This window comes from Triticum urartu, chromosome 7, assembly GCF_003073215.2.
Source record: "Triticum urartu cultivar G1812 chromosome 7, Tu2.1, whole genome shotgun sequence".
Taxonomy (NCBI): Eukaryota; Viridiplantae; Streptophyta; class Magnoliopsida; order Poales; family Poaceae; genus Triticum; species Triticum urartu.
Genome location: NC_053028.1, coordinates 68,375,086 through 68,447,174, shown reverse-complemented (window position 1 = coordinate 68,447,174; position 72,089 = coordinate 68,375,086). Strand labels below are relative to the sequence as shown.

At 44.5% G+C, this 72,089-nt stretch overlaps 3 protein-coding genes across 4 annotated transcripts; all 3 read right to left on the bottom strand.

Moving 5' to 3' along the window:
- Positions 1 to 29,059: 29,059 nt before the first annotated feature.
- LOC125518378 (transcription elongation factor 1 homolog) lies at positions 29,060 to 29,377 on the bottom strand. The gene has a single exon (XM_048683244.1). The coding sequence runs from the start codon at positions 29,375 to 29,377 to the stop codon at positions 29,060 to 29,062; it is 318 nt and encodes a 105-aa protein (XP_048539201.1).
- Positions 29,378 to 31,671: 2,294 nt separating this feature from the next.
- On the bottom strand, positions 31,672 to 35,157 carry LOC125525681. The gene is made up of 3 exons (XM_048690682.1): positions 34,601 to 35,157; positions 32,627 to 34,111; positions 31,672 to 32,138 (listed from the first exon to the last, which is right to left on the bottom strand). Exons 1-2 carry the CDS (start codon positions 34,920 to 34,922, stop codon positions 34,032 to 34,034), a joined length of 402 nt encoding a protein of 133 aa, XP_048546639.1. The 5' UTR covers positions 34,923 to 35,157; the 3' UTR covers positions 31,672 to 32,138; positions 32,627 to 34,031.
- Positions 35,158 to 40,496: 5,339 nt separating this feature from the next.
- LOC125525000 (GDSL esterase/lipase At5g45910-like) lies at positions 40,497 to 43,062 on the bottom strand. 2 transcript variants are annotated; one of them, XM_048690027.1, is made up of 5 exons: positions 42,721 to 43,062; positions 41,675 to 41,890; positions 41,400 to 41,551; positions 41,032 to 41,311; positions 40,497 to 40,941 (listed from the first exon to the last, which is right to left on the bottom strand). In XM_048690027.1, the coding sequence occupies exons 1-5, from the start codon at positions 43,025 to 43,027 to the stop codon at positions 40,724 to 40,726; spliced, it is 1,173 nt and encodes a 390-aa protein (XP_048545984.1). In that variant the 5' UTR covers positions 43,028 to 43,062; the 3' UTR covers positions 40,497 to 40,723. The 2 variants fall into 2 exon arrangements, with proteins under 2 accessions (XP_048545984.1, XP_048545983.1); XM_048690026.1 differs by having other exon boundaries at positions 41,037 to 41,311.
- Between the last annotated feature and the right edge of the window lie 29,027 nt (positions 43,063 to 72,089).

Here is a 72,089-nt window from a genome sequence, read left to right as displayed (position 1 = left end):
CTTTTGCTAGCCTTCACCTGTACTAAGCGGGAATACTGCTTGTGCATCCAAACTCCTTAAACCCCAAAGTTATTCCATATGAGTCCACTATACCTACCTATATACGGTATCTACCTGCCGTTCCAAGTAAATTTGTATGTGCCAAACTCTAAACCTTCAAATAAATATCCTGTTTTGTATGCTCGAATAACTCATGTATGCTACATCTTGAGCTTGCGTTGGTTTTCCCCGAAGAGGAAGGGATGATGCAGCAGAGTAGCGTAAGTATTTCCCTCAGTTTTTGAGAACCAAGGTATCAATCCAGTAGGAGGCCACGCTCAAGTCCCTCGTACCTGCACAAAACGATAGCTACTCGCAACCAACGCGATTAGGGGTTGTCAATCCCTTCACGGTCACTTACGAGAGTGAGATTTGATAGATATAATATTTTTGGTATTTTTGGTATAAAGATGCAAAGTAAAAAGTAAAAGCAAAGTAAAAAAGCAAAGCAAGATTAAAGTAATGGAGATTGATATGATGAGAATAGACCCGGGGGCCATAGGTTTCACTAGTGGCTTCTCTCAAGAGCATAAGTATTCTACGGTGAGTGAACAAATTACTGTTGAGCAATTGACAGAATTGAGCATAGTTATGAGAATATCTAGGTATGATCATGTATATAGGCATCACGTCCGTGACAAGTAACCGAAATGATTCTGCATCTACTACTATTACTCCACTCATCGACCGCTATCGAGCATGCATCTAGAGTATTAAGTTAAAAACAGAGTAACGCCTTAAGTAAGATGACATGATGTAGAGGGATAGATTCATGCAATATGATGTAAACCCCATCTTGTTATCCTCGATGGCAACGATGCAATATGTGCCTTGCTGCCCCTTCTATCACTGGGAAAGGACACCGCAAGATTGAACCCAAAGCTAAGCACTTCTCCCATTGCAAGAAAGATCAATCTACTAGGCCAAACCAAATGGATAATTCAAAGAGACTTGCAAAGATAACCAATCATACATAAAAGAATTCAGAGAAGATTCAAATATTATTCATAGATAGACTTGATCATAAACCCACAATTCATCGGTCTCAACAAACACACCGCAAAAAGAAGATTACATTGAATAGATCTCCACAAGAGAGGGGGAGAACTTTGTATTGAGATTCAAAGAGAGAGAAGAAGCCATCTAGCTACTAACTATGGACCCAAAGGTCTGAGGTAAACTACTCACACTTCATCGGAGGGGCTAGGATGATGTAGAAGCCCTCCGTGATGACGGCCCTCTTCCTGCGGAGCTCCGGAACAGGCCCCAAGATGGGATCTCGTGGATACAAAAAGTTGCGGCGGTGGAATTAGGTTTTTGGGTCCAGTTCTGATCATTTGGGTGTATGTGTGTATATATAGGAGGAAGAAGTACGCCGGAGGAGCACCGAGGGGCCCACGAGGCAGGCAGGGCGCGCCCTAGGGGGGTGCGCCCCCCACCCTCATGACCGCCTCTTTTGTTCCTTGGAGCAGGGTCCAAGTCTCCTGGATCACGTTCGGTGAGAAAATCACGTTCCCGAAGATTTTATTCCGTTTGGACTCCATTTGATATTCCGTTTCTTCGAAACACTGAAATAGGCAAAAACGGCAATTCTGGGTTGGGCCTCCGGTTAATAGGTTAGTCCCAAAAATAATATAAAAGTGGAAAATAAAGCCCAATATAGTCCAAAACAGTAGATAATATAGCATGGAGTAATCAAAAATTATAGATACGTTGGAGACGTATCAATGTATCAACTAGGGATGTCTGTATCTTCCATGTTAGGTGGGTTATTCTCAAGAGGAGTGGACTCCGCTCCTCACTCACGAGATAAATGGTTGGTCACCAGGATGCCCAGTCCCATGCTTTATGCAAACTAAATCAAAATAATTGCAAACAACACTCCCCCTGGGACTCTTGTTAGTTCGAGGCACTCGTTGTTTCGAGCAAGCCATGGATTGATGCTTGTGGTGGAAGGGGGAGTATAAACTTTACCATTCTGTTTGGGAACCGCCTATAATGTGTGTAGCATGGAAGATATCGCCATCTCTTGGTTCTTATGTTGGCAATAAAAGTATACCGCTCAAAATATTATTCACCTCTGTTTCAAAACCGAGCTCTGGCACCTCTACAAATCCCTGCTTCCCTCTGCGAAGGGCCTATCTATTTACTTTTAGGCTGAGTCATCATCCTCTTATTAAAAAGCACCAGTTGGAGAGCACCGCTCTCATTTGCATTCATTACTGTTAGTTTACATTGAGTGTGACTTGACTGGATCTCTTTTACCATGAATTAAAATGTCTAGTTAGTCCTTGGTCTTTAAAGGTGCTCTGCATTTATGTTTTGCGGTCTCAGAAAGGGCTGGCGAGATACCATCCTGTTATATCATATTATGACTGTTTTGAGAAAGTGTTGTCATCCGAGTTTTATTATTATGGCTCGCTAGTTGATTATGCTATTGATATGAGTAAACTTGAGACCTATGTGTTATTGTGAATGTGGTTAGTTATAATCTTTGCTGAAAACTTGAATGTTGGCTTTACATATTTACAACAACAAGAGCAAACAGAGTTTGTAAAAGTTTTTCTTTATCACTTTCAGTTTGTCAACTGAATTGCTTGAGGACAAGCAAAGGTTTAAGCTTGGGGGAGTTTATATGTCTCCAACGTATCTACTTTTCCAAACACTTTTGCCCTTGTTTTGGACTCTAACTTGCATGATTTGAATGGAACTAACCCGGACTAATGTTGTTTTCAGCAGAATTACCATGGTGTTATTTATGTGGGAGCAAATGTTCTCGGAATGACCTGAAACTTCACGGAGACACTTTTTAGAAAATAAGAAAAATACCTGTCAAAGATGAAGGCCAGGGGGCCCACCGTCTTGCCATGAGGGTGGGGGGCACGCCAGCCCCCCTAGGGTGTGCCCCCCTACCTCGTGGGCCCCCTATTGCGTCTCTGACTCCAACTCCACCTCCATATATTGAGTTTCGATGAGAAAAAAATCAGAGAGAAGAAATCATCGCGTTTTACGATACGGAGCCGCCGCCAAGCCCTAAAACCTCTCAGGAGGGCTGATCTGGAGTCCGTTCGGGGCTTCGCAGAGGGGAATCCGTCGCCATCGTCATCATCAACCATCCTCCATCACCAATTTCATGATGCTCACTGCCGTGCGTGAGTAATAACATCGTAGGCTTGCTGGACGGTGATGGGTTGGATGGGATCTGTCAGTGTCAAAACCAGCGGATCTCAGGTAGGGGGTCCCGAACTATGTGTCTAGGCCGGATGGTAACAGGAGACGAGGGACACAATGTTTTACCCAGGTTCGGGCCCTCTTGATGGAGGTAAAACCCTACGTCCTGCTTGATTAATATTGATGATATGGGTAGTACAAGAGTAGATCTACCACGAGATCAAGGAGGCTAAACCCTAAAAGCTAGCCTAAGGTATGATTGTTGTATGATGAAGTTGTCCTACGGACTAAAACCCTCCGGTTTATATAGACACCGGAGAGGGTTAGGGTTACACAAAGTCGGTTACAATGGTAGGAAATCTTGAATATCCGCATCGCCAAGCTTGCCTTTCAAGCCAAGGAAAGTCCCATCCGGACACGGGACGGAGTCTTCAATCTTGTATCTTCATAGTCCTGGAGTCCGGCTGAAGGTATAGTCTGTCTACCCGAACACCCCCTAATCCAGGACTCCCTCAGTAGCCCCTGAACTAGGCTTCAATGACGACGAGTCCGGCGCGCAGATTGTCTTCGGCATTGCAAGGCGGGTTCCTCCTCCAAATTCTTCATAAAATTTTGTAAACACCAAGAGTAGTGTCCGGCTCTGCAAAATAAGCTTCCACGTATTGCCATAGAGAGAATAATATTAACACAAATCTAATCTGCTGACGTATTCCGCAGCGTGACATCACACTACGACCAAGCCTTTATTCGAATCGTTTTCACTTCTCCACCTCAGCGTGTTTTGCGAGGCGGTTTCCTTGGCACGTCTTGTCAAAGCAGAGATCGTGTCCCCTTTGTTTACGGGATTCTTGTTAATACGGACATGGGTAACCCAACCGCGCCACTTATCACAGCGCTTGGGAGGCAAGCGAGTTTTACTAGGCTGGTGGGGACGCATAGTCGCATCCGCCCATATAAGGGGATAAGGATCCACCTTTTTACCTACACCTTCTTCCTCCTTTGCCTACCCATCTTCTGCGCACCCGAGCTCCAGCGCCCAAGCCCGCACTTTCTACCTCCACCCCCTCCAACAATGTCCGGAGTGGGAGGCAAGTGGACAGTCTCCTCCGTCACGGAGGGCCATGTCAAAAGGTTAAGGAAGGCCGGATACTTGTCCAAATACATCGCGCACCGGCTTCCTGAGGAGGGGCAGCTTCTCCCCACCCCAAGGCCCCATGAGAGGGTAGTATTTCTTCCCCACTTCCTCCGCGGACTGGGTTTTCCTCTCCACCCATTTGTCCGCGGGCTCATGTTCTACTATGGCCTAGATTTCCACGATCTGGCCCCGAACTTCATCCTCAATATCTCGGCGTTTATCATCGTGTGCGAGGCTTTCCTCTGCATTCGCCCCCATTTCAGTCTCTGGCTCAAGACCTTCAACGTCAAGCCAAAGGTGGTGCGCAGCAACCAGGCAGAGTGCGGAGGTGCCATGGCGGGCAAAATTGCCAACGTCCTATGGCTCGAGGGCTCCTTTGTGGAGACCTTGAAGGGGTGGCAGTCAGGGTGGTTTCACATCACCGAGCCACGCAATCCGAAGTGGATCGCAGCCCCTGAATTCCGATCCGGACCCTACGCGGCTCACGTCCTGGAAGGAGACGAGCTTGTCGTGGCGCGACGAAGAAGAGTTGACCGGACTGCAAAAATGCATCCAGTCCCTGGTGAACAAGCAGCTCAAGCTTGTCAATGTAATCCAGGTCATGCTCGTCCGCCGGATCCTTCCGTGTCAAGAACGGGACTTCAATTTGTGGGAGTTCAACCCGGCGCAGCACCGCACTCTGAGCAGGCTCTTCGACACGACGTACGAAGATGTTTGGAGGGGGGCTAACCAAAGGCGCCGAGGCTCCCACATCCGCCTCCGAAGACCGCGGATTCAGCTCGCAGCGTCCTGCTGGCGAGGTAGGATATTTCCATCCTTTACAGGATGTTAAGTTTTTTCATAGTTTGACTCTATGCGGGATCTAAACTCCCTCACCTTTGACAGGATTGGCGGGAGAAGTCCAGACAGATTAACTGTCCGGCTCCCTTGCCCGAAGACCCAGCCCCTGCTCTCCTAGAGAAGCTGCTGGTTCAGGCACCTTATATGGTGCCGGAGAAGAAGGCCAAGAAGAAGAAGGCCACGGGGACTCGAAAGAGTTCCCGGCATATGGTGGTGTCGGACTCGTCGTCCGACGAGTCCGAGACGCACTCCTCCCGTGAAAACGGGGAGGAGGAAGAAGAAACCTCACCCCCTCCAGTGGGGGGAGGAGAGAAGAGGAAGGCTGCCCCGGTAGGGGAAGCCGAGGGGTCCAAGAAGAGGAAAACCCCTCCGCCGGACTACGTCCCCGACGCCGACGAGGACGAAGAGGAGTGGCCGGACAGGGCCAAGCGTCCGGCGAGATCGTAAGTGTTCGGATACCAGAGTAACTCGTGATATTCCTTTTGTTGCACAGCTTTCCCTAACGTCGGATATAATCATGCAGTCCGCCCAAGGACGGGCTCGACGAGTCGTCGAGCGGCTCCCTGGATTCATCGGACGTGAATTCAGTTCCGCCCGCTGCTTCCCCCTGTGCTGCGGATGACGCCGAAGTGGCGTCGCGACAAGCTCCGGGGCGAGAGGAGGTGGTCCAGGAGGAGCCGCGAGGCGACCTCCCGGACTCCAGGAGTGAAGGGGACAAGACCCCCCTGGGCTCCAAGTCCGGCTTTAAGCCGGACACTGCGCCGGAATCATCAACGGTTCCAGACCGCGGTAGGCGAACTCCTACCAAGAGGAGCAAGCCTACTGAGCCGGCGTCCTCCGTCCAACCGGAAGCGCCGGACAATCTGCTGGAGGAGCTTAAGGGCGCCTCCATCGACGAGGAGCACCGTGCCATCATGAGTACGGTGGTCCAGAAGGTTTGGTCCGCCAAAAGCGGACTGAATGAAGCTTGTGCTAGCCTTCTAACAGGCTTCGAGGTAAGTAAAAATATGTAAAACTATTACCGTATAGACAGTAGCCCCTGATGCTCTATTTGGCGTTCGGAAAGAAAAGCCGAATAGAGGATCTATTAAATATCGCAGGAGTCTAACTAAAAAGGAGTCAATATACGTATGCAGGCTTCGCTGCTGGCCACCGTCGCACTGACTGCGGAGGTGGGTGCCCTGAAGCAGGGCCTCGAGCGGACCGAGCAAGAGCTCGGCCTTGCCAAACGGCAGCTCGAGGAGAAAGAAGGTAAGAGATACCTTATAGAAAAAATGCCTATAGGAAGGCGCAATTGCAAAAAATGACAGGAGTATACTGCTTATTGTAGGGGCCACAACTGAGGTGGCGACCCTCAAGCAGGCGCTGTCCGAGGCCGAGAAGAAAGTGGCCACGGAGCACGCCGAGCGGGAGAAATTTGAGGTGCAGGTCGGCGAGGTGCGGCAAGAGCTTCAGGTTCTCATGCAAAAACATGAGAGTTTGGAGCTCGACTCGAAGACGCGAGCGTCCGAGCTTGCTGCGGCCCTTAAAACTGCCAAATCTGCCAAGGCCGAAGCCCAGAAGGCCCTCCAGGAATTGGATGCGGTGAAAAAGATAGCGGCGGGTAAGGCATTCTATATGCAAAGCAGACATATAAAAGTAAACTACTTGTTACTTACCCGAATCCGGAGCTCTCCAGGGGCATTCGCAGATCTTCCCCGCAGCGTATCCGATGCCGCCGCATTCTACCGAGCCGAGGAAGGCAGCTCGACGGAGAAGGTGTTCTGGTCTCAGTACGCTGAGGCCGGACACCCTGTGCCCTTGAGCGACCAGCTGAAGCAGCTGGTCGAGCTCCACAAGGCGGCCGAACAGGCCCTGAAGGGCTTCATAGTTTGGCTGTGGCCTGGAGAGGCCCTGCCTGGGAGCTACTTCGGACTGGTGCGGCGGCTGGTGGAGGCTTGTCCAAGGCTCAAGGTCATCAAGCGCTCCGTCTGCATCGAAGGTGCCCGTAGGGCCCTTGCCCGTGCAAAGGTGCACTCGGGTAAGCTGGACGGTGAGAAGCTTGTGAAGGACGGGCCGCCGCCGGGGAAGGAGCATCGCAAGCCCGAGAACTATTACAAGGATGTTCTTGCTGGTGCCCGCCTTGTGGCGGATGAATGTACCAAGGATGTAATTTTTGAATGAACTCGCTCGTGTTATCCTGTGCGCTGAAAACTTGTTCATATGCGCTAAGCAATGCTTGAATTTAAAATATTACTTTCTGTGCGGCCATTTATCAAAAAATTGAGAGATGGCCAGTCGTCGGCTTCTGCCCCCATGCCACTAGTGCTGGGGTGTTCGGGATAAACCTGAGCGCTCTTTTTCCCATGATTGGGTCCGTCGAGGGAGGCGGTCAGCACAACGAACAAGGCAATCGGACTATAATGCTTGAACACTCTCACTTAGCCATAGAACTCTATAATTTTAAATTTCGGCGAAGCCCCTAGTATTCTGAAGACCGAGTTCGGGGCGCTATCCACGCCTTGGCCGGACAAAGCTGGTTCCTCGCTCGAAGCGGCATAAGCCTTTAAGGACTCGAAAAACCTCTCGAACAGCGACCGGTCTCTCGCCTCATCATGACAGTCAGTTTTAGCTTTCTCCACTGAGGTGCTCGGCCCAGCTCAACTGGGGCACAATCGCAGTGGTTTTCCTAGTGCTACCTTAGCCGATATAGCAGAATGTAAGGCACCAAAACATAGGAGCCGGGCAAACCCAACTACTGACCCAAATCATGATTCGGAGCCGATGCATATAGTGCTATAAGTTCGGGGTGCCGCACTTGTGAAAGTGGACGGACTTCTCATGCCATATTGATGGGTACTGAAGCCCCTGGCGTATTTTGCCGTACCACAGTGTACGGATGCAGCATGTTATTAATAAACATATATATAAAAAGAGGGTAATGCAAAAAATAGACAAAAAGCTATGCATTGTTTATAGAAAGGCTGCTATGAAAGCGGAACGATACAAATAGTGCGGTAAGCAAAATAAATTGGACTATTTAACATGTCCTGGCCAGGGGCAGGCCGCGGAATTGTATTAAAAAATAGGTATACTGCTCGCAATAGAGACCACCTGGGAGTTCCATGATGCGGCGTGGCTTGTCTGCTTCCCTGGATCTTGCATCGTTTGTGCGGCAGTTGAATTGCCGAACGGGTCATCCGAAGTATGGAGTCCTGAGAGTAAGAGAGAAAAAGAAGGAATCCGGCAGCCCCTGGTGCGGTTTAAGCCGTATTTCGGGCATGCCGTGATAGTGCCCCTTCCCCTGTGCCCATGGTATTTCAACAGTGTAGTTATGTACGCGAAGCGCTGGTTTCGCTATATCGCGAGGGCTAGGGTTGGGGCCGCATTGCTATGCTAGCTCGGAACGTGCCAGGCGGTCTTGTTGTAGGGTACTCCGGGCGCGCTTGACAGTGTCCGGCTTTTTGAAGGCCGAACTGGAGAACTGCCTAGAGAGGCTGCTTTGTACTTCTGCCGCGAGCGCTGCCGTGTGCTCCTCCGTTTGGAGGGAGCGTTCAGTGTTCCCATTGACCGTGATTACTCCTCTAGGGCCTGGCATCTTGAGCTTGAGGTATGCATAGTGCGGTACCGCGTTGAATTTTGCAAATGCGGTTCGCCCGAGCAGTGCGTGATAGCCACTACGGAACGGGACTATGTCGAAGATTAACTCCTCGCTTCGGAAGTTATCCGGAGATCCGAAGACCACTTCCAGTGTAACTGAGCCTGTACAGTTGGCTTCTACACCTGGTGTGATGCCTTTAAAGGTCGTTTTGGTGGGCTTGATCCTCGAGGGATCTATGCCCATCTTTCGCATTGTATCCTGGTAAAGCAGGTTCGGGCTGCTGCCGCCGTCCATGAGGACTCTTGTGAGATGAAATCCGTCAATTATTGGGTCTAGAACCAATGCGGCGAAGCCGCCGTGATGGATTCTAGTGGGGTGGTCCCTTCGATCAAAGGTGATCGGGCAGGAGGACCATGGGTTAAACTTTGGGGCGACCGGCTCCATCGCATATACGTCCCGTAACGCACGCTTCCGCTCCCTCTTGGGGATGTGGGTTGCATATATCATGTTCACCGTCCGCACTTGCGGGGGAAATCCCTTCTGTCCACTGTTGTTCGGCGGCCTGGGCTCCTCCTCGTCGTCGCTATGCAGCCCCTTGTCTTTGTTTTCGGCTCTTAACTTGCCTGCCTGCTTGAACACCCAACAATCCCTGTTGGTGTGTTTAGCTGGCTTTTCGGGGGTGCCATGTATCTAGCACAAGCGGTCGAGTATTCGGTCCAAACTGGACGGGCCCTGAGTTTTTCTTTTGAATGGTTGTTTCCGTTGACCGGATTTGTAGCCTCGGAATCCGGCATTAACTGCCGTATCCTCGTTGCTATCACTGTTAACGCGGCGCTTTTGTTTGTTCCGACGCGACCTGTCACTTTTGTCCTTGGTATTCGAATTACCAGTGTTCTTGGTTAAGTTGTTACTGCGAGCTAGCCAGCTGTCTTCTCCCACGCAAAAGCGGGTCATGAGTGTCGTGAGGGCTGCCATAGATTTCGGCTTTTCCTGTCCCAGGTGCCGGGCCAGCTACTCGTCACGGATATTATGCTTGAAGGCCGCTAAGGCCTCTGCGTCCGAACAGTCGACTATCTGGTTTTTCTTTGTTAGGAACCGTGTCCAAAATTGCCTGGCCGATTCTTCTGGCTGCTGAATTATGTGGCTTAGGTCATCGGCGTCCGGTGGTCGCACATAAGTGTCCTGGAAGTTGTCAAGGAATGCGGCTTCCAGGTCCTCCCAAGAACTGATTGAGTTTTCTGGCAAGCTGTTAAGCCAATGTCGGGCCGGTCCCTTAAGTTTGAGTGGGAGGTATTTGATGGCGTGTAGATCATCGCCGCGGGCCATGTGGATATGAAGGAGATAATCCTCGATCCATACCGCAGGATCTGTTGTGCCATCGTACGATTCGATGTTTACGGATTTGAAGCCCTCAGGGATTTTATGATCCATTACTTCATCTGTGAAGCATAGTGGGTTTGCGGCGCCTCTGTATTGGGCTATATCACGACGTGGCTCGAAGGAGCTTTGTCTGTTGAGTTCGGCCCAGCCGGATTCATTGCGTCCGGAGTGACGATCACCGTCACGTGCCGTGGGGCGCCTGCGTGATCCGTAGATCGATCTTGTTTGCCTTGCCTTGTCCTCCAGGATGTCGTGCAGGTCGGGCGCATTTTCCCGTGCCTTAGTATGCTTGACGCGGTGCCGGGGCATGGCTTGAGTGGAGGGCCAAGAGGCCTCTCTATCGCGGCCACAAGGTGGCCGGTCGGCCATGTCATGCGCTGGTGATGTAGGTGCTTCCTCCTCTAGTCGGGGTAGCAGCCTGCGCTTTGGGTAACTCTTGGAGGGGCGTTCGAGTTCATACTCTTCGGCCGCAAGGACCCATCTGTCAGCTAGCAAATCCTGATCAGCTCTAAGCTGTTGCCGCTTTTTCTTGAGGCTGCTTGCCGTGGCCATGAGTCTGCGTTTAAAATGCTCTTGTTCGGCAAGATCCTCTGGCACGACGAACTCGTCGTCGTCGAGGCTTGCCTCATCTTCGGAGGGAGGCGTATAATTATCGTCCTCAACCTCTTGGTCCGCCGCCCTCTCGTGAGGGCTGGCTTCTTTGTCCTCCTGTGCCGAATTTTGCTGGAGGGGGTGTTCTTCGGCGTTATCCGGAGTAGTATTATCTCCCGTGCCAGAATCACCGTTTTTGCTTTGGCGGGATTTAGAGCGGCGCCGCTGACGCCGGCGCTTGGGCTGTTTCTTAGAGGTATCGTCCACCGCTGTTCCATCGCCATCTCCATCCTTTGGAGTGTCCACCATATATATGTCATATGACGAGGTGGCCTTCCAACACCCTACAGGTGCTGGTTCTTGTTCGTCTCCTGCATCATCGTCCATGTCGTCGATGTCTTCGGAGTCGAAGTCAAGCATGTCGGTTAAGTCGTCGATAGTGGCTACGAAGTGGGTGGTGGGTGGCTTTTGAATTTCTTCATCGTCCATATCCCAACCTTGCTGACCGTAGTCCGGCCAGGGCTCTCCTGATAAAGAGAGAGACTTTAGAGAATTCGAGGATGTCGCCGAAGGGCGAGTGCTGAAAGATGTCCGCGGCGGTGAACTCCATTATCGGCGCCCAATCGGATTCGATCGGCAGGGGCGCGGGGGGCTCGGAGTTCGGAGAGGAATCCGGCTCCTCGGAGTCACGGGCCATGCGGAGTGCGGGGCTGGAGTTCGGCTCGATCGCCTCTGAGATCGCAGCCCCTGAGGCAGCGTCCAACCGCTGATCCTTGATCGGCGCAGTAGGCTCCGAATCAATGGTCGGAACCGATGCGTGTGTGGCCTCCAAGGCACTGTTCGGCGGCAGAGCTATATCATGCCCATCGAGACAGTGCGGCGCGCTTGGCTGTGGCTCGAATCCGTCGAAGATCAAGTCCCCGCGGATGTCAGCCGTGTAGTTTAGGCTTCCAAACCTGACCTGATGGACAGGGGCGTAGCTTTCAATCTGCTCAAGGTGGCCAAGCGAATTGGCCCACAGTGCGAAGCCGCCGAAGATGAAGATCTGTCCGGGAGAAAGTCTCACCCTGGACTGCATCGTTGTTGATGATCGAAGGAGCCATCGGGCCTAAAAGCGACGACACAGAGGAACTCTCAATGAAAGCACCAATGTCGGTGTCAAAACCGGCGGATCTCGGGTAGGGGGTCCCGAACTGTGCGTCTAGGCCGGATGGTAACAGGAGGCAGGGAACACGATGTTTTACCCAGGTTCGGGCCCTCTTGATGGAGGTAAAACCCTACGTCCTGCTTGATTAATATTGATGATATGGGTAGTACAAGAGTAGATCTACCACGAGATCAAGGAGGCTAAACCCTAGAAGCTAGCCTATGGTATGATTGTTGTATATGGAGTTGATGTCCTACGGACTACAACCCTCCGGTTTATTAGACACCGGATAGGGTTAGGGTTACACAGAGTCGGTTGCAATGGTAGGAGATCTTGAATATCCGCATCGCCAAGCTTGCCTTCCACGCCAAGGAAAGTCCCATCCGGACACGGGACGAAGTCTTCAATCTTGTATCTTCATAGTCCTGGAGTTCGGCTGAAGGTATAGTCCGGCTACCCGAACACCCCCTAATCCAGGACTCCCCCAGCGACCGTTTTCGATGTCCCACGACTCCCGACTAGTCCAAGCCTTAAAAGGTCCCTCAAACTCTAAGCTCTCAGCCTTCGTTTGCCCTCCTAAAGGGGCATGTAAGGGGAGAGTGACCCTCCACTTTAGTGTATTCAAGTGAGAGTGAGTGAGTCACATCCCATGAGAAGCTTTATATAGTCTAGGGGTCGTTGACAAATGACCAAGGCTAGCCTTGAAGTAAGGAGGTGGGAGAGTAGAACTAGGTAAGTTTCTATCCTTTAGCCAATGTGCTCCTTATTGGGCTAGGAGGTGGATTGTGGCCCATTAGGGGGGAAATCCCTACACTAGGATAGTCCTTGTCTGGGCTTGGGCCTCTTTGCTCTCTTGCCTTTTCCTTTGACTTATTCTTTTATGTGGTCTTTATCCTTTGACTTGTTGACCATGAAGTCTTGCTTGTTTTTTTATTAGGGTAGCTTGGACTATTGTTGATTGCCTTGACTTGTGTTGACCACTTGGGTGGCATTCCATGTAGGATAGGGGTGGGACCTCAAGTAGGGTTAAAATCCACCACTACAACACCGTCGAAGAAGACGAAGGCCGCCATAGCGTAGAGCCATATCACGACTAAAGTAGCTGCTCCAGTGGTTCCCTCCCCCTCTCCCCCTTCTGTCCCACCGCCGAGCATGGAGGAGCCGGTCTCGCCCGTTTCCACAACCTCCGGCGTCCACAACATGTTTGATGATGTGCCCAAAAGGTATACGAATTTATTTTCTTTGGTTTTTCAATCTTTGTCATGCATTATACTATTTTAATACAATTGTCATGTGATGTGTGTCTATATTCTTTAATTTTGGTGTATGTAGTGTCCATGATGAAACTTTTTTGCAACACACGAATGTTGCATCTCAAGATTTTTTCTCTCTCGAGAACATGAAGCACAATATGATGAGCCTTGTATTGACATGGAGGATGAGTTTTTTTATGCAAGTCCAAAGGGAAGAACAACAAACTACCATGCTGATGAATACAAGTTGCTATGTTTAGCATGGAAGAAAATTAGCCATGATCCGGTCATCTGTGCGGAGAAACCAATGAACACTTATTGGAAGTGTATCAATGAGTTCTCCGATGCACGTAACACTAGTGGTAACGAAAGACTGCAAGCTTCACTCTACCATCGATGGTCACCAATTTTCAAAAGTGGTCGACTTGCTTGTCACAAGTTAAACGTGTGAACCCAAGTGGTACAAATGATGGCATAAGGTGATTGTTTGCTCAAACTCAACAATTATTTTCTGTATCTCTTATATATATTGGTGGCTAACTTATTTTCTGAATTGTGTATGTAGACCAACATTGTTCAAGATTCATACTCCCTTCATTTTTATATACAAGGCCACAAAATTAAATTATAGGTACCAAGGTAAAATTTAATACATGTTTTGCAAGCCAAATTTTCTTTCCGTTTACTGGGATCATCAATACATCGCGTGCATGCAAGAAAACTGAGTGGAGAAAGTAGTTGAGTATCATTATAACTGCATGCATGCAAGTATTAAATAAGTTGCTAGTACGAGGAAACATCATTTATTTTCCCAAATGATAACGCCCACACGTGTGGCATATTTACACATCGCTCACACGCCTTGATCCACGTTGATTCTGTTTTGCACGAATCCTAAAGGAATCTATTAGAATCTGAGTGCCACATGGGCATCATCGTGTGTGTGGGCATTGGAGAGTTTGCCCACACGCCCCGCAGCACGCAGTTTGCCAGCTGCGTTGTGTGGGTGAACTAGCTAGTTTCTGCCCACACAGCCACAACCTAGTCCACGCGTGTGTGGGTGAACTGCTTTTCGCCCACACGACACTCGTACATTGTTGGATGGCAACTGCAGTTGCACGTACGTGTCAATTAGGTAAACACACATGGCAACTATGATTCGTTGCTAGACGACAACTGCAGTTGCGTGTACGTGGCAACCAGATAAACACACATGGCAACTGTGATTAACCATACATGGCAACTATGGTTGGACTGAAGGAAATATGCCCTAGAGGCAATAATAAAGCTGTTATTTGTATTTCCTTATATCATGATAAATGTTTATTATTCATGCTAGAATTGTATTAACCAGAAACTTGATACATGTGTGAATACATAGACAAAACACAGTGTCCCTAGTAAGCCTCTACTAGACTAGCTTGTTAATCAAAGATGGTTAAGTTTCCTAGCCATAGACATGTGTTGCCATTTGATGAACGGGATCACACCATTAGGAGAATGATGTAATGGACAAGACCCATCCATCAGCTTAGCATAATGATCGTTAAGTTTTATTGCTATTGCTTTCTTCATGACTTATACATATTCCTTTGACTATGAGATTATGCAACTCCTGAATACGGAGGAATACCTTGTGTGCTATCAAACGTCAAAACGTATGGGTGATTATAAAGATGCTCTATAGGTATCTCCGAAGGTGTTTGTTGGGTTGGACATAGATCGTGATTAGGATTTGTCACTCCGATATCGAAGAGGTATCTCTGGGCCCTCTCGGTAATGCACATCATAATAAGCCTTGCAAGCAATGTGACTAATGAGTTAGTTTGCGGGATGAATGCATTACAGAACGAGTAAAGAGACTTGCCAGTAACGAGATTGAACTAGGTATGAAGATACTAACGATCGAATCTCGGGCAAGAAACATACCGATGACAAAGGGAATAACGTATGTTGTCATTACGGTATGACCGATAAAGATCTTCATAGAATATGTAGGAACCAATATGAGCATCCAGGTTCCGCTATTGGTTATTGTCTGAAGAGGTGTCTCGGTCATGTCTACATAGTTCTCGAACCCGTAGGGTCCGAGCTTAAAGGAATGTGAAGGAAATATGCCCTAGAGGCAATAATAAAGGTTATTATTTATTTCCTTATATCATGATAAATGTTTATTATTCATGCTAGAATTGTATTAACCGGAAACATAATACATGTGTGAATACATAGACAAACAGAGTGTCACTAGTATGTCTCTACTTAACTAGCTCGTTAATCAAAGATGGTTATGTTTCCTAACCATGGACAAAGAGTTGTTATTTGATTAACGGGATCACATCATTAGGTGAATGATCTGATTGACATGACCCATTCCATTAGCTTAGGACCCGATCATTTAGTATGTTGCTATTGCTTTCTTCATGACTTATACATGTTCCTATGACTATGAGATTATGCAACTCCCGTTTGCCGGAGGAACACTTTGTGTGCTACCAAACGTCACAACGTAACTGGGTGATTATAAAGGTGCTCTACAGGTGTCTCCAAAGGTACATGTTGGGTTGGCGTATTTCGAGATTAGGATTTGTCACTCCGATTGTCGGAGAGGTATCTCTGGGCCCTCTCGGTAATGCACATCACTGAAGCCTTGCAAGCATTGCAACTAATGAGTTAGTTGCGGGATGATGTATTACAGAACGAGTAAAGAGACTTGCCGGTAACGAGATTGAACTAGGTATTGAGATACCGACGATCGAATCTCGGGCAAGTAACATACCGATGACAAAGGGAACGACGTATGTTGTTATGCGGTCTGACCGATAAAGATCTTCGTAGAATATGTAGGAGCCAATATGAGCATCCAGGTTTCGCTATTGGTTATTGACCGAAGACGTGTCTCGGTCATGTCTACATTGTTCTCGAACCCGTAGGGTCCGCACGCTTAAGGTTTCGATGACAGTTATATTATGAGTTTATGAGTTTTGATGTACCGAAGTTAGTTCGGAGTCCCGGATGTGATCACGGACAAGACGAGGAGTCTCTAAATGGTCGAGACATAAAGATTGATATATTGGACGGCTATATTCGGACACCGGAAGTTTTCCGGGTGATTTCGGAGAAAACCGGAGAGCCAGAGGGTTACCGGAACCCCCCCGGGAGAAGTAATGGGCCATATAGGCCTTAGTGGAGAGAGAGAGGGGCAGCCAAAGGTGGGCCGCGCGCCTCCTCCCCCCTGGTCCGAATTGGACTAGGAGAGGGGGGGCGGCGCCCCCCTTTCCCTCTCCCTCCCCACTTCCTTCCCCCTCCTAGTAGGAGTCCTACTCCTACTAGGAGGAGGACTCCTCCTTGGCGCGCCTATAGGGCCGGCCGGCCTCCTCCCCTTGCTCCTTTATATACGGGGGCAGGGGGCACCCCTAGAGACACAAGTTGATCCACGTGATCATATTCTTAGTTGCGTGCGGTGCCCCCTTCCACCATAGTCCTCGATAATATTGTAGCGGTGCTTAGGCGAAGCCCTACGACAGTAGTACATCAAGATCGTCACCACGCCGTCGTGCTGACGGAACTCTTCCCCGACACTTTGCTGGATCGGAGTCCGGGGATCGTCATCGAGCTGAACGTGTGCTAGAACTCGGAGGTGCCGTAGTTTCGGTGCTTGATCGGTCGGGCCGTGAAGACGTACGACTACATCAACCAAGTTAACGCTTCTGCCGTCGATCTACAAGGGTACGTAGACAACACTCTCCCCTCTCGTTGCTATGCATCACATGATCTTGCGTGTGCGTAGGAAATTTTTTGAAATTACTACGAAACCCAACAGTGGCATCCGGGCCTAGTTTTATGTGTTGATGTTATATGCACGAGTAGAACACAAGTGAGTTGTGGGCGATATAAGTCATACTGCTTACTAGCATGTCATACTTTGGTTCGGCGGTATTGTTGGACGAAGCAGCCCGGACCGACATTACTCGTACGCTTACGCGAGACCGGTTCTCCCGACGTGCTTTGCACAAAGGTGGCTTGCGGGCGACTGTCTCTCCAACTTTAGTTGAACCAAGTATGGCTACGCCCGGTCCTTGCGAAGGTTAAAACATCACCAACTTGACAAACTATCATTGTGGTTTTGATGCGTAGGTAAGATTGGTTCTTGCTTAAGCCCGTAGCAGCCACGTAAAACTTGCAACAACAAAGTAGAGGACGTCTAACTTGTTTTTGCAGGGCATGTTGTGATGTGATATGGTCAAGACATGATGCTAAATTTTATTGTATGAGATGATCATGTTTTGTAACCAAGTTATCGGGAACTGGCAGGAGCCATATGGTTGTCGCTTTATTGTATGCAATGCAATCGCGCTGTAATGCTTTACTTTATCACTAAGTGGTAGCGATAGTCATGGAAGCATGAGATTGGCGAGACGACAACGATGCTACGATGGAGATCAAGGTGTCGCGCCGGTGACGATGGTGATCACGACGGTGCTTCGGAGATGGAGATCACAAGCACAAGATGATGATGGCCATATCATATCACTTATATTGATTGCATGTGATGTTTATATTTTATGCATCTTATCTTGCTTTGATTGACGGTAGCATTATAAGATGATCTCTCACTAACTATCAAGAAGTGTTCTCCCTGAGTATTCACCGTTGCGAAAGTTCTTCAAGCTGAGATACCACGTGATGATCGGGTGTGATAGGCTCTACGTTCAAATACAACGGGTGCAAAACAGTTGCACACGCGGAATACTCAGGTTATACTTGACGAGCCAAGCATATACAGATATGGCCTCGGAACACGGAGACCGAAAGGTCGAGCGTGAATCATATAGTAGATATGATCAACATAGCGATGTTCACCAATGAAACTACTCCATCTCACGTGATGATCGGACATGGTTTAGTTAATTTGGATCACGTAATCACTTAGAGGATTAGAGGGATGTCTATCTAAGTGGGAGTTCTTTAGTAATATGATTAATTGAACCTAAATTTATCATGAACTTAGTACCTGATAGTATCTTGCTTGTTTATGTTTGATTGTAGATAGATGGCCCGTGTTGTTGTTCCGTTGAATTTTAATGCGTTCCTTGAGAAAGCAAAGTTGAAAGATGATGGTAGCAATTACACGGACGGGGTCCGTAACTTGAGGAATATCCTCATTGCTACACAGAAGAATTACGTCCTGGAAGCACCACTGGGTGCCAGGCCTGCTGCTGGAGCAACACTAGATGTTATGAACGTCTGGCAGAGCAAAGCTGATGACTACTCGATAGTTCAGTGTGCCATGCTTTACGGCTTAGAATCGGGACTTCAACGACGTTTTGAACGTCATGGAGCATATGAGATGTTCTAGGAGTTGAAGTTAATATTTCAAGCAAATGCCTGGATTGAGAGATATGAAGTCTCCAATAAGTTCTATAGCTGCAAGATGGAGGAGAACAGTTCTGTCAGTGAGCATATACTCAAAATGTCTGGGTATAATAATCACTTGATTCAATTGGGAGTTAATCTTCCAGATGATTGCGTCATTGACAGAATTCTCCAATCACTGCCACCAAGCTACAAGAGCTTCATGATGAACTATAATATGCAAGGGATGAATAAGACTATTCCCGAGCTCTTCGCAATGCTGAAAGCTGCGGAGGTAGAAATCAAGAAGGAGCATCAAGTGTTGATGGTCAATAAGACCACTAGTTTCAAGAAAAAGGGCAAAGGGAAGAAGAAGGGGAACTTGAAAAAGAACAGCAAGCAAGTTGCTACTCAAGAGAAGAAACCGAAACCTGGACCTAAGCCTGAAACTGAGTGCTTCTACTGCAAGCAGACTGGTCACTGGAAGCGGAACTGCCCCAAGTATTTGGCGGATAAGAAGGATGGCAAGGTGAACAAAGGTATATGTGATATACATGTTATTGATGTGTACCTTACTAATGCTCGCAGTAGCACCTGGATATTTGATACTGGTTCTGTTGCTAACATTTGCAACTTGAAACAGGGACTACAGATTAAGAGAAGATTGGCTAAGGACGAGGTGACGATGCGCGTGGGAAATGGTTCCAAAGTTGATGTGATCGCGGTCGGCACGCTACATCTACATATACCTTCGGGATTAGTATTAGACCTAAATAATTGTTATTTGGTGCCAGCGTTAAGCATGAACATTATATCTGGATCTTGTTTGATGCGAGAGGGTTATTCATTTAAATCAAAGAATAATGGTTGTTCTATTTATGTGAGTAATATCTTTTATGGTCATGCACCCTTAAAGAGTGGTCTATTCTTATTAAATCTCGATAGTAGTGACACACATATTCATAATGTTGAAACCAAAAGATGCAGAGTTGATAATGATAGTGCAACTTATTTGTGGCACTGCCGTTTGGGTCATATCAGTGTAAAGCGCATGAAGAAACTCCATACTGATGGGCTTTTGGAACCACTTGATTATGAATCACTTGGTACTTGCGAACCGTGCCTTATGGGTAATATGACAAAAACACCGTTCTCCGGTACTATGGAGAGAGCAACAGATTTGTTGGAAATCATACATACAGATGTATGTGGTCCGATGAATGTTGAGGCTCGTGGCGGATATCGTTATTTTCTCACCTTCACAGATGACTTAAGCAGATATGGGTATATCTACTTAATGAAACATAAGTCTGAAACATTTGAAAAGTTCAAAGAATTTCAGAGTGAAGTTGAAAATCATCGTAACAAGAAAATAAAATTCCTGCGATCTGATCGTGGAGGAGAATATTTGAGTTACGAGTTTGGTGTACATTTGAAACAATGCGGAATAGTTTCGCAACTCACGCCACCCAGAACACCATAGCGTAATGGTGTGTCCGAACGTCGTAATCGTACTTTACTAGATATGGTGCGATCTATGATGTCTCTTACTGATTTACCGCTATCGTTTTGGGGTTATGCTCTAGAGACGGCCGCATTCACGTTAAATAGGGCACCATCAAAATCCGTTGAGACGACGCCTTATGAACTATGGTTTGGCAAGAAACCAAAGTTGTCGTTTCTGAAAGTTTGGGGTTGCGATGCTTATGTGAAAAAGCTTCAACCTGATAAGCTCGAACCCAAATCGGAGAAATGTGTCTTCATAGGATATCCAAAGGAAACTATTGGGTACACCTTCTATCACAGATCCGAAGGCAAAACTTTTGTTGCTAAATTCGGAAACTTTCTAGAGAAGGAGTTTCTCTCGAAAGAAGTGAGTGGGAGGAAAGTACAACTTGATGAGATAACTGTACCTGCTCCATTATTGGAAAGTAGTACATCACAGAAACCAGTTTCTGTGACACCTACACCAATTAGTGAGGAAGCTAATGATGATGATCATGAAGCTTCAGAACAAGATACTACTGAACCTCGTAGATCAACCAGAGTAAGATCCGCACCAGAGTGGTACGGTAATCCTATTCTGGAAGTCATGCTACTAGATCATGATGAACCTACGAACTATGGAGAAGCGATGGTGAGCCCAGATTCCGCAAAATGGCTTGAAGCCATGAAATCTGAGATGGAATCCATGTATGAGAACAAAGTATGGACTTTGGTTGACTTGCCCAATGATCGGCAAGCAATTGAGAATAAATGGATCTTTAAGAAGAAGACTGACGCTGACGGTAATGTTACTGTCTACAAAGCTCGACTTGTCGCAAAAGGTTTTCGACAAGTTCAAGGGATTGACTATGATGAGACCTTCTCACCCGTAGCGATGCTTAAGTCTGTCCGAATCATGTTAGCAATTGCCGCATTTTATGATTATGAAATTTGGCAGATGGATGTCAAAACTGCATTCCTGAATGGATTTCTGCAAGAAGAGTTGTAATGATGCAACCGGAAGGTTTTGTCGATCCAAAGGGAGCTAACAAAGTGTGCAAGCTCCAGCGATCCATTTATGGACTGGTGCAAGCCTCTCGGAGTTGGAATAAACGCTTTGATAGTGTGATCAAAGCATTTGGTTTTGTACAGACTTTTGGAGAAGCCTGTATTTACAAGAAAGTGAGTGGGAGCTCTGTAGCATTTCTGATATTATATGTAGATAACATATTACTAATTGGAAATGATATAGAATTTCTGGATAGCATAAAGGGATACTTGAATAAGAGTTTTTCAATGAAAGACCTCGGTGAAGCTGCTTACATATTGGGCATTAAGATCTATAGAGACAGATCAAGACGCTTAATTGGACTTTCACAAAGCACATACCTTGACAAAATTTTGAAAAAGTTCAAAATGGATCAAGCAAAGAAAGGATTCTTGCCTGTGTTACAAGGTGTGAAATTGAGTAAGACTCAATGCCCGACCAATGCAGAAGATAGAGAGAAAATGAAAGATGTTCCCTATGCTTCAGCCATAGGCTCTATCATGTATGCAATGCTGTGTACCAGACCTGATGTGTGCCTTGCTATAAGTTTAGCAGGGAGGTACCAAAGTAATCCAGGAGTGGATCACTGGACAGCGGTCAAGAACATCCTGAAGTACCTGAAAAGGACTAAGGATATGTTTCTCGTATATGGAGGTGACAAAGAGCTCATCGTAAACGGTTACGTTGATGCAAGCTTTGACACTGATCCGGATGATTCTAAATCGCAAACCGGATACGTGTTTACATTAAACGGTGGAGCTGTCAGTTGGTGCAGTTCTAAACAAAGCGTTGTGGTGGGATCTACATGTGAAGCGGAGTACATAGCTACTTCGGAAGCAGCAAACGAAGGAGTCTGGATGAAGGAGTTCATATCTGATCTAGGAGTCATACCTAGTGCATTGGGTCCAATGAAAATCTTTTGTGACAATACTGGTGCAATTGCCTTGGCAAAGGAATCCAGATTTCACAAGAGAACCAAGCACATCAAGAGATGCTTCAATTCCATCCAGGATCTAGTCCAGGTGGGAGACATAGAGATTTGCAAGATACATACGGATCTGAATGTAGCAGACCCGTTGACTAAGCCTCTTCCACAAGCAAAACATGATCAGCACCAAAGCTCCATGGGTGTTAGAATCATTACTATGTAATCTAGATTATTGACTCTAGTGCAAGTGGGAGACTGAAGGAAATATGCCCTAGAGGCAATAATAATGTTATTATTTTATTTCCTTATATCATGACAAATGTTTATTATTCATGCTAGAATTGTATTATCCAGAAACATAATACTTGTGTGAATACATAGACAAACCAAACGTCACTGGTATGCCTCTACTTGACTAGCTCATTAATCAAAGATGGTTATGTTTCCTAACCATAGACATGTGTTGTCATTTGATTAACGAGATCACATTATTAGGAGAATGATGTGATTGACATGACCCAGTCCATTAGCTTAGCACCCGGTCGTTTAGTATGTTGCTATTGCTTTCTTCATGACTTATACATGTTCCTATGACTATGAGATTATGCAACTCCCGTTTGCCGGAGGAACACTTTGTGTGCTCCCAAACGTCACAACTAACTGGGTGATTATAAAGGAGCTCTACAGGTGTCTCCAAAGGTACATGTTGGGTTGGCGTATTTCGAGATTAGGATTTGTCACTCCGATTGTCGGAGAGGTATCTCTGGGCCCTCTCGGTAATGCACATCACATAAGCCTCGCAAGCATTTCAACTAATGAGTTAGTTGCGAGATGATGTACTACGAAACAAGTAAAGAGACTTGCCGGTAACGAGATTGAACTAGGTATTGAGATATCGACGATCGAATCTCGGGCAAGTAAAATACCGATGACAAAGGGAACAACGTATGTTGTTATGCGGTCTGACCGATAAACATCTTCGTAGAATACGTAGGAGCCAATATGAGCATCCAGGTTCCGCTATTGGTTATTGACCGGAGACGTGTCTCGGTCATGTCTACATTGTTCTCGAACCCGTAGGGTCCGCACGCTTAAGGTTTCGATGATAGTTATATTATGAGTTTATGAGTTTTGATGTACCAAAGTTAGTTCGGAGTCCCGGATGTGATCACGGACATAACGAGGAGTCTCGAAATGGTCGAGAAATAAAGATTGATATATTAGACGGCTATATTCGGACATCGGAAGTGTTCCGGGTGATTTCGGAGAAAACCGGAGAGCCGGAGGGTTACCGGAACCCTACCGGGAGAAGTAATGGGCCATATGGGCCTTAGTGGAGAGAGAGAGAGAGGGGCAGCCAGGGTGGGCCGCGCACCTCCTCCCCCCTGGTCCGAATTGGACTAGGAGAGGGGGGGCGGCGCCCCCCTTTCCTTCTCCCTCCCCACTTCCTTCCCCCTCCTAGTAGGAGTCCTACTCCTACTAGGAGGAGGACTCCTCCTGGCGCGCCAATAGGGGCCGGCCGGCCTCCTCCCCTTGCTCCTTTATATACGGGGGCAGGGGGCACCCCTAGACACACAAGTTGATCCACGTGATCATATTCTTAGCCGTGTGCGGTGCCCCCTTCCACCATAATCCTCGATAATATTGTAGCGGTGCTTAGGCGAAGCCCTGCGACGGTAGTACAGCAAGATCGTCACCACGCCGTCGTGCTGACGGAACTCTACCCCGACACTTTGCTGGATCGGAGTCCGGGGATCGTCATCGAGCTGAACGTGTGCTAAAACTCGGATGTGCCGTAGTTTCGGTGCTTGATCGGTCGGGCCGTGAAGACGTACGACTACATCAACCGCGTTGTGCTAACGCTTCCGCTGTCGGTCTACAAGGGTACGTAGATCACACTCTCCCCTCTCGTTTCTATGCATCACCATGATCTTGCGTGTGCGTAGGAAAATTTTGAAATTACTATGTTCCCCAACATACTCTACCCTCGAAAACTGTTGCGATCTCCTATACTTGTGGGTTATCAATGATCTGAAGACGGACCTGTGGAAGATGGCGGCGACGACACACGAGTGTGTCTGATCGGATTGTGCCCCAGACCCGGTATGTGGCTCGGCTGGGGCTTCCGGCTTTTGATGTTAGGCTTAGGTGAGTGGTTTGGGTAGTGGCCTAGCTAGCATCCCTTCATCATATGGATAGGAGTAGCGGCATATGTTGCCAAGATGGTGGATTCAGATATATTGTTTGTAATACTTTGTAAGGTCCTCAAGAATAATCAATAAAGTGGCCGTATGCATCTCCCAGATGTAGAGGCCGGGGGTCATCCTTCTTTTCCCAAAAGAAAAAAGAAAAAAAAGTGATGAATCCCTTGTATCTGTCTACAACTAAAGACGGGGTGTCTGGTTCTGGTAGGCCGAGAGCTCCTCTTGTATCTATCTACCTTGGCTGAAGCTCATAAATGAGGAATTATAACATTCCAGCCTAAAGCTAGAGAGATGACTTCGAATAACCTTAATGTAAATTTTAGTTTTGTCACTGACTTGTACCTTCAGTTTTGCTTCAGTTTGTTATATCTGATGAACTGTAGTTAGTCAGCAATGTTAGACCCTTTGCTGAAAATGCAATCAACACAATGTTTCATTTCAGTTTCTTTTAATGGCAATTAGCCAATATGGCGCTCCATTTCCGTTCGAGTGACTGTGAGCCTTGCATTGTCTTGAATAATCCAAGGAAGGGCAATTACTCCAAAATCTTGAGATATTATTGAGCAGAGCAAATTATTTTGATGCTTCGATTAATGTTTGCTCTCTTGTAGTATACTACGTTAGACTTCTTTTTTTATGATCGATACATACGTTGGACTTCTTATGTGTCGAAACTGTAATCTTAATGTAATTCCTATGAGGAGCAAAAAGAAGCACACCAATATCCTTATGTTATCATGTTTTGGTAACTGGTCACAGGCTCACGATTTGCCATGACAGGACTAATACACTACCCCCTCCGTCACACGATATAAGAGTGTTTTAGACACTACACTAGTGTCAAAAGCACTCTTATATTATGGAACAGAGGGAGTACTAAGCAATCAAAACTTGCAATTAGGATTAAAGTCAATGCTAGAAAAGCTTACATGTAGTGCCAACACTATGAGCATGCCAAACGTTGTCTCTCGATGCGACGCACTAGAGCAGGATCATGTGCGGCAGCCGGAGGTCTTCGATGGTGTAGCTCTGCATCCTCGTGCTAATAGGTTCTTCCCAGGCCCTAAACATGGGACGACATTGGCTGACATCGAGCAGCTCAAGGCGTGGGCATAGTGGTCGATGAGGGCCGGCGTTGAGTAGTTGTATGGGAAAAACCCCGTGGCCGATTCCCAAGTGGTCTGCCATCGCCAGGCAAGGGATAATTGGAGGCCTTCGAGCATATTGTGGCAGGGCACATCAATGAGGCTTACATAGCGTCGCGAACGAGCTCCGATTCCATGAGGCCGGACCATCGGGGTGGGTGGGGGGTGAGGTTAGACCCTCCATGATAGAAATTTCGTCCGACAACTCAACCGATGATGGCGTGAATTGGGAGAAGCTCATGGCGGAAGACTATTTAAATTTATATTAATTTAGTTTGAACTATCTAAATTTATGCTATACAATGTATGATGTGCTAGCATTGTTTAAGTTTGAGCTGGAATCAAGTAGTTTCAATTTATGTGTTGAACAAAATTATGTGCAAAATAAGTTAGGAGTTAAATATAAGAGTTCAGCTAGAAACAACATTTTTGTTAACTCCACAATTTAAGGAGCTAAGGTTTAAGGATGCATTTGAGGCTTCAATTATAAGGGTTTGGCTAGAGATGCTCTTAAGCCGTTGAACAGTGACAAAAGCGGGTTGTTTTAATCTACCAAACTTTTTCTGAGAGATCATTTAGGAACTTTCATGGTAGTGTAAAAAGGCTCCAACCACGAGTTGTGAGACGGCAGTGCAGGATTTACATTGGGCACCAACAAAGATTGCCATCAACCTTTTTTTGCGAATGAAAGAGCCATCAACCTTTGTTCAGCTAAGACAACTGGTGTTCGTTGACATGGGTAATAGGATGGTCTCTACATTGCTTCTAAAATCAATGTCCACCTTGCCCTCCCTCTCTTCCCTGGCAATCGGATTAAGAGAACCGAGAGTGGAAGACCTCCAAATACTTGGCAGCATGCCGTCTCTGCATGACCTCTCTATGTATTTACCGTATTGGGCAAAAGTCACAGATAAAAGGCTAGTCATTGACAATGGTTGTCCCTTCCAGTCCCTGACAAGGTTCGGTATAGAAAGTATTAGCTCCATTGGTTTCATCTTTGCACAAGGAACATTGCAAAAGCTACAAATCCTGGAGTTACATTTCAATTTTGTGGCAATAAAGCACCAATTTCGGGATTATCAATTTTGGTTGGAGAACCTCTCTTCACTGGAGCATGTCTATGTGGAGGCTCGTGGTAGTCCTGGTGTGCTGAGCGATGCACTTGAGAAGGAGCTTTGATATTAATCCCAACAAGCCCACACTGACGGTGAAGGTAACTCCATGCCGATTCTCCTTTGTTCACCATTAGTATGCCAAAATTACTTGGCTTCACCGGCCTATTCTTCAAAAAGTGTTGGGGCATCATCAAGAACGACCTCATGAGGATGATTCAACGCTTTGACTCCCTCCACACAACAAACCCACACTGGCTAAACTCTGCAAATATTGTGTTGCTTCCCAAGAAGGATGGGGCAGAGAGCATCATCGACTTTAGGCCCATTAGCCTCATCCATGCAATCGCCAAGATCATCGCGAAGGTGCTCTCTATCCGGCTTGGCCCGCACATGTCCGCCCTCGTCTCCAACGCTCAAAGTGTGTTCATCAAAACGCGGAGCATCCACGACAACTTCATGTATGTTAGAAACCTTGCGCGACGCTTGCACAAGAGCAACACTCCTCTCCTTTTCAAGCTGGACATCCGCAAGGCATTTGACTCTGTCAAATGGGAGTACTTGCTTGACCTCCTACGGAGGCGAGGTTTCCCAAGCAAATTTCGAGAGTGGATTGCGGCTCTGCTATGCTCCTCATCTTCGAGGATCCTCTTGAATGGGGTAGCTGGTACCCCCATCAAACATGGCCAGGGACTATGGCAAGGGGACCCCGTCTCTCCCCTCCTTTTTGTGATAGCTATTGACCCATTGAAGCAAATCCTTGATGTGGCGACAAGGAAGGGCCTTCTTCATAAGGTCCGAGGGAGAGGGGTCATGGTGCGAACCTCTCTCTATGCGGATGATGCGGCTGTGTTTGTGGCGCCGATCAAAAGAGATGTGGACAACCTCACGGCCATTCTGCGAGGTTTTGGTGAAGTCACCGGCCTTTGCACCAACTTCCATAAGAGCTCAATGGTCCCCATTCGGTGCGGCAACCTTAACTTGGGCCACATCACGCAAGGGCTACTGGCTGTCAGGGCTTCCTTTCCGCTCCGCTACCTGGGACTCCCGCTATCTGTGTGGAAGCTGAAGCTCGCCGACCTACAATTTCTTGTCGATAAAGTGGCAAGTAGACTGACTACATATGACACCCAAAACATCACCACCATTGGCCACGCAGCCCTTGTTAAGTCGGTCCTCGCTTCCCAAGTGATCTACTTCATCACGCCACTTGTCATACAATCCACCATTCTGCAAAACATCGACAAGCTTGAGCGGGCCTTCCTATGGTCGGGGTCGGATACGACATCCGGGGCAAAGTGCAAGGTCAATTGGGATGTTGTCAGCCGGCTGCTCGCCTATGGTGGACTCGGGGTCCTCAACACCAACAAGTTCGCTCGGGCTTTGCATTTGCGGTGGCCTTGGTACGAGTGGAAGGAGCCCATAAAGTTGTGGGTCGGGAGTGGGAACCCGTGCGATGAGGAGGACCTCAACTTTTTCTATGCCTGTACCACCATCACGGTTGGGAACAGTGCGAAGACTCCTTTTTGGGACTCCCCTTGGCTCCTTGGTCGCAAGCCCAAAGACATTGCTCCGCTCATTTACAGGACTTCCTCCCGGAAGCACTAAAAGGTACGGGAGGCCTTCAAGGACAATGCGTGGATCCTCAAAATCAGACTGCCCGCATCGGTCTCCATCGAGCCTGTTGCCCAATTCTTCACCCTTTGAATGCTACTGCACGAGGTGCACCTGGATGAGCTGACTGAGGATGGCATCCTATGGAAGCACACGGAATATGGGCACTACTCCGTGGCCTCTACTTACAGGGCACAATTTTTGGGCATGGTCCTCTCCCCCATGGACCAAATGGTCTGGACGGCTTGGGCCCCACCAAAAGTCAAGTTCTTTGCTTGGCTCGCGCTTCAGGATAGGATCTGGACTGCTGACAGATTGGAGAAGCGCGGATGGCCTAACTGTGGCCCCTGCCCCTTGTGCCAACGGGTGCAGGAATGCGGCCCTCATCTTTTCTTCAGATGCCGCTTCACTCTCAGGCTTTGGAACATGGCTATTCCGAAATTTTGCATCCACGACATGGACACGTCCACATGGCACCTGTTTGACTCCGTTCATGCCTGGTGGGCGAGCACATGCACCACGGGCACCACCGACAGAAAAGCAAAGGCATCGATTACCATGCTAGTGCCATGGGTTATCTGGAATGAGCGCAACGCAAGAATGTTCAGGCAAAAGAGCGCACCTCCGCAAATCTTGCTCAGCATCATTGAAGACGAGGCAAACCTTTGGATCCAAGCAGGGGCAAAGAAACTAGGGTCATTTTTATTGCGAGAATAATTGTCATGTGTTGTAACAAACTCTCTCTCTCTTCCTTATTTAATATATGAGGCAAATCTTTTGCCTCCGTTTCAAAAAAACTTGTCTGCTGTTTACTACAGTAGGTGTATACTGATTCTTACTCCATTCAGGTATTTGGCGCTTCAATTACTAGTTCAGTCCACGCACCTTCATATATGCTAGTAATATCTACACGGAAGAATCGAGGCATCCAAATATCCAATCACAACGCTACGCAAAGAAAGAAAGAAAAAACGTGCCGCCGTACTTTCGTAGTACTATACTTGTGTACTTGGACACAATCACACGGTGTACCGATCATGCGTACTCCTCCTCGTCGTCCACCTCATCCCGGACGACGTCGTTGTCCTCATCCCGGTCGCGGTCGGCGTTGGCCTTCTCGCACTCGTCGATCCACTCGGCGTAGACGTCGACGGGCTCGGTGAGGGCGTGCGCCGTGGTGGAGTAGCTCTCGCTGCACGTGTTGCACGAGGCCTCGGCGACCAAGTGCTTGAGGTCGATCTTGCAGTCGATGCTGTTGGGGTGGTTGCAGAAGGGGCAGCAGAAGGACGTGTCCAGCTTCTCCGCCTTCTTCCGCGGCGCCGTCTTCCCGCGCGTCGACTTCCGCTTCCCCATCTAGTAGTCGATCCGAGGCGGAGCGCGAGCTAGGCGAGAGGATGCGCGGGGTGGAGGTTTGTGGACTTGGGGTGCACCGGGCAGAGCGCGCCGCCGCGTTCTGGGCGTAAGCTTTATATACCGGTGTGTCGTGGCCAGACTTGTTTCTCTCTTGCTCCGCGAGTCCCGGTGGCTGTACAATACAGCGATCTTGCCTGTTGCCGGTTGCCGTGTCGGCCTGCATCGATGTTCATGGCCCAAACAGGCCCGTTCTGAGAATTTGCCCAAAGGTCTTATAACCATATCATAGGCCTTGTTACTACGAAAATGCTATTTCTCGCCTGCTGCGAGTCGTAATTAGTCCTGCCCACAGCGCCGCGCCACTGGGACAGCCCAATACTAGAGCTGCTCGGAAGTTTCTCTCCCTGTTTTGTAACGCTTTTTTGCATCGGTTTCTCTCTTTTTTTTCTTCAGCTTTCCATATCTAATTATTTTCAACACGTGTCTATTTTTCATACATATTATACATTTTTACGTACATATTTTTACTTATTTTTCATGTTACACATGTTTCGAATACATGCTTAATATTTTCTAAATATATGTTTTGATTTCTACTTTTTGTCATACATATTGTATGCTTTTCGTATATATCTAAAATATTTTTTTATACATTTAACATTTATTAAAACACATTGCTAATATTTTTTCAAATATGTGTTCAAATATTTCAAATACACACTGAAACATTTTTTCAAAAGACATGAACCATTAGTATAAACTATGTGAACATTGTTTTACATTGTATAAACATTTTCCTTAAAAGTCACAAATATGTGTTGTTGTTACAAACATATTTTTGAAATTTGTGAACATTTGTTAAATGAAAAATACATTTTCAATGGTAAGGAATGTGTTTTCAGTTAAACGAATATTATTTACACTGTGTAACCTTTTGAGAAAATGTCACATATATTTTTCAAACGCGTGAATTTTTTTAGTTGCCAAATGTATTGTTTTTATTTTACAAAATTTTTCTAAAGTAAAGCAAGCTTTTTTAATAGTGCGTGTATGTTTTTAATTATGCGATGAGCACTTAAATGAAACTAATTAAATTATTTCTCTGTAATATAGGTATTTAATATATTTTTTAATATAAACAAAACTAAAGAAAGATAAAAGAAAATAGACGTGACATTAGCGTGACGAAACCACATGGCCAGTGGGAACGCTCCCTACAGGGGAGCCGAGCTATTGTCTCGCATAAAGCGATACATAGCCGAAGTACAATCAAAATTTCCTTGCACCTGTCAAAAACGATTTATTTCTGTATGTATGGAGGTCGCTCCTGATTTTATTTATGGAACAACAAGAACATCAAGAAATTGCGGCCCTAACTTGGTGATGTCATTGATTAATACACGCAGCTTGCTCCATAGTTGAACGAAGCCATCAAAGCAAATCAAAATGCGAGTACTTCAATTTTGGCTTTTGAAGAGGGCCAAGCCCATATATTAAAATTGTTGGATCATTACAAGACTTCCTTACAAAATAAGAAAATAGCACATATGTTCTTATGTTTATCGGTGTTGTCTTCTTCTTACACTCATTGGTGGTGCACCGTGAGCAAAACTCGATGTCGCCTCTACATCACTGAGACACACTCGGAGCCCGGGTAACGTTGACAATGACCTCAGGATCAAATCGCCATCAAGGAGAAGAAGGTGAGGAGGCTAAAAAATCATCACAGATCCGACCAGACAGAATTGTGAATGCCTTACATCACTAGGTTCTCGATGAAGCCAAACCTTTTGTGCATTGTTGAAAAGAGAGGAAGCCAGAAGATCAAAGCAGGAGCCACCATTCACTACAAAAAATATGTAAACTTGTGACCCTCACTATTGGTCGCTGAAAGGTCATAGTTTTTCATTTGTGACCTTTTTGTGACCAAAAATAGAAGGTCAAAAGTCGGCGGTCGTAAACTGAAATTAACGACCTTTTCTGTGAGAAGGTCGTAGACGTTTACGACCAAAATAGAAGGTCGTTGAACCCATGATCTTTTGTTTTGGTCACTGTCTGTCTGCCCAGACCACGTCGGATCCGACGTGGCAATCCGACATGGCAAAATTATGACCAATTGAAAAGGTCACTGACAAGATTCAGCCCGATTCGATTAGATGTTTTACATGGGCCAAGCCCAACAATTCAGCCTTTTTAATGTATTTTTTTCCTGTGCTTTTATTAGCTACATGGGTCTGGCCCAACAATTCAGCCTTATTGATTTCTTTGTGTGGCCCTTTTAACAGCAGATTTTCTTTTTGATCATGTATTTTTCTAGGCCATTTCTTTGCTGGGCCTCTCATGTTTTTCCCTCAAAAATAATTGTCCAATATAACTTGGGCCTAGCCCAGTTCCGAAAAAATTGATCCAATCCAAAAAAAATACTATGCCATTGACATTACAACACATCACACCACAAGCTATCTTGGGCAACATGCAATATTATTATATTACAACCATTCATCCAGCAATACTATTTGTGGCTGGCTGGCTGAGCTACTAATGTCTGAATGCGGGCTAACTAAGTTTTTACAAAAGGTGAATCAGAAACCTAACGCTACTGCATTTGCATGGCGCTGCTGAAATACTCCAGGATCGTGAAAAAAAATAGAACTAGCCTATCTGGTACTTCACAGCAACCAAACATGTAATCTGCTTAATGGAAAGATTTCTTCTCCAAGTCCTGCTTCTCCCTTAGCAATGACAGGCTGATGCAAAACATCTGAGCATTCAAAAGAGAACAAAAGGTATGTCACTGATAGAATACAGAGTACTTTTAAAATAAAAAGTAAAGATACACCAGTATATTATCATTCTACTTATTATTATTATTAACCATATCATTCTACTTATCCATAATATGGCTATTCATCAAAATTGGGAATTGAATTGGCACATATGACAAACTTAGCAGCAAACGAGCATGGAATGTTTCACATACACGACAAGGTTTAAAAACCATCATTCAAAGTTACAGCAGATCAAAGTTCCATTTGAGTATATGGAATAACATTCATATTCAATCAATAGTACCTATTAAACTACCTGGTGCATGATTGAATTAAACAGATACTAGCTATTCATCTTGCCATCTGCTGTAACAGAGCAACTATGTCAAAGTTAATTATGTGTATGTCACATGATACATGCATCAGGCATAAGGACATCAAGCATCAGGCCCATATCTGTTCAGCAAGACAGAGTACATACCTTTGTGTCGATGCAATGGATGGGACTGCAGTTGAACATATGGTCCGCATCATCGTTGACGCTGGACGTCGCATATACTTGTCCATTTAGAAGTATGCCATGAAAAATGTTACACAAGCAAGTATTAGCATAAAGTAGAGCTTCTACAGTACATGCAAGCTTTAGATACGAAGGACCAAGCAAACTATTCTGGAAAATATCTAAAGTTATAGAAAAGCATGTATTGGTCTAAGAGACTAATATAGTAAGTTCATTGACTGACTCACATGAGATTGACATTCACAAGCTATTTGCATTTTTATTTAGAACTGCGTCACACCATTTACATTACTAGTTATGTATTGACATACTTATCTAAAAGAACATATATATATATAAACATATGAATTTTATTTCCGGATACCAACACAGAAGTACTAAAAAAACAAGACTAAACATTAGTAGAAGGTAACAAGAGCTCATTACACAAGTTTTGCTAGCAATTAGGGGACCCTGGTTCCTATACTGACCATATTTGGGTATATCCTACCCTACCAGTGGCTAAATAATGCAACTTCATGACTGTCATGTTGTACTAGACCTCATGTTGTACTAGACTTGCAGCGCGCCTTGCCGCGCGGAGCCCGGTCCTAACGATTGTGCCTAGGCATGTGTATCGAATAGGCAAGCTTAGCATGTTTTGTTGACAATGTATCACCTAAAAGGCTTGTACTGCCAGAGTGATTACCAGCAGCAGCAGCGAGGAACGGAAGCAGAGTAGCAAAGCAATGCTTATGGAGAACTCGGCATGCATGCAGAGTGACACAAACTCATCATCACACGATATTAATACTGTGAACTCCACACTTACTCAGACACTAGTGATTACCAGCACCAGCAATGATGAACGAAAGCTAATAGTATGGGCATGCAGAGTGACACAAACTCAACATCAGACAATATGAATACTGTAAACCCCAAACTCACTCGGACAATGCAATGTTTTGAAGCAAGCTCTATGCAGAGTAATGCAAACTTATGGGACAAATGAGTAACACACAAAATGGCAAGCACAGGTGCACTGACAGTGGTAGCTACTGTCAGGTTCAACAGGACACACTTAGACACACTTATTATTAATGTTGGTAGAACAGAGCAGTGGTGCTGCAGCAATGGCGTGGGATGGCACGGGCAGGCAGGCAGACATGCCGGCGCGTGCATGGCAAAAAAGAAATACCAGGGGCCTGGACCTCATGGCATGCCAGAAAAGGAGCATGTAGGAGTCACAGGTCCGAGGGGTTAGGGTACAGGAGAAGCTGAGGCAGGAACACCTCAAAGATATTCACAAGGTCTGCAGCAACAGCAGGACAACAGCAAAAATGTGATGCTTCAGTTAGTAAAAATCCTCAAAGTCAAGACTAGTAAACTAGTTCTGATATATCGATTTGTAAGGGTAAGCTTCTGTAAGTTCAACCCTGACCTTCCACGCACCACCCTGGTAAATACCTGCAGCAAGGAAACAGAGGAAGCCTACCAATTAGGCACCAAATGAATTTTTAAGTTCTAGAGAGCAGATTGAAGGATCAAATTTGTTTAAAATTATTGTGTAATCTGTATGTACAGACTCTAAGTGTATGCTAATGCAGCATCATTCCCTTCCACTAGTAAGTACTCCACGGTGGGGAAGAGAAAACTTGACAGCTGAACAGACAAGCGCTAGTAGTAGTACGACAATGTGTACTGAACTTGCACGAATAAATTAATGAGTGAAAGCATGAGTGACAGCCAAAGGGCATCCTCCTAAATCATAAGCACGGGAAACACGGATTGATGGGCGCCCATGCCATGCGATCCATCCCAAACGAATTTACCTGGGACACGAATCGAACTATGGACAGCAACCTACCACCTAGGACTCTACCGACCGCAATCAGACGGGAAACACACGCGCAATTGGGTACGGGGAGGGGGGCGGGGAGGGGAGGGGATGCTTACTGAGGATTGCGGCGAGGCGGACGACGACATCGGGCGGCGGGACGATGCCGGGGGCGGAGGCGGCGAAGACTTCGCGGCTGGTGTCGAAGAGGCGTTGCATCGGCGTGGGCGGCGCTGGGACCGGGGCGGGCACCGCGGGGGCCGCCGCGACGTTGGCGTTGGCCTTGGCGGAGGAGGACTTCATGTGGCGGCGGCGGTTCCTGCGGGAGGAGGCAGTGTCGCGCCCGCGGGGTCCTGCGCCACCGGCATGGTCGTCGGGGGAGGGCGGATATCGGCTCCTCGTCGGCGCAGAGGAATCCGCCCGGAGAGAAGCCAAAACCATGGCCGCGGTGGATGAGAGCGGGTGAGGGAGAGAAGGTGGGGGTAGGTGAGGGGAGGGGGATGGTGGTGGGGCGTCGGCGGCGGTGAAGAGAGCAGATTTTGGGAGCGAGGCCGCCGATGGGTGGGTGAGAGCGCCTGCGGGGTGGGGAGCAGGAGATTTGGATGGGGAAGGAGGGGGCGGCGACGAAGGGACGCCGTCGTCGATCTGGATCTGGGAGAGGGGGCGACGGGTGTGTTCTCGGGGAGAAGGGTGAGAGATGCGACCGCGGGCTGCTAAGGTTTGGGTTGGCCTGCTGAGAGGTGAGTGAGAGACGTTGGATCCGCTTGGTGTGAACGGTTCAGACCAGATAGAGTGGGGTGATCCGTGAGAAGTGTTTCGATTGGTCCGAGAATCTGTGATTTAAAATAATTTCTAAGTACTAGAGATAGAGCTATGTTGTGAAGCAGCTATCAAAAATATTTTGCAAAGGGGTATCACATCAATTTTCACTCAAGTTAGACCACATTTTATGAATGAGCACTAATTTGTATGCATTTCTGATCTTTGTACTTATTTTTAATCGTTTTTTGAGTGTCCAAAATGAGTTTTTTGTGAAGGACCTACCAAATAATTGTTACAAAATTGGACCAAATCAATTTATAAAATACTAGGCCATGTTTAATGCACAATTGACCAAATGGTTGGGTGTCAAAAGTTTTGATCCACCTCTCGTTAAAAAGACAAATTTCTGCTGATTCAGGAGGAAGCGGGTCAAATTTGAACTATAGCTGCCTCATAGTTTTCTCTTTAGTTTTTTAAAAAAATATTTTTAGGTACATAGGTATCTATTTAATCAGAGAAATATCAAAAGTTTTCCAAGATTCAACCATTAGCTAGGAACGGTCAAGCCCGCCGTTTTTACTGTATTTTGAAACGGGTATAAACAATTCAAAAAAAATCAAAAAATTGGAAAAACTTCGCATTGTGTCATTATATGTGATCAAATTACCAGGAAAAATAATAAACTTGTAATACGAAAATTATTTTTAAAAAGTGTTCTCAGAAATGAGCTATCGTGCGTGAAGATTCATGGTTTTCAAGCCAAATGATCAATCTTATGGCCACATTCATGGCATAGTTTGTTCAAATGATCTCATATTGTGCATAAGGGTGCATCTTAGAATGACAAACAGTGTTGCCTAAGGAAGTTATCATTTTCTTTACACGAAAAAATCATTTTCCATTTTTGAGTGCCCAAAATGAGTTTTTTTGTGAAGGACCTACCAAATATTTGTTGCAAAATTGTACCAAATTAATTTTCTAAAATACTAGGGCATATTTAATGCACAATTGACCAAATGGTTGGGTGTCAAAAGTTTTGATCCACCTCTTGTGAAAAGGATAAATTTCTGCCGATTCAGTAGGAAGCGGGTCAAATTTGAACTGATGTTGCCTCATAGTTTGCTCTTTATTTTTTCCAAAAATTATTTCTAGGTATATAAGTATCTATTTAATCAGAGAAACATCAAAAGTTTTCCAAGATTGAACCACTAGCTAGGAATGGTCAAGCCCGCCGTTTTGACCGCATTTTGAAATGGGCATAAAAAATTTAAAAAAATGAAAAAATTGGAAAACCTTCGCATTGTGTCATTATATGTGACCAAGTTACCAGGAAAAATAATAACTTGTAATACAAAGATTATTTTAAAAAAGTGTTCTTAGAAATAAGCTATCATGCGTGAAGATTCATGGCTTTCAAGCCAAATGATCAATCTTATGGTCACATTCATGGCATAGTTTATTCAAATGATCTCATATTATGCACAAGGGTGCATATTGGAATGACAAACAATGTTGCCTAAGGAAGTTATAATTTTCTTTGCACGAAAAAATTATTTTCCATTTTTTGAGTGCCTGAAATGAGTTTTTTTGTGAATGACCTACCATATATTTGTTGCAAAAGTGGACCTAATCAATTTTATAAAATACTAGGCCATATTTAGTGCACAATTGACAAAATGGTTGGGTTTCAAAAGTTTTGATCCACCTCTGGTGAAAAAGACAATTTTCTGCTGATTCAGGAGGAAGCGAGTCAAATTTGAACTGCAGCTACCTTATTGTTTGCTCTTTATTTTTCCCAAAAATCATTTATAATTACATAAGTATGTATGTAAGCATAAATACATGGTTTGGTGGCGATACGTAAGTTTTGGATGGTGGCCCAGGGCCCCAACTCCAAAGCGCGTAAACTCGCATGCCCGCTGCGTGGTCACCGCGTGACCTTGTTGTTGACATGTGTTCTGGGAGGCCTAGACATGTCTAGTGAGTTGGGCACTCCCCAGATAGGTGCTAGGAAGAAAATTACAACAGAAGAATCTCACGAGGAGACCGACCTATGCTCAAAGATGAATTAGTAGACAAGTGTTTGATTAGCGGTACGGGAAATGCACATGGCCAATGGGCGTGAGTTTTGACTGAGGATGATCATATACTAAGAGTAATGTATTCACAAATTTTTAGCTCAAAAGGAGGATCCTAGGTGGTACTTTCTTTGCAAAGTACCACACTGGAAAAAAATATAAATGTTGAAGCTGGGCTCAAAATAATGAATGGATTGAGCTGAAATTTGGTGGAGGATGGTTATTTGGGCATAGGAAAGCACTGTAGAAAATTGATACCATTTGGACGTGCCAAAGTGGTACTTCCTTCATAATGCTCTTCTCTGGACAGAAACTTGAGAAAATTAGCGAGAGAAATTGGATGAATGAAATGAGCTCAAATTTGATGTAGGTAAGTTACATAGGTATGATCATGCTCTTGTAAATTTTCAAATCATTTGGGTAAGCCTAACTAGTACTTACTTCACAAAGCTTCTCTCAAGGTAGAAACTTTGGAAATTTCCTGAGAAAGATTTACTAGGAAAATGGACTGAATATTATCATGTGGCGATTATTTGGGTATGGAAGAATGCCCAAAAAGTTTGAGGGTAATAGGAGGGGTCCAGATAACACTTGCTTTGCAATATGCCAATCTGGCCATAAAATATAAATTGAACCTGGGCTCACATAGCTGATTTAAATGAGCTGCAATTTAGAGGAGGGTGATAATTTGGGAATATGAAGGAATTATATAAATTTCATGTCATTTGGATATATAAAAAAGGTACTTCCTTCACAATGCTTCTAGGTGGACAAAAACTTTGGAAATTTGCCGAGGAAGATTTTCTAGCAAAATGGAGCTAAATTTTGTCATGAGGCAATGATTTGAATAGAAAAAAGTACCCAAAAATTTCGAGGGCAATCAAGAATATATAAATAGCACTTCCTTCATAAAGTGTTGTTGTGAACAAAATAGGAAAATGAATATTTTTAAATTATTTTTGAACTATAAAAGGAAGGTTTTTTACATATTTGACGAAGATATGACCCAAAGAATTTATGAGATTTTTTTGGAAATTTTGGGAATGACAAAAATATAGGTTGTTTCACAACCTAGGGCAAAAACTGCCACATGGACATGACACATAGGCAAAACTGATGAGGCGGCGCCTAGTCATAGCAACCCACCACAATTTACAAGGTTATGACCATAAATATTGGTCATGATCAGCTAGAAATAAGGCAGCGGACCAGTGCTATCTGCTTTATGACCATTTCGTGTAAGGAAATTATGACCTTTCTGACCAAAATGGTCGTTATAGTTTAGGGTTTGGAGCCCCCTGAACAGCTTTTGACCAATTGATCTCAAATGGTCATAGATCTATAACCAATTCTTCCAGGGTCACTGACAGAAGGTCACTAGTTGACATATTTCTTGTAGTGTTGTCCGCTCCATTGAACAATGTTGTTAAAGACCACCTAGACATAAAAAGAAAGCCCAAAATATGACCTCGACTGAAGCTCCACACGCCCTCCATTGATGCCAAATAACATTATCAGAATGAGGGTAGACAGGGATATTTTATTCCTCATTGCCGATGGCACCATCACCTCACTACCGCCATCCATATACCTAGCTACGCTGCCCTAAGACTATATAGCCACCCAGACTAGAGTTCCCCCACCTCACTGGCGCTGAAATGCACCCGAAGGTGAGGGTGGACAGACAACTAGGAAAGCTCTTAGAAGGAACCCTAGTGAGTATAAACTTTAGTCGATAAAACATCAGCTTAATTGCCTTCCAAACCCTAGTCTCTCGCTCTACGCAAGTTCTAAAGTGCAACTTCCAACTGCCACCGGGTGGTAAACTAAGTAGGGAAAGAATAAGTAGTTTTCTAATTCTCGGTGGACTAAGAATTAATTAAATTTCAGTCTTCATGAAAGTTTTAATATTTTTCTAAGCTCTATAAAAGTAGACACTACAATTCTTATCTTTTATATGTGATGAATATATTTTTTGGCAGAAAGGCATAGGGTCATATATGAAGTATTACAAATCCTTACAAATACACCCTTAAAAAACTAAATTACATCCACATCCTTAGGGGTATCAAAATCATCTTCCTCCTATATCCACCAGCAGTGCGATGTGAGCAAAGTTTGTTGCTGCCACCGGGCCTCCGTATCAGCGGAGCAAACTTGTTTAAACCCACCGGGAAATCGTTGATGTAGATCAGAACACGGTGGCAACCATGAGTGTCGGTCCTATCCGGACAGATTCACCGAAGACCAAGACCGACCGGATTCCGAAAGACCCATTGGAGACACACCACCACACGTGCTAAACACACCAATGGAACAAGGATAGGGCAGGGAGGACATCATTCCTACACGCAGGGGCAGAGCTACAGGCAACCACGCCCTTGTCCAGAGGGAAAAAATGGACCAATAACACTTACCTGTTGGAACGAGCGCAGACACAACACGCCCTTGTCCAGATCGAGGCAAGGACTACATCGAGCAGGACCAGGCAACCACCCGCCTTGTCTCGACTCCCGAGTCGTGACGCCAGACACCCTCGACATAGCCGGCTTGCCGCTCTCGCGTGTCACCGGCCGACGCCCAGCCGTCGAGGAGGATCCCTTCTCCGCCCAGTGCCCCAGTGCCCAAGTTTGGCGGCAGCAACATAGTCTTTTCTCATTTGAGGTATGAACTACCCAATTTAAAATTAAGGTATGAACTGCGCAATTTCTTATTGAGGGTTTATTTTTTATGTGCTATGCTATCCAGTAGATGAACCCAACACATGCATAATTTTGCACATCATTTTTGGCCCAAATAACATCAACTGAGAATTTTAGTGTGTTTGTAGGATCATATTGATTTATTTTTATGTGATATTGGTAATTAGTTAAAACGTTCACATGTCATATTTTTTATGATTTTTTTTGAGAGGGCGGACCCCCTGCTAGCTCCACCACTGCCTACACGAGGACAACCCGCCGCCCCAAACAAAACACAAAGGCTATCTCTGCTCCACCAAGCTCTCCATATCAGAACCTATCTGCCATCACAGGTGCAGCATGGGCTTTGCTCGGTGAGCGCTCTAGCGACGGCAAGAGCGGCGGTAAATGGATTGGCGGCTAGGGTTTCTAGCCGCTTTGTGAGACCTCCTAGCAACGATTCGGGCGTAGATATGTACGTATTTTTAGCACGATGAACTTTTCTTATGTATTCCTCCCGTTCCATATTAGTTGTCCTAGTTCAACTTTGTACTAAGCCATAATTAATGTGGAACGGAGTGAGTATTATATATGAACAAATTTATATAAGTGAGAATTTGACGGCGCCAGCAGCGCGTGTATCGCTTTTATTCTCAGCTTGATCACAAGTTTTCTGAGTCTGACTCTGTTTCCATGCGGCGACGCATAAGCTTCGGCGGCTTCAGCCTAGGATCGGAGGGGTGCAATAGGGTCCTCTGAGCAATGCGCCGGCGATCACCTTGTTCACCTCCTCCGTTGGGTGGATGCCGTCCCAGCTCATCCGCGTCGACGGGTCGCTGCACGCGGTGGTGGCCCCCTCCATACCGCACCTCGCGGTGACGTCGAAGTTGTACTTCCCCCCTCCCGCCCCGCAGCACGCCTCGAATGGCTTGGTAAACCCTAGGGACCAATCGACATAAGATCACACAACCAACCCAATAAGATCGATAGATTTCTCCACGATTTCACAAGAATACGAAGGAAACTTGCCGAACTTCTCTGGCTCCTGGACCATCCGATACACGAGGCCGTAGTAGTCCGCGTACATGATCCTCGTCGAGTTGTGGTGCTTCCGCTGGAGGGCGTCCACCTGCTTCCGGAGCAGCGAGTTGTGGTACTCGGTCAGGCGGTTGTAGGGCTTGAGGCAGCCGGTGTTGTCGAAGTCGGTCTCGCTGGCGGCGTCGCCGAAGAGGGACAGGAAGATCGGGAGGCAGCCCGTCGGGAATATGCCCGGTACGACCACGTGCACGGCGCCAAGAGCAATCAGTTTCTGTGTACAAAAATGCATGGCGAAATCAGGTGTCAGTGGAGCAACTTAACTGGAGCATGTAACATTGCAGTTAATGGTACATACATACCTCAATGCCGTTAGCGATGGCACTGACGATCTTTGGGGTGTAGTTCATTGCCTGCTCTGGTGTCAAGCCAAGTTCAAGCAGCTGCACGTTGTAATCATTTCCGCCGTATCCACCGAACATGAACAACGATTTTCGCAGGTACACTTGGCAACCTACAGGCAGGAAGCGAGTTAATTTAGACTTCTTCATTGGCTTAAATTAAATTTGGACAGACATACTTATAAGTCGAACATTTCAAAGACAAAAGACCTAGGAAAATTGGAGTATGCGCTCACTTTGTTGTGTCCCGCATATGGAGGGCATCAACACTTTGAACCACTGGATCTGGGTGTCCAGTGAGCCATGGTTCCACACCGGATCTTCAATGCCGAGAGATTTGTAGAAGGAGAAGTTCATGGCCGTGCCGCCGGTGATGGCCATGCTTACGCCGCGCCGAAAATCTTGGCCTTTTGCTTTCGATGGTGGGACAAATGGGAGCCCAAGTGCTTGTGCTGGCAGTCAGGGACAATAAAAATATTTTTAAAAAAACTTTTGTCTGATCAGGTGATGTGCAAGTCAATCAAACACAGAAAATTCTCTCAACATGGTGGTCATACTCCCTCCGTCCCAAAATCCGGTGAGTAGACAGAGGGAGTACTTTTTTGTCAAGAATTGCTTGTTATAATAATTGTCTGCTTACAAGATGACAAGAATCATGACTTCAGTTCCTTCATTTTATATGTTGGCCAGAACAAATTCTTTTCTTGGGTTGTAAGGAAATACAATAATGTAGAAATATTTTTTGGTATTAGTTTCCAAATCTAGCACATCTCTTAGCTAGTGAAATTACAAGACGCACCTAATAAAAAATAATTTCTAAGTTTTTTAAACACTTCCAACCAAACCTTGTGAACCTTGTCCAAACTGTCTACTTCTAAGTAAAGTTGGTTATTGTTAGTTAGACTATATATATGCACCTCAGATCAATATTCATTTGGTCGAGAACTGTGCTGGTGCGCCCTAATTAATATATGCTGCATTGTTCTTTTTATAAGATGTCCGAATTTTTTCTAAGTCAAACTTTATACTCTGTATCTTTTACTAAATGTATATAGAAAATATCAACATCTACGTTGAGATGTGTATAGCTAGATCATCATGGAAAAATATGTATGCGTGCTCCGTGCTACTCCCTCTGTAACGAAATGTAACAAAACATAGAACGTTTATTTTAGCCAACTATACATCAAAAAATGTCTTATACTGCGTTACAGGGGGAGTACTTTTTTTAATAAAACAAACAGAATACTTTGGAAAACTCGCGTAGAAACGGATCACTTACCGATGAAGTCGACAACCACGCGGCCGTCACACCACCGGCAAGACGGCCTTCCGAAGTAGGTCTCGCCGTACGGCGGGTGGGTGCAGGTCAGCACATCGAGCTCCGTCTTGTTGCTGCTGGCGGCGCATATGTTGCCGGTCTCATCCATCGAATCACCGAAGGTGAACATGGCGTTGTATTTCTTCAGCGCCCCCACCGTCGACGATGTAGTGCCGCTGCCGTCATCACTGGCCATCGCCGTGATCAGTTGGATGACTAAGGAAGCCACGAGCACCCACGAGCGTAAATAGAAGCTCGGGACCTTCATGGCTGGCTCAATATATTGAAGCACTTGAAAAGATCTCGCTTGGTGATCTAATGGTGGCGAGGTTGGCCAATATATATATAGACACACTGCTCGTTGGTAACTGCTGAGTAAATAGATGAACACTTGGGCATCAGTTGAGTCATAAGGGTCGTTGGATTTCAACATATTTGCTCGCGTTTGCTATGCTCTCAACAATAGTATTAATGGAAGTCTTGGCATTTGGAGGACTCGAAGGTAGAGCTGAGCGATCATATAAAGTGTAAGACGTACACTATGTTACACAAATAGTACACTATATCATTCTTTTGTTTTTTAAAAAATATATCACAAATAGTACACTATATCATTAGTTTTCTAAGAAACAGTCACAATTACTTATTTCTTGTCTCAGAATCCACGCTTGAGGACTAGGTCACCCAGCTCGAAGTTGCAAGATGGATGACCTTCCGAGGGTTGTTGGTAACAGGGGAAATTTTTTCGCTCGGCATTCCGATCAAAAATTGTTTTGTTACCAGGGAAAACTTCCGTCCACTTTTCAGACGAAACTCATGAAGCTAATGAATTTTAGTAGGAAACGAGAAAAGATAATCTCAGTAAAAAAAAGGTCAAATTTGAAAAGGTCAAACGAGAAGCAGGTGGCAATCAAGTTGGGGCCCATTGTCAATGGTGAGCTCTTGTTGGATGTAGTGCACGTAGATCAAGGTCTTCCACACTAACTTTTACACTACCATCGATGTAATCTTTGTAAGTTGTTCAATCTTGATCCACTTAGAGTTATTTGGCCAAAAAAAAGATCCACTTGGAGAGTTAGTCGATGGTACTACCACATACTTGTGCCATTGATCTTCACGTCGATGGGCCCCATCAGGTATAACCCCCGCTGCAATAGTGGCTAGGTGGGGTGAATTGCTGGCATAAGATATATAGCTCGGTTCCATCTAGGACTGGGCGTTCGGTTCCCCCGAACCGAACAGTGCGGTTCTTTGGTCTCTATATGAGTTCGGTTTTGAGAAATCAATGACCGATCAGTTAATAAAATAATGTCAAACCGAGGCTTTGGTGCACCGAGAAGTCGGTTTGGTCATCGGGTTTGATCGAACAGAACCGATGTGTACAATTATATAATAGAAAAAAGCCAGCAGCAGCAGGAATCTCTGTGATATGTGACTGAACGTGCTGACAGTACAATACTCAATGCATGTAGTATTGTATGCATGTTAAAAGCTAGCCTCCACGCCAACATAAGAAAGGACGCGTCTAGTGGGCGGCTGGGTGCCCGCTGAGTAGCCTGCCTTTTTGTCAAATAGTAGTTTATCTAATTATTTTTTGGCTAAAAAACACTACTAATTAATCATCCTTTATGTGGTCTTTTTTTCAACGCCTGCATGCTGCTGCACTAATGTTTCTCATATTCATCACTTGTGCATTAATTTTTGGTTTTTAAAATTATAAAAGACATATCTTCTAAACCACGTGTCAAAATTCAGATTCGTTTTCACCGTTGAAACCATCGCGACGTGCTCTTCAAAAGTAGATCTCGCATGGGCATGTTTCGACGAACTAGTCTTCCTGCCAACTAAACATCAGTATGTGTGCAACTAAACTATATTGCCGCGCCAACTAAGCACATGTGTGTGTCAATAGTCCTGCCAACTAAATATCAATGTATGTGCAACTAGATCACATTGCCGCACCAACTGAACATATGTGTGTGTCAATAATCCTGTCAACTAAACACCAATGTGTGTGCAACTATACTATATTGTCCCGCCAACTAAGTATATATGTGTGTAACTAGTCCTGCAAACTAAATATCAATGTATGTGTAACTAGACTACATTGCCGCGTCAATTGCGCATATGTGTGTGCAACTAGTGTCCTGCCAACTAAACATCAATGTGTGTGTAACTAGACTATATTACAAGCCAACTAAGCATACGCGTGTGCAACTAGTCTTCCTGCCAACTAAACATCAATATGTGTGCAACTAGACTACATTACAAGCCAATTTAACATCTGTGTGTGTGCAACTAGACTATATTATAAACCGACTAAGCATATGTGTGTGCAACTAGTCTTTTTATCAACTAAATATCAATGTGTGTGCAACTAGACTACATTATAAGCCAACTAAATATTAATATGTGCATAACTAGACTATTATCTCTGCCGAACGGAGTCCTTCCAGCCTCAGCTCCGAGAAAAGGGGGGAGGAGGAGGCGGCGGCGCTGCTCCTCTGGTTCCACGGCCAGCGTCTACTCGGTGATTTGCTCAGCAAGCGCACACTAAGCAATCAGATCAAAAAAGGCTAGCACGTACCTCAGATCCATTAATTGGCTATACATATGAATCAGAAATTGTTCAACTAGCAAAATCAGAATCTCGCGTTGCCTCGCGGGGACCTTTTTTCTAGCACATACAGAGAACAGTTGAGGAATTAGACTTTTTCCTATGGTGGCCAGCCCTGAGGGGGGGGGGGGCTGCCCCGGGCCCCCGAGTAGAAAGGGGCCCCCGATTGATTGGTTTCCGTATATAGGTCGATTGATTAGCCTGTAATAGGACGATTGATTCTTCAAAAGGAAACAAAAGTTATTTGATCAATTAGCACGCCGTGCAATCTTCTCAGCTTATACTCCTCCTTCCTGATTGGCAACAAATCAGCCATACCATGGATGATGCCGTGTAATTTTTGGCTGCTGGGCGTCATTAGTGGAAGAAGGTACGCGGTTTTCATATTCCCATCAATCTTCACTTCAACGCAAAATTTCTCTTTCTTTATTCTTGTTAGATCGTCCGTTCGTTTGCTGAAGATTATTCTCTCGTACATATCTCTTTCTCACACTCCAATTTCTTCTATTGATTGGGATCAGAAAAGAGAAATTTGGACTTCTGTTCGTGATGCAGCAGCAAAATCTTGCGATTTCGAATTTTCTAGCCATCCAGGTACCTTGTTCCATGCCTGTCTTTGCACTTTTATTTAATTAGCAGTACTCTTAATTTCTTATATCATATATTGTGTGCTGATCAGCAGGATTGCTATTAATTTAGCAAGATGCTATCTAGAAAGAACCCATCTGATAATGGGGGAAAACATGCATATGAGTTGATCGAGTCCCACATGAGTTGTTGGCAATTTTTTAGAGAAGATACAAGTGCTCTACCGATTCACTGCAAAAAGCATTATTTCTACTGCCGACTCCAAGAGTTAGTTTTTTTCAGTAGTTGTTAGCTTTAGTTGTTATCAAGAACAACTAGTGAAAACTATAGGAAGATAAAAAAAATAGTAGGCATGAAAGTGCTATTAATTCACCTAACAATACAAATATATATAAGGGTAGATTGACAAGATCGATCAACTTTTACTGTGAATGTTTATGACCCCTGTTTTTTAATAGTCAAGAAGACAAGGCACCATAAAATATAGCCTGCCAAATATTTATTTGCGGTTGAAATAGAAAGGAAAATGTGAGTATATATATGTTTATGTGGCTTTAGGGCCCCTCCGTGTTGTCTCGCCCCGGGCCCCAAAAATCTCAGGACCGGCCCTGGATACATGGACGCATTGGGGAACGGCTTGACCGGCGCCGGTGCTGCCGCTGCGGGCTCGTTGCCGTTGACGCCATGCTGGATCTCCAAAGTCCCGAGGCTCACGCCCCTGCGACGCTGCACGGGAGACTCCTTAATCGGCTTCAGGATCTGGTGATGTACCTGGCGAGGGGAAGACGACGGCACCGCTGCTCAGGGTCCCAGCCGGCTTGCTCACATGGCTCCTCTGGTCCGCTGTCTCCACCCGAACCTCTCTAGATTAGACGCCGACAGAGGAATGGCGGCGGCTCAATGCGGGGGAGAAGCCGACATGGGAAGGAAGGAAAGGCGAGAGCAGGGCAGCGCCGCGGTGGAGAGCTGGTCCAAAGGACGGAGTCACGGAGAGGACAAGCGCGTGTCGCGCAACAGTCTGGCCCCGACACAGGACGACAGGATCAAGATCGTGCGGTCACGAGCCGGCCGCTCGTTCTCTCCAGAAGGTGCGCGTGCACTTTTAAGATTTTAGGCATAAGAAAATGATAGAATATGATTAGGGAGAGAGATCCCTTTTGGCATGTCTCAGAGTACTTACAAGTGAAAAGGCTAATAACAGGCTGCGGTTCTGAACAGACATAAGCATACCAAATTTGACTCAAAATATAGCATCCAAACAATAATTTAGCAGACGAACCAACTCAAGTCTCAAGACAGAACAATAACAGTAAAGTTCGACGATAACTTAGCCCTCAGGACTTAATTTGGAAATAGGAAATAGATAGTAACAGGCAGCATATAAGAGCACTATCACTGCTCGGAATTTGCCAACATCTAAACTTGGACGCTTCACTTTTGCTCCAGCCTTCATCATCAAGCTATCCAAAACTTCTGCTCCGACCTTCATCAACAAGTTATCCAGAACTACAACCAACAATACAACATGAGTGGTTCATACGAAAAGATACACTCATAAATAAAATTATGCTTTTTCCATTTTGAAATCTCACCAATTCTTAAGTAGGCTTTGCGGTGGTGGTGGACTTGGCATTGCTTTGCAGCTTTGCTTTCTCCTTGTGCATTGTATAACCGCAAATGAACACATACTAGACGATGCAAGGTTAATGTATTTGAGTTACCTTGTTCAAGCTTTGGTGAGCTTTTCGATGTTCTCTGCTATGCTGGGAGGAGTGCCATGTCGAAGCCAATCTTGAGTGCATACAAGAACTTCTACCATAAAAGGAGTAAGAGAAGTTCTGAAGTTATCAAGAATTTGCCCACTAGTGGAGAATGCGGACTCTGATGCAACTGTCGAAATGGGGATTGCCAAAGCATCACGAGCCAAGCATGCCAGTATAGGAAACATGGATGAATTGATCTTCCACCAAAGTAACATGTCAAAGTTTGGGCCATCATCTTCAGTTTCCTCAACAAGGAACTTGTCCAGCTCAGACTTGCTACTACTGCTACCTCCATTGTTCAACCTCATTTTTTTGGCAATCAAAGACTTCATCATGCTTGCGTGCCCTCCACTTGCTGATTCAGCTTCCCGGGTGGTTTGAGTCGACGCATTTTCTGGAGCATACATCACCCTATACTATTCGAACAATTCTCAGAGACACGTATTGATTGCAGCCCACACCTTAGGCCCTTTGTCATCCCCATACATTTCCAAAATGGCAAGATGTGTGTATTCTGCAATCTTGTATCTGCGATTCAACAATAGATAAATTTAATATGTGTTGCTAGAGAAGAAGAAAGCTCACCTAATAAAAAAAATAGATTACAATACTTGAATTGTTTTACCTTGGATCAAGTGATGTTGCAATGAAAATCAGCAAGTTCATGTTATCCTTATCCTTCCCCTTCTTGTTGGGATCGGGCTCATGCCAATTACCCCAGTATTTGTCATACTTATCCTTCATCCTCTCTGCCATTGCAGTTTTCAAACCATCCCCATTGTCCATCCATTTTTTCACTAATATATTCACCTCACCAATCTCATGGAAAAAACTGTGAGCAGTCACATGTAGTGAGGCAAAAACACGAGTTGTTAGATCAGCAAAATGTGCAAGAAATTCTACCGACTTGTTGACATTCTGCCAATCCTGCTCTTCTGGAACTCCAGGGCCCTTGTCCTTACCTTTGTCACTAAGTAGATCAATTGCATAGTACGGATCCTCATCGGCATACCTTGCAAAGACTTTCTCATAGCTAGCAGCAGCCTTCAACATATAATATGTAGAATTCCACCTAGTGCTCACATCAAGGATTAAGAAAACTTTAGTGTTAACCTTCTCTAGGTCAGCACATTCTTTGAACTTAGTCAACCTACTTGGGCTGTTCCTCACATATCTAACAGCTGCATGCACACGCTTGACTGAAGTATCAACTTCTTTTAGACCACCAGTAACTATTAAGTTGACAATGTGGGCATCACACCTCATGTGGAGATATTTGCCTTCAGATATGCAATTCTTAGCTTTATTCAATTCCGTTTTCATATAACCAATTCCACCATCATTGTTACTAGCATTATCAACAATAATGGTCATGACCTTCTCTATCCCCCAATCAATCAAGGTCTTTTGCAAGTATTTCCCAATATCATCTCCCTTATGACTCTTAACATTGAAAAGACCAATCACTTTCTTGTGAAGTTTCCAGTCTTTACAAATGAAGTGGGCAGTAACAGTCATGTAGCTATCCTTTTGTTGAGAAGACCAACAATCAGTGGTGAGACACACTCTTTCACAATTTTCTTTAAAGAAAAGTTTCAGTTTTGACGAGGCATGTCTTGACGAGCTCCTAGAGACCTAGACATCTTACAATGGTGTGTTCTAATAGAATCTCTATTGGAAGGCATTTTCCACCAAGACCGGCACTAGGCGCGAGACACATAACCTCTCAAGTATGCTCGGAGCAGCTTCGTCCCCTCCTCCTTGGATATGCAACTCGGAGTGGGGCATACAACCAGGCGGGTACACGATACTTCGGTGGAGCACAAAGGCCATAGATCACACTTGGAGCCAGCATGCCTCCATGTGATTATTATAACATATGTTGTCTCAGTACCAAGTAATATTACCATGCACATGTTGTCAACTAACTATTGAACCTACACATACACGCAAAAAGCGGTGAAGGGCATGTCAAAGATTTGATGACAATATTCCTCAAATATACCTTTTTTACTCTAGTATTTTCTGTTTAGCTATGACGAATCATAAACTAGAATCAGTTATCTAGAAGTTATCAAATCATACACTTTAGAGATCTCTATAAGATATTTTAGGATTTCCAAAATCTACCCGAACACCCATACATGTACACACTAACTCATGCAAGCGACCCAAATTTATCCGTAGATACGCAAAAGTTTAGTCATATTTATTTTACTTTTCTCACATTTGTGGGGAAATTATTTAAAGATCTTAAGTGACAATGTCTTCAAAGGGAAGAAATAATGTAATTTTGGTTACTAAATAGTATGGTGTAACTTTATCATGTACCAATTGTACTCTTAATGATATACATTATAATTATATAGAAAATAGCATCACAACTAAAATGTACAATGTTTTTATATGGTTAATAACGATATCTGAACAATGGAAAAACAAATTATCATAGAATTATAAAACTTTAATATAAATATTTAACTCCTTTGTTTAATTAACACATAAGTTCTTTTTCTCATAGTTTTCTCTTTGATTTTAAAAATATTTTAAAATTCTTCATATCTCATGAGTATTTTAATAAATTTGTATATAAGAATTAAGAATATCATCAATAACCAAAACTTACATATCTATTTCAGTTACAAGATAACTTACATATGATTTCGAATAATGAGTTAGATTTATATGACCCCCTCAACTCCCCTATTTGGACTACATCACCCCCTGGACTCAATCTTGGATCACTTAATCCCCTAAACCTGCACAAACCAGGCAAAGCACTCCCTGATGGCTCGCTTGGTGGTTTGGGACGACTGTTTTGCATACGTGGCAAGGGGCTGACGCCAACAAGGCTTAGCTGATGGGTACAGAACGGGTGAAGCGGTCGAGCGCCTTCAAAACCAGCGCGCGAAGGAGATTCCCTTTCTTTTCCCCCTTTCTTCTTCTCCAGCTAGGGCTCGTCCGCTCAAGCCTGATCCATGGCGACACACAACACGGGCAACTCCGATTCATCCCGGTTGTTGGCGTCTTCGCGGCCCCAAGCAATCTTGGTCCACCGATCCCCTACAGGGAGTCGTCCTATGCCTACGAGCCGCCGCTCGATTGAGCCTGCGAATTAGATACCCCTCATGGAATTCCTGGAGTGATTATAATCCTAGAAGAAGATACACCAAATGCAGTCTTAGGAAGGTAAGATTTCCCGCAATGTCTATATTTTCTGGTCGGTTGACCCATAGCCTCCAGATTGATTTTTTCTAGTCGTTTGATTTGGGCTTTGTGTTCATTTTTTGCAAGATTGGACGTGTTGGAGCGTGTTTGTATTTTGAGTTGTTTGACAAATCGATGACTCTGGTTCTAAGGCAACTCATGGTGAACTTGTGTGATCCGGTTTGGGAGCAGAGGCAACAGAACATTCAGCATACATCGTGGATGAACTGGAGAAAGAGAAAAGAGAAGTCTGTGATCATTTTCTGATGGTGACATGATGCCAGTGTGATTCTGGGTGCAAGCATGAGACAATTTGTATCATTAGATTGTATTAGTATAGTACTTTATGTATCAATGAGAATTTGTCTGAATATTGTCTGAAAAATGCAAGAGTTTGTCTGTCTAAACCACTATTTTGTGGCATACATCACATCAACACCAAACAACTAAGTTGGTATTGAAAACAAAAATATCCTTCATTTTTGTAAGATTATATAAGATGCACTAGAGCCTTTCTAGTTTGGCATAACATAAAAATGAAGCAACAAACCCAACATTCAGTTCACAGTCAGACTGAATGTTAGATAATTAACTTGAAGCATAAACTGAAGTTTAACATGTCCAAAAGACAAAGCTACAGCCATTCCACTTTTTCATGTCCAAAAACACAGGTTTAAACATGATGTTTCACATCAATAGAGGAAATAGGCCTGATGTTTAAACATTTCTTCACAGTGATGTTTGAAATCATCTTCACTGATCAGAACTGATAACCCACAAGTATAGGGGATCACAACAGTTTTCGAGGGTAGAGTATTCAACCCAAATTTATTGATTCGACACAAAGAGAGCCAAAGAATATTCTTGAATATTAGCAGCTGAGTTGTCAATTCAACCACACCTGAAAGACTTAATATCCGCAGCAACGTATTTAGTAGCAAAGTAGTATGGAAGTAACAGTAATGGTAACAGAAGTAACAGTAGCAGTTTTGTAGCGATTGTAACAGTGGCAACACAAAAGTAATTTAGCAAAGATTAATATGTGAAAAGCTCGTAGGCAATAGATCAGTGATGGATAATTATGTTGGATGTCATTCATCATGCAACAATTATAACCTAGGGTGACACAAAACTAGCTCCAATTCATCAATATAATGTAGGCATGTATTCCGTATATAGTCATACGTGCTTATGAAAAAGAACTTGCATGACATCTTTTGTCCTATCCTCCCGTCGCAACGGGGTCCTAGTGAAAACTAAGGGATATTAAGGCCTCCTTTTGATACGTCTCCAATGTATCTATAATTTTTGATTGCTCCATGCTATTATATTATCTATTTTGGATCTTAATGGGCTTTATTTTACACTTTTATATCATTTTTGGGACTAACCTACTAATCGGAGGCCCAGCCCAAATTGTTGTTTTTTTTTGCCTATTTTAGGGTTTCAAAGAAAAGGAATATCAAACGGAGTCCAAACGGAATGAAACCTTTGGGAACGTGATTTTCTCAACAAACATGATCCAGGAGACTTGGAGTGGCCGTCAAGAAACAAGGGAGGAACGCACGAGGCAGGGGGGCGCGCCTACCCCCCTTGGGCGTGCCCTCCACCCTCGTGGGCCCTCCGTTGCTCCACCGACATACTTCTTCCTCCTATATATATCCACGTACCCCCCAAACATCCAGGACCACCACGAAAACCTAATTCCACCGCCGCAACATTCTGTACTCGAGAGATCCCATCTCGGGGCCTTTTCCGGAGCTCCGCCGGAGGGGGCATTGATCACGAAGGGCCTCTACATCAACTCCATGGCCTCTCCGGTGATGTGTGAGTAGTTTACTTCAGACCTATGGGTCCAAAGTTATTAGCTAGATGGCTTCTTCTCTCTCTTTGGATCTCAATACAAAGTTCTCCTTGATTTTCTTGCAGATCTATTCGATGTAATCTTCTCTTGCGGTGTGTTTGTCGAGATCTGATGAATTGTGGGTTTATGATCCAGATTATCTATGAAAAATATTTGATTCTCCTCTGAATTATTTTATGTATGATTGGTTTATCTTTGCAAGTCTCCTCGAATTATCAATTTGGTTTGGCCTACTAGATTGATCTTTCTTGCAATGGGAGAAGTGCTTAGCTTTGGGTTCAATATTGCGGTGTTCAATCCCAGTGACAGGAAGGGAATCGATACATATTGTATTGTTGCCATCGAGGATAAAAAGATGGGGTTTATATCATATTGCATGAGTTTATCCTCTACATCATGTCATCTTCCTTAAAGCATTACTCTGTTCTCTTGAACTTAATACTCTAGATGCATGCTGGATAGCGGTCGATGTGTGGACTAATAGTAGTAGATGCAGGAAGGAGTCGGTCTACTTGTCTCGGACGTGATGCCTATATACATGATCATACCCTAGATATTCTCATAACTATGCTCAATTCTATCAATTGCTCGACAGTAATTCGTTTCCCCACCGTAATACTTATGCTCTTGAGAGAAGCCACTAGTGAAACCTATGGCCCCCGGGTCTATCTTCCATCATATTAATCTTTCAATACTTAGTTATTTCCTTTACCGTTTATTTTACTTTGCATCTTTATTTCCCTTTATCATAAAAATACCAAAAATATTGTCTTATCATATCTATCAGATCTCACTCTCGTAAGTGACCGAGAAGGGCTTGACAACCCCTTTATCGCGTTGGTTGCGAGGTTCTTATTTGTTTGTGTAGGTTCGTGGGATTTGTGCGTGATCTCCTACTGGATTGATACCTTGGTTCTCAAAAACTGAGGGAAATACTTACGCTGCTTTACTACATCACCCTTTCCTCTTCAAGGGAAAACAAACGCAGTGCTCAAGAGGTAGAAAGAAAGATTTCTGGCGCCGTTGCCGGGGAGATTCGCGCCAAGTCAAGTCAATATTTGACTCCCACAACGATTCATTTCTGACGCCTTTACCAAATCAAAATATACCTAGTACCCATCACAAACTCTTATCCCTCGCATTACATTATTTTCCATTTGCCTCTCGTTTTCCTCTCCCCCACTTCACCCATGCCGTTTTATTCGCCCTCTTTTCCTCTCTCCCTCTCTCTCCGTTCCCATTCTCTTTTTTCTATTTGCCTTTTTTTGCCCGTTCCTTGTTTGCTTGTGTGTTGGATTGCTTGCTTGTCATGATGGCTCAGGATAATACTAAATTGTGTGACTTTGCCAATACCAACAATAATGATTTTATTAGCACTCCGATTGCTCCTCTTACCGATGCTGAATCTTGTGAAATTAATACTGCTTTGCTGAATCTTGTCATGAAAGATCTGTTTTCTGGCCTTCCTCGTGAAGATGCCGCTACCCATCTAGACAACTTTGTTGATTTGTGTGATATGCAAAAGAATAAAGATGTGGATAATGATATTGTTAAATTGAAGCTATTTCCTTTTTCGCTTAGAGATCATGCTAAATCTTAGTTTTCGTCTTTGCCTAAAAACAGTATTGATTCATGGAATAAGTGCAAAGATGCTTTTATCTCTAAGTATTTTCCTCCCGCTAAGATCATCTCTCTTAGAAATGATATTATGAATTTTAAGCAACTTGATCATGAACATGCTGCACAATCTTGGGAGAGGATGAAATTAATGATACATAATTGCCCTACACATGGTTTGAATCTTTGGATGATTATACAAAACTTTTATGCCGGATTGAATTTTGCTTCTAGAAATCTTTTAGATTCGGCCGCGGGAGGCACTTTTATGGAAATCACGTCAGGAGAAGCTACCAAACTCCTAGATAATATCATGGTTAATTATTCTCAATGGCACACCAAAAGATCTACTAATAAAAAAGTGCATGCAATTGAAGAGATTAATGTTTTGAGTGGAAAGATGGATGAAGTTATGAAATTGTTTGCTAATAAGAGTGCTCCTACTGATCCTAATGATATGGCTTTGTCTACCTTGATTGAGAATAATAATGAATCTATGGATGTGAATTTTGTTGGTAGGAATAATTTTGGTAATAACGCGTGTAGAGGCAATTTTAATTCTAGGTCGTTTCCTAGTAATTCCTCTAATAATTATGGTAAGTCCTACAACAATTCCTATGGAAATTATAATAAGATGCCCTCTGATTTTTACTCTAATATTAAAGAATTTATTACTTTGCAAAAGAGTTTCAATGCTTTGACTGAAGAAAAATTGCTTAAGATTGATGAGTTGGCTAGGAACGTTGATAGAATTTCTCTTGATGTTGATTCTTTGAAACTTAGATCTATTCCACCTAAGCATGATATCAATGAGTCTCTCAAAGCCATGAGAATTTCCATTGATGAGTGCAAATAAAGAACCGCTAGGATGCGTGCTAAGAAAGATTGCTTTACAAAAGTGTGTTCTTCTAGTTTTCATGATAATAAGGATGAAGATCTAAAACTTATTGATGTGTCGCCTATTAAATCTTTGTTTTGCAATATGAATCTTGATAATGATGGGGCTGAAGATGAGCCACCTTTACCTAGAAGGCGTTCCAAAAATTAGGAGTCTTTAGATCTTGATGCTAAAATTGTTAAAAGTGGGATTGAAGAGGTCAAAACTTTAAATATCAATGAACCCACTATTTTGGATTTCAAGGAATTTAATTATGATAATTGCTCTTTGATAGATTATATTTCCTTGTTGCAATCCGTGCTAAATTCTCCTCATGCTTATAGTCAAAATAAAGCTTTTACTAAACATATCGTTGATGCTTTGATGCAATCTTATGAAGAAAAACTTGAGTTGGAAGTTTCTATACCTAGAAAACTTTATGATGAGTGGGAACCTATAATAAAAATTAAAATTAAAGATCATGAGTGTTATGCTTTGTGTGATTTGGGTGCTAGTGTTTCCACGATTCCCAAAACTTTGTGTGATTTGCTAGGTTTCCGTGATTTTGATGATTGTTCTTTAAACTTGCACCTTGCGGATTCCACTATTAAGAAACCTATGGGAAGAATTAATGATGTTATTATTGTTGCAAATATGAACTATGTGCCCGTAGATTTCATTGTTCTTAATATAGATTGCAATCCTTCATGTCCTATTATTCTTGGTAGACCTTTCCTTAGAACGATTGGTGCAATTATTGATATGAAGGAAGGGAATATTAGATTCCAATTTCCATTAAGGAAAGGCATGGAACACTTCCCTATAAATAAAATTAAATTACCTTATGAATCTATTATGAGATCCACTTATGGATTGCCTACCAAAGATGGCAATACCTAGATCTATCTTCGCTTTTATGCCTAGCTAGGGGCGTTAAACGATAACGCTTGTTGGGAGGCAACCCAATTTTATTTTTATTCCTTGCTTTTTGCTCCTGATTATTAATAAATAAATTATTTAGCCTCTGTTTGGTTGTGTTTTTTGTGTTTAATTAGTGTTTGTGCCAATTAGAACCGTTGGGAAGACTTGGGGAAAGTCTTGTTGAACTTGCTATAAAAAACAAAAACTTTAGCGCTCACGAGAACTGCTGTAATTTTTATTTGAAGAGTGATATTTAGTTAATTATTTTTTCAGATGATTAATAGATATTTTTCTCACGTCCAGCAATTTATTTTAGAATTTTTTTGGGTTCCAGACCTTGCGCTAGCTACAGATTACTACAGACTGTTCTGTTTTTGACAGATTCTGTTTTTCGTGTGTTGTTTGCTTATTTTGATGAATCTATGGTTAGTAAAATAGTTTATAATCCATAGAGAAGTTGGAATACAGTAGGTTTAACACCAATATAAAGAAAGAATGAGTTCATTACAGTACCTTGAAGTGGTCTTTTGTTTTCTTTCGCTAACGGAGCTCACGAGTTTTCTATTTTGAGTTTTGTGTTGTGAAGTTTTCAAGTTTTGGGTGAATTCTTTTGATGGATCATGGAACAAGGATTGGCAAGAGCCTAATCTAGGGGATTCCCATGGCACCCCCAAGATAATCCAAGTACACCAAGAAGTCAAAGCTTGGGGATTCCCCGGAAGGCATCCCCTCTTTCGTCCACTTCCATCGGTAATTTACTTGGAGCTATATTTTTATTCACCCAATTTTATTTTTATTCCTTGCTTTTTGCTCCTTTTTAGTAATAAATAAATTATCTAGCATCTTTTTTGGTTGTGTTTTTTGTGTTTAATTAGTGTTTGTGCCAAGTAGAACCGTTGGGAAGACTTGGGGAAAGTCTTTTTGATCTTGCTGTAAAAAACAGAAACGTTAGCGCTCACAAGAATTGCTGCCATTTTTATTTGGAAGGTGCTATTTAGTTAATTATTTTTAAAGATTATTAATAGATAAATTCCTCACTTCCATAAATTTATTTTGGGGTTCCATAACTTGCGTTAGCTACAGATTACTACAGACTGTTCTGTTTTTTACAGATTCTGTTTTCCTTGTGTTGTTTGCTTATTTTGATGAATCTATGGCTAGTAAAAGAGTTTATAAACCATAGAGAAGTTGGAATACAGTAGGTTTAACACCAATATAAATAAAGAATGAGTTCATTACAGTACCTTGAAGTGGTGTTTTGTTTTCTTTCGCTAACGGAGCTCACGAGATTTTCTATTTTGAGTTTTGTGTTGTGAAGTTTTCAAGTTTTGGGTAAAGATTTGATGGATTATGGAACAAAGAGTGGCAAGAGCCTAAGCTTGGTGATGCCCATGGCACCCCAAGTTAAAACTCAAGGACACCAAAAAGCCTAAGCTTGGGGATGCCTCGGAAGGCATCCCCTCTTTTGTCTTCGTCTATCAGTAACTTTACTTGGAGCTATATTTTTATTCACCACATGATATGTGTTTTGCTTGGAGCATCTTGTATGATTTGAGTATTTGATTTTTAGTTTACCACAATCATCCTTGCTGTACACACCTTTTGAGAGAGAATCACATGAATTGAAATTTATTAGAATACTCTATGTGCTTCACTTATATCTTTTGAGCTATATAGTTTTTGCTCTAGTGCTTCACTTATATCTTTTAGAGCACGGCGGTGGATTTGTTTTATATAAACTATTATTCTCTCATGCTTCACTTATATTATTTTGATATTCCTTTAGAACAACATGACAATAATAAAAACTTTCATATAGGTGCATTGAATACTATGAGAAGTTTGATACTTGATAATTGTTTTGAGATATGAAGATGGTGATATTAGAGTCATGCTAGTTGAGTAGTTGTGAATTTTAGAAATAAATGTGTTGAAGTTTGTGATTCCCGTAGCATGCATGTATGGTGAACCGTTATGTGATGAAGTCCGAGCATGATTTATTTATTGATTCTCTTCCTTATGAGTGGCGGTCGGGGACGAGCAATGGTCTTTTCCTACCAATCTATACCCCTAGGAGCATGTGCGTAATACTTTGCTTTGATAACTTGTAGATTTTTGCAATAAGTATGTGAGTTCTTTATGACTAATGTTGAGTCCATGGATTACACGCACTCTCGCCCTTCCACCATTGCTAGCCTCTCTAGTATCGTGCAACTTTCGCCGGTACCATACACCCACCATATACCTTCCTCAAAACAGCCACCATACCAACCTATTATGGCATTTCCAAAGCCATTCCGAGATATATTGCCATGCAACTTTCCACCGTTCCATTATTGTGACACGCTTCGTCATTGTCATATTGCTTGCAGGATCATGTAGTTGACATCGTATTTGTGGCAAAGCCACCGTTCATAATTCTTCATACATGTCACTCATGCATCATTGCACATCCCGGTACACCGCCGGAGGCATTCACATAGAGTCATATTTTGTTCTAAGTATTGAGTTGTAATTCTTGAGTTGTAAGTAAATAAAGTGTGATGATCATCATTATTAGAGCATTGTCCCAAGTGAGGAAAGGATGATGGAGACTATGATTCCCCCACAAGTCGGGATGAGACTCCGGACGAAAAAAAGAGGCCAAAAATAAAAAAAGAAAGAAGGCCCAAATAAAAGAATGAGAACAAAAGAGAGAAGGGACAATGTTACTATCCTTTTTCCACACTTGTGCTTCAAAGTAGCACCATGTTCTTCATATAGAGAGTCTCTTTTGATATCACTTTCATATACCAGTGGGAATTTTTCATTATAGAACTTGGTTTGTATATTCCAATGATGAGCTTCCTCAAAATGCCTAGGTCTTCGTGAGCAAGCAAGTTGGATGCATGATACGTCTCCAACGTATCTACTTTTCCAAACACTTTTGCCCTTGTTTTGGACTCTAACTTGCATGATTTGAATGGAACTAGCTCGGACTGACGTTGTTTTCAGCAGAATTACCATGGTGTTATTTATGTGCAGGAGCAAACGTTCTTGGAATGACCTGAAACTTCACGGAGACACTTTTTAGAAGATAAGAAAAATACCTGCCAAAGATGAAGGCCAGGGGGGCCACCACCTTGCCACGAGGGTGGGGGGCGCGCCCCCTACCTCGTGGGCCCCCAGTTGCCTCTCTGACTCCAACTCCACCTCCATATATTGAGCTTCAGGGAGAAAAAAATCAGAGAGAAGAAATCATCGCGTTTTACGATACGAAGCCACCGCCAAGCCCTAAAACCTCTCGGGAGGGCTGATCTGGAGTCCGTTCGGGGCTCCGGAGAGGGGAATCCGTCGCCATCGTCATCATCAACCATCCTCCATCACCAATTTCATGATGCTCACCGCCGTGCGTGAGTAATTCGATTGTAGGCTTGCTGGACGGTGATGGGTTGGATGGGATCTATCATGTAATCGAGTTAGTTTTGTTAGGGTTTGATCCCTAGTGTCCACTATGTTCTGAGATTGATGTTGCTATGACTTCGCTCTGCTTAATGCTTGTCACTAGGGCCTGAGTGCCATGATTTCAGATCTGAACCTATTATGTTTTCATCAATATATGAGTGGTCTTGATCCTATCTTGCAAGTCTATAGTCACCTATTATGTGTTATGATCCATTAACCCCGAAGTGACAATAATCGGGATACTTACCGGTGATGACCGTAGTTTGAGGAGTTCATGTATTCACTATGTGTTAATGCTTTGTTCCGGTTCTCTATTAAAAGGAGGCCTTAATATCCCTTAGTTTCCGTAAGGACCCCGCTATTGGTGTCAAAACCGGCGGATCTCGGGTAGGGGGTCCCGAACTGTGCGTCTAAGGCGGATGGTAACAGGAGGCAGGGGACACGACGTTTTACCCAGGTTCGGGCCCTCTTGATGGAGGTAAAACCCTACATCCTGCTTGATTTATTCTTGATGATATGAGTATTACAAGAGTTGATCTACCACGAGATCGGAGAGGATAAACCCTAGAAGCTAGCCTATGGTATGATTGTATGTTGTCCTACGGACTAAAACCCTCCGGTTTATATAGACACCGGAGAGGGTTAGGGTTACACAAGGTCGGTTACAAAGGAGGAGATATACATATCCATACTGCCTAGCTTGCCTTCCACGCCAAGTAGAGTCCCATCCGGACACGAGACGAAGTCTTCAATCTTGTATCTTCATAGTCCAACAGTCGAGACAAAGGATATAGTTCGGCTGTCCGGAGACCCCCTAATCCAGGACTCCCTCAGTAGCCCCTGAACCAGGCTTCAATGACGTCGAGTCCGGCGCGCAGTATTTTCTTCGGCATTGCAAGGCGGGTTCCTCCTCCGAATACACCCCAGAAGAATTTAAATACAAGGATAGTGTCCGGCCCTGCAAAATAAGTTCCCCATACTGAAGGAAATATGCCCTAGAGGCAATAATAAAGTTATTATTTATTTCCTTATATCATGATAAATGTTTATTATTCATGCTAGAATTGTATTAACCGGAAACATAATACATGTGTGAATACATAGACAAACAGAGTGTCACTAGTATGCCTCTACTTGACTAGCTCGTTGATCGAAGATGGTTATGTTTCCTAACCATAGACATGAGTTGTCATTTGATTAACGGGATCACATCATTAGGAGAATGATGTGATTGACATGACCCATTCCATTAGCTTAGCACCCGATCGTTTAGTATGTTGCTATTGCTTTCTTCATGACTTATACATGTTCCTATGACTATGAGATTATGCAACTCCCGTTTGCCGGAGGAACACTTTGTGTGCTACCAAACGTCACAACGTAACTAGGTGATTATAAAGGAGCTCTACAGGTTTCTCTGAAGGTACATGTTGGGTTGGCGTATTTCGAGATTAGGATTTGTCACTCTGATTGTCGGAGAGGTATCTCTGGGCCCTCTCGGGAATGCACATCACTTAAGCCTTACAAGCAATGCAACTAACGAGTTAGTTGAGAGATGATGTATTACAGAATGAGTAAAGAGACTTGCCAGTAATGATATTGAACTAGGTATTAGGATACCGACGATCGAATCTCGGGCAAGTAACATACCGATGACAAAGGGAACAACGTATGTTGTTATGCGGTCTGACTGATAAAGATCTTCGTAGAATATGTGGGAGCCAATATGAGCATCCAGGTTCCGCTATTGGTTATTGACCGGAGACGTGTCTCGGTCATGTCTACATTGTTCTCGAACCCGTAGGGTCCGCACGCTTAAGGTTACGATGACAGTTATATTATGAGTTTATGAGTTTTGATGTACCGAAGCAGTTCGGAGTCCCGAATGAGATCGGGGACATGACGAGGAGTCTCGAAATGGTCGAGACGTAAAAATCGATATATTGGACGACTATATTCGGACATCGGAAAGGTTCCGAGTGATTCGGGTATTTTTGAAGGTACCGGAGAGTTACGGGAATACGAGGAAGAAGCAATGGGCCTTAATGGGCCTTAGTGGGAAGGACCAGGAGGTGGCGCGCCCCCCTCCCAATCCCAGTCCGAATTGGACAAGGGGTTTGGGGCACGGCCCCTCTCTCCCTTCCTTCCCCTCTTCCTCCCTTTCCCCCCTTCTCCTAGTTGGACTAGGAAAGGAGGAAACCTACTCCAACTAGGAGTAGGAATCCTACTCCCCTGGCGCGCCCCTCCTAGGGCCGGCCTCCTCCCCCCTTGCTCCTTTATATACGGAGGCAGGGGGGCACCCCATGGACACAACAATTGATCCTTGAGATCTCTTAGCCGTGTGCGGTGCCCCCCTCCACCATAATCCTCGATAATATTGTAGCGGTGCTTAGGCGAAGCCCTGCGAAGGTAGAATATCAAGATCGTCACCACGCCGTCGTGCTGACGAAACTCATCCCTAACACTTTGCTGGATCGGAGTCCGGGGATCGTCATCGAGCTGAACGTGTGCTAGAACTCGGAGGTGCCGTAGTTTCGGTGCTTGATCGATCAGGCCGTGAAGACGTACGACTACATCAACCGTGTTGTTATAACGCTTCCGCTTTCGGTCTACGAGGGTACGTGGACAACACTCTCCCCTCTCGTTGCTATGCATCACCATGATCTTGCGTGTGCGTAGGAAATTTTTGAAATTACTACGTTCCCCAACAGTGGTATCAGAGCCTAGGTTTTATGCGTTGATGTTGTGCACGAGTAGAACACAAGTGAGTTGTGGGCGGTATAAGTCATACTGCTTACCAGCATGACATACTTTGGTTCGGCGGTATTGTTGGATGAAGCGGCCCGGACCGACATTACGCGTATCCTTACGTGAGACTGGTTCTACCGACGTGCTTTGCACACAGGTGGCTGGCGGGTGTCTGTTTCTCCAACTTTAGTTGAACCGAGTGTGGCTACGCCTGGTCCTTGTGAAGGTTAAAACAGCACCAACTTGACAAACTATCATTGTGGTTTTGATGCGTAGGTAAGAACGGTTCTTGCTTAGCCCGTAGCAGCCACGTAAACTTGCAACAACAAAGTAGAGGACGTCTAACTTGTTTTTGCAGGGCATGCTGTGATGTGATATGGTCAAGACGTGATGAGATATAAGTTGTTGTATGAGATAATCATGTTTTGTTGAAGTTATCGGCAACTGGCAAAATCCTTATGGTTGTCTCTCTATTGCATAAGATGCAAGCGCCCAATAATTGCTTTACTTTATCGCTATGCGATAACAATAGTTGCAAGAGCAATTGTTGGCGAGACGACCACGTGACGACACATTGATATAGATCAAGATGATGGAGATCATGGTGTCATGCCGGTGACGATAGAGAGCATGACAGTACTTCGAAGATGGAGATCGCAAGCACAAGATGATGATGGCCATATCATATCACTTATATTGATTGCATGTGATGTTTATCTTTTATGCATCTTATCTTGCTTTGATTGACGGCAACATTTTGAGATGATCTCTCACTAATTATCAAGAAGTGTTCTCCCTGAATATGCACCGTTGCGAAAGTTCTTCGTGCTGAGACACCACGTGATGATCGGGTGTGATAGGCTCTACGTTCAAATACAACGGGTGCAAAACAGTTGCACACGCGGAATACTCAGGTTATACTTGACGAGCCAAGCATATACAGATATGGCTTCGGAACACGGAGACCGAAAGGTCGAGCGTGAATCATATAGTAGATATGATCAACATAGTGATGTTCACCAATGAAACTACTCCATATCACGTGATGATCGGACATGGTTTAGTTGATTTGGATCACGTGATCACTTAGAGGATTAGAGGGATGTCTATCTAAGTGGGAGTTCTTTAGTAATATGATTAATTGAACTTAAATTTATCATGAACTTAGTCCTGGTAGTATTTTGCAAATCATGTTGTAGATCAATAGCTAGCGTTGTTGCTTCCCTGTGTTTATTTTGATATGTTCCTAGAGAAAATTGTGTTGAAAGATGTTAGTAGCAATGATGCGGATTGGATCCGTGATCTGAGGTTTATCCTCATTGCTGCACAGAAGAATTATGTCCTTGATTCACCGCTAGGTGACAGACCTATTGCAGGAGCAGATGCAGACGTTATGAACGTTTGGCTAGCTCAATATGATGACTACTTGATAGTTTAATGCACCATGCTTAACGGCTTAGAATCGGGACTTCAAAGACGTTTTGAACGTCATGGACCATATGAGATGTTCCAGGAGTTGAAGTTAATATTTCAAGCAAATACCCGAGTTGAGAGATATGAAGTCTCCAACAAGTTCTATAGCTAAAAGATGGAGGAGAATCACTCAACTAGTGAGCATGTGCTCAGATTGTCTGGGTACTACAATCGCTTGAATCAAGTGGGAGTTAATCTTCCAGATAAAATAGTGATTAACAGAATTCTCTAGTCACCATCACCAACTTAGTAGAACTTCATGATGAACTATAGTATGCAAGGGATGACGAAAACGACTCCTGAGCTTTTCATGATGATGAAATTGATGAAGGTAGAAATCGAGAAAAACATCAAGTGTTGATGGTTGACAAGATCACTAGTTTCAAGAAAAGGGCAAAGGGAAAAAGGGGAACTTCAAGAAAAACAGCAAGCAAGTTGCTGCTCAAGTGAAGAAGCCCAAGTCTGGTCCTAAGCCTGAGACTAAGTGCTTCTACTGCAAAGGGACTGGTCACTGGAAGCGGAACTACCCCAAGTGATTGGCAGATAAGAAGGATGGCAAAGTGAACATAAGTATATTTGATATACATGTTATTGATGTGTACTTTACTAGTGTTTATAGCAACCCCTCAGTATTTGATACTAGTTCAGTTGCTAAGATTAGTAACTCGAAACGGGAGTTGCAGAATAAACAGAAACTAGTTAAGGGTGAGGTGACGATGTGTGTTGGAAGTAGTTCCAATATTGATATGATCATCATCGCACACTCCCTATACTTTCGGGATTAGTGTTGAACCTAAATAAGTGTTATTTGGTGTTTGCGTTGAGCATGAATATGATTTGATCATGTTTATTGCAATACGGTTATTCATTTAAGTTAGAGAATAATTGTTGTTCTGTTTACATGAATAAAACCTTATATGGTTACACACCCAATGAAAATGGTTCATTGGATCTCGATCGTAGTGATACACATATTCATAATATTGAAGACAAAAGATGCAAAGTTAATAATGATAGTGCAACTTATTTGTGGCACTGCCGTTTAGGTCATATTGGTGTAAAGCGCATGAAGAAACTCCATGCTGATGGGATTTTGGAATCACTTGATTATGAATCACTTGATGCTTGCGAACCATGCCTTATGGGCAAGATGACTAAGACTCCGTTCTCCGAAACAATGGAGCGAGCAACTGACTTATTGGAAATAATACATATTGATGTATGTGATCCGATGAGTGTTGAGGCTAGCGGCGGGTATCGTTATTTTCTGACCTTCACAGATGATTTGAGAAGATATGGGTATATCTACTTGATGAAACACAAGTCTGAAACATTTGAAAAGTTCAAAGAATTTTAGACAGAAGTGGAGAATCATTGTAACAAGAAAATAAAAGTTTCTACGATATGATCGCATAGGTAAATATTTGAGTTGTGAGTTTGGCCTTCAGTTAAAACAATGTGAAATAGTTTCACTACTTACGCCACCTGGAACACCACAGTGTAATGGTGTGTCCAAACGTCATAACCGTACTTTATTGGATATAGTGCAATCTATGATGTTTCTTACCGATTTACCACTATAGTTTTGGGGTTATGCATTAGAGACAGTTGCATTCACATTAAATAGGGCACCATCTAGATCTGTTGAGACGACACCGTATGAACTATGGTTTGGTAAGAAACCTAAGCTGTCGTTTCTTAAAGTTTGAGGTTGCAATGCTTATGTGAAAAAGTTTCAACCTGATAAGCTCTAACCCAAATCGGAGAAGTGCGTCTTCATAGGATACCCAAAAGAAAATGTTGGGTACACCTTCTATCACAGATCCGAAGGCAATATATTCGTTGCTTTGAATGGATCCTTTCTAGAGAAGGAGTTTCTCTCGAAAGAAGTGAGTGGGAGGAAAGTAGAACTTGATGAGGTAACTGTACCTGCTCCCTTATTGGAAAGTAGTTCATCACAGAAATCTGTTCCTGTGACTACTACACCAATTGATGAGGAAGCTAATGATGATGATCATGTAGCTTCAGATCAAGTTACTACCAAATCTCATAGGTAAACCAGAGTGAGATCCGCACCAGAGTGGTACGGTAATCCTGTTCTGGAAGTCATGTTACTAAACCATGGCAAACTTGTGAACTATGAGGAAGCGATGATGAGCCCAGATTCTGCGAAATGGTTTGAGGCCATGAAATCTGAGATAGGATCCATATATGAGAACAAAGTATGGACTTTGGTTGACTTGCCTGTTGATCGGCAAGCCATTGAAATTAAATGGATCTTCAAGAGGAAGACGGACGCTGATAGTAGTTTTACTATCTACAAAGCTAGACTTGTCAAAAAAGTTTTTTTTTGACAAAGTTCAAGGTGTTGACTATGATGAGATTTTCTCACTCGTATCGATGCTTAAAGTCTGTCCGAATCATGTTAGCAATTGCCACATTTTATGAAATCTGGCAAATGGATAACAAAACTGCAATCCTTAATGGATTTCTTAAAGAAGAGTTGTATATAATGCAACCAGAAGGTTTTGTCAATCCTAAAGGTGTTAACAAAATAGGCAAGCTCCAGCGATCCATCTATGGACTGGTGCAAGCATCTCGGAGTTGGAATATACGCTTTGATAAGTTGATCAAAGCATATAGTTTTATACAGACTTGTAGTGAAGCCTGTATTTACAAGAAAGTGAGTGGGAGCACTACAACATTTCTGATAAGTATATGTATGACATATTGTTGATCGGAGATGATGTAGAATTATTCTGCAAAGCATAAAGGAATGTTTGAAAGGAGTTTTTTCAAAGAAAGACCTCAGTGAAGCTGCTTACATATTGAGCATCAAGATCTATAGAGATAGATCAAGACGCTTGATAAGTTTTTCAATGAGTACATACCTTGACAAGATTTTGAAGTAATTCAAAATGGAACAGTCAAAGAAGGAGTTCTTGCCTGTGTTACAAGGTGTGAAGTTAAATAAGACTCAAAACCCGACCACGGCAGAAGATAGAAAGAGAATGGAAGTCATTCCCTATGCCTCAGCCATAGGTTCTATAAAGTATGCCATGTTGTGTACCGGATCTATTGTATACCCTACACTATTTTTTTAAGGGAGTACAATAGTGATCTAGGAGTAGATCACTGGACATTGGTTAAAATTATCCTTAGTGGAATAAGGATATGTTTTCTGATTATGGAGATGACAAAAGGTTTGTCATAAAAGGTTACGTCGATGCAAGTTTTGACACTGATCCAGATGACTCAAAGTCTCAATCTGGATACATATTGAAAGTGGGAGCAATTAGCTAGAGTAACTTAGTGCAGAGCATCACGGTTCTGAATGTGGCAGACCCGTTGACTAAACTTCTCTCACAAGCAAAACATGATCACACCTTACTACTCTTTGGGCGTTAATCACATAGCGATGTGAACTAGATTATTGACTCTAGTAAACCCTTTGGGTGTTGGTCACATATCGATGTGAACTATGGGTGTTAACCACACAAAGATGTGAACCATTGATGTTAAATCACATGGCGATGTGAACTAGATTATTGACTCTAGTGCAAGTGGGAGACTGAAGGAAATATGCCCTAGAGGCAATAATAAAGTTATTATTTATTTCCTTATATCATGATAAATGTTTATTATTCATGCTAGAATTGTATTAATCGGAAACATAATACATGTGTGAATACATAGACAAACAGAGTGTCACTAGTATGCCTCTACTTGACTAGCTCGTTGATCAAAGATGGTTATGTTTCCTAACCATAGGCATGAGTTGTCATTTGATTAACGGGATCACATCATTAGGAGAATGATGTGATTGACATGACCCATTCCATTAGCTTAGCACCCGATCGTTTAGTATGTTGCTATTGCTTTCTTCATGACTTATACATGTTCCTATGACTATGAGATTATGCAACTCCCGTTTGCCGGAGGAACACTTTGTGTGCTACCAAACGTCACAAAGTAACTGGGTGATTATAAAGGAGCTCTACAGGTGTCTCCGAAGGTACATGTTGGGTTGGCATATTTCGAGATTAGGATTTGTCACTCCGATTGTCGGAGAGGTATCTCTGGGCCCTCTCGGTAATGCACATCACTTAAGACTTGCAAGCAATGCAACTAATGAGTTAGTTGAGAGATGATGTATTACAGAACGAGTAAAGAGACTTGCCAGTAATGAGATTGAAGTAGGTATTAGGATACCGACGATCGAATCTCGGTCAAGTAACATACCGATGACAAAGGGAACAACGTATGTTGTTATGCGGTCTGACCGATAAAGATCTTCGTAGAATATGTGGGAGCCAATATGAGCATCCAGGTTCCGCTATTGGTTATTGACCGGAGACGTGTCTCGGTCATGTCTACATTGTTCTCGAACCCGTAGGGTCCGCACGCTAAAGGTTTCGATGACAGTTATATTATGAGTTTATGAGTTTTGATGTACCAAAGAAGTTTGGAGTCCCGGATGAGATCGGGGACATGACGAGGAGTCTCGAAATGGTCGAGATGTAAAAATCAATATATTGGATGACTATATTCGGACATCGGAAAGGTTCCGAGTGATTCAGGTATTTTCGGAGGTACCGGAGAGTTACGGGAATACGAGGAAGAAGCAATGGGCCTTAATGGGCCTTAGTGGGAAGGACCAGGAGGTGGCACCCCCCCTCCCAAGCCCAGTCCGAATTGGACAAGGGGTTTGGGGCGCGGCCCCTCTCTCCCTTCCTTCCCCTCTTCCCCCCTTTCCCCCCTTCTCCTAGTTGGACTAGAAAAGGAGGAAACCTACTCCAACTAGGAGTAGGAATCCTACTCCCCTGGCGCGCCCCTCCTAGGGCCAGCCTTCTCCCTCTTGCTCCTTTATATACGGAGGCAGGGGGCACCCCATGGACACAACAATTGATCCTTGAGATCTCTTAGTCGTGTGCGGTGCCCCCCTCCACCATAATCCTCGATAATATTGTAGCGGTGCTTAGGCGAAGCCCTGCGAAGGTAGAACATCAAGATCGTCACCACGCCGTCGTTCTGACGGAACTCATCCCCGACACTTTGCTAGATCGAAGTCCGGGGATCATCATCGAGCTGAACGTGTGCTAGAACTCGGAGGTGCCGTAGTTTCGGTGCTTGATCGGTCAGGCCATGAAGACGTACGACTACATCAACCGCGTTGTTATAACGCTTCCGCTTTCGGTCTACGAGGTTACGTGGACAACACTCTCCCCTCTCGTTGCTATGCATCACCATGATCTTGCGTGTGCGTAGGAATTTTTTTAAATTACTACGTTCCCCAACACATACCACCGTAGAGAGAATAATATGTCCATAAATCTAATCTGGTGACACGTTTCGGCAACATGACGTTATGTTAGGGCCCGGTGATTATTCGAACTGTTTCCTTTAACTAACTCCGCACATAACGCGAGGCAGTTTCCTGACACGTCTTGTCAAAGCAGGGATCATGTCCCCCTTATTACGGGATTCTCATCAATACGGGCGTGGGTAACCCAACCGCACCATCGATTACGTCACTTGGGGAATAAGCGAGTTTTACCAGGCTAGTGGGGGCGCATGGCTTCGGCCGCCCTTATAAAGGGATAAGGTTTAACCTTTTTCTACCCACGCCTTCTTCCTCCTTGCCTATCCATTCTTGCGCACTCGAGCTCCAACGCCCAAGTCCACATCCTTCCCCTCAACCTTCTCCAAACATGTCCGGAGCGGGGGGGGGGGGGGGGGGGGGGATGGATGGCTTCCTCCGTTACGGAGGGGCACATCAAAAAGCTGCGCGGCACCAGATACTTAGCCGCGAATATCGCGCATCGGCTGCCCGCTGCGGGCAGATTGTTCCTACCCCGGAACCTCATGAGAGGGTAGTTTTCCTCCACCATTTCCTCCGTGGACTGGGGTTTCCCCTTCATCCATTCGTCCGTGGTCTCATGTTCTACTACAGGCTGGACTTTCATGATCTGGCCCTGAAATTCATCCTCAACATTTCGGCGTTCATCATCGTCTGTGAGGCTTTCCTCCACGTCCGGCCCCACTTCGGCCTATGGCTGAAGACCTTTAACATCAAGCCTAGGGTGGTGGGAGGCCAACAAGCAGAGTGCGGCGGAGCCATGGTGGGCAAGATGCCCAATGTCACATGGCTTGAGGGCTCCTTCGTGGAGACCATAAAGGGGTGGCAACCAGCCTGGTTCTACATCACCGAGCCGCGCGACACCAAATGGGCGGCGGCCCCCGAGTTTCGATCCGGAATCCCTACACGGCTCACTTCCTGGAAAGAGAAGGGCTTGTCGTGGGGTTCATCGGTGGAGCTGGATGGACTCCAAAAATGTATCCAGAGTATGGCAAGCAAGAAGCTCAAGCTTGTCAACATAGTCCAGGTCATGCTCATCCGCCGGATCCTCCCATGTCAACAACGGGATTTTAACTTGTGGGAGTTTGACCCGGCCCAGCACCAGACTCTAAGCGAGCTCTTTGATACGACGCACAAGGACGTCTGGAGGGTGCTGTTCAAGGGCGCCGAGGTCCCTCCCTCTCTCGCCGAGGACCGCGGGCTAAGCGCAAAGCGCCTAGCACGTTCGGTGAGTTCTATACATCCAGTAGGATATTTATTTCCCCTAGCTTAATCATGTGCGGGGTCTGAGCTCCATACCTTTGACAGGACTGGGTGGAGACGTCGGGGTAGATTAACTGTCCGGCCCCTCTGCCCGAAGACACTGCGGACGCTCTCCTGATGGAGATGCTGACTCCGGCTCCTTACAAGGTGCCGGGGAAGACCAAGAAGGCCAAGGGAACCCGAAAGAGTTCCCGGCGCCAGGTGATATCGGACTCATCGTCCGAGGACTCCTCGGTGCACTCCTCCCATGAAGACGAGGAGGAAGATGAAGACGCTCCCCCTCCAGTCGAGGGAGACAAGAAAAGGAAGGCCGCCCCAACTGGGGGGGGGCGAAGGGTCCAAGAAGGGAAGGACTCTCCTTCCGGACAGTTCCTCCACCGCCGCCGAAGGTGAAGACGAGTGGCTACCCAGGGCCAAGCCCCTGGCGAAGTCGTGATCATTCGGATACCAGAGTAGCTCATAGCATTCCTTTGTGGCACTGCTTCTCCTAACGCCGAATCGTGATTATGTAGACCGCCCCGAGCCTGTATCGACGTATCCTCGTCGAACGGCTCCCTGGACCCGTCGGATATAGATAGCGATCCACTTCCGACCGCCACCTCCCCTTGCCCTACGGACAACGCCGAGGTGTTGTCTCAAGAGGCACCGGGTCGAGGGGAGACCGTCCCGGAGGCACCTCAAGGCGACCTTCCGGACTCCGGGAGCAGAGGGAACAAGGCCCCGAGGGCTCCGAGTTCGGCCCTCGGCCGAACACCGCGCCGGAACCTCCAGTGGTTCCGGACTCGGGCAGACGACCTCCTTCCAAGAGGGGCAAGACGCCTATGCCGGTGACCTCTGTCCATCCAGAGGCACCGGACAATCTGCTAGGAGCGCTTCGCAGCGCTTCCATCAACGAGGAGCACCGCACTATTATGAGTGTGGTGGTCCAGAAGGTTTAGTCCTCCAAGAGCGGACTGACTGAAGCCTATGCCAGCCTTCTAACAGGCTTTGAGGTAAGTTTTTGAAATATGGGAAAAATATTACCGCATAGATAGTAGCCCCTGATGCTCTGTTTGGTGTTCACAAAGAAAAGCCGAACAGAGGATCAAACACTATCGCAGGAGTCTAATATAAGTATGTCTATATGCGTATGCAGGCTTCGCTGCTGGCCTCTGCTGCACTGACTGCGGAGGTCGCCGCACTGAAGCAGGACCTCAAAGGGTCCACGGAAGAGCTCGGCCTTGCCAAGAGGCAGCTCGAGGAGAACAAAGGTAAGTAGTACCTAGTCTATGGACATATATTAAAGGAATGCGATTGCAAAATGACAGGATCATCATGAATTTGCCAGGGGCCACGACCGAGGTGGCGACCATGAAGCAAGCACTATCCGAGGCCGAAAACAAAGCGGCCAAGGAGCGCGCCGAGCAGGTAAGGCAGGAGGCTCGGGTGGGCGAGGTGTAGCAAGAGCTCCACGCTCTCGTGACAAAGCACGAGGCGTTGGAGCTTGACTTGAAGACGCGAGAGTCCGAGCTTGCCGCTGCCCTCGAGAGCGCAAAGAATGCCAAGGCCGAAGCCCAAAAGGCCCTCCAGGAGATTGATGCGATGAAGAT

What these genes read in the sequence shown, in the direction of transcription:
- LOC125525000 (XM_048690026.1), bottom strand. Translation starts at nt 43,027, where the DNA reads ATGAAGGTCCCGAGCTTCTATTTACGCTCGTGGGTGCTCGTGGCTTCC. An exon ending in CATATGCGGGACACAACAAA is followed by an intron (nt 41,552 to 41,674) that starts GTGAGCGCATAC and finishes TCCTGCCTGTAG; the next exon opens with GTTGCCAAGTGTACCTGCGA. An exon ending in ATGGTCCAGGAGCCAGAGAA is followed by an intron (nt 40,942 to 41,036) that starts GTTCGGCAAGTT and finishes ATTGGTCCCTAG; the next exon opens with GGTTTACCAAGCCATTCGAG.
- LOC125525681 (XM_048690682.1), bottom strand. Translation starts at nt 34,922, where the DNA reads ATGGTTTTGGCTTCTCTCCGGGCGGATTCCTCTGCGCCGACGAGGAGC. An exon ending in CCGCCTCGCCGCAATCCTCA is followed by an intron (nt 34,112 to 34,600) that starts GTAAGCATCCCC and finishes TCCTTGCTGCAG; the next exon opens with GTATTTACCAGGGTGGTGCG.
- LOC125518378 (XM_048683244.1), bottom strand. Translation starts at nt 29,377, where the DNA reads ATGGGGAAGCGGAAGTCGACGCGCGGGAAGACGGCGCCGCGGAAGAAG.